Below are 72,089 nucleotides of genomic sequence, written 5' to 3' on the forward strand. Positions count from 1 at the left end.
CGCACGGGCCAACACATTGGTAGTACTAGTGTCTATCTCTATCTCTAGAGCCCTTCCCTCGTTCATCCTTTTCTCTCACAAGATAAACTACTCATACAAATGCATCTTGATGTTCCGTGGAACGCACGAGGATGTTTCCTTGGGGGTCTCTCCAGCGTGGCGTGGCCATAGTTGCAAGTTGACGCCCCTTGAGATGCCGACGTTGAGGGGCACTCGGATTTCCTCCGATGAGCAGGTAAGATGAGTTTGATCACGTAGTAAATGCATTCTAAAGACTACTTCTGTGTCCATTTCCTAATTCTCCCCCTGCCCACTGTTTCACGGGTTAGGCTCGGTGCGAGTGGAGATTGGCTTGCATATGTACGGGCGGGTACCAACATCAATTTGCACAACATTTACAACGGTGACACCGTTCCCGTAGAACCTTTGTCCAACATTGGGATCAGCCATGCAACGGGCCACCGCATGAATTGGTACGATAGAACCATGGTGAGATTGAATAAGATAGCACGAACCTTGCACATGGCGGTCAAAGGTGGACCATGCTGTCTGCGGCTGATTTGTTGCCGTACGAGTACGAAGACGATGTGCTCCTTTCTAACCGCATCTTCACGGTGACAAACCAGGGGACTTGTTTCGTACGGGACACATCCTACGATATACTCCCTCTCTCCCAATTTATTTGTTTTGAATCTTTTCGTTTTATAAGTTTCAAATTCAAATTTAGAGGGGCAGTGGGGCCGAGAGGGGTGAGCCGCAGGTCGGGGGACGTGTGGTGTCATGGGTTCATGCGGCGTCGTGGGAATCGCGTGTGGCTATGGTAGAAACTTGATGCTCGCCGCATTTAAGGTGGCCCACATGTCATGCACACAAAGGCAGAGGGGCGGTGCGGCCGAGAGGAGTGAGGCGCACGTCGGGGGACGTGGTGCCGTGGGTTGGAGCGGCGTCATGGGAATCGTGAGTGGCAGTGGATGAAACGTGATGGTCGCCGTAGTTGAGCTTCCATGGGCAATATTTCAAAAAAAAACTTCCATGGACAAGCTGTCATGTCTACGGACACATGCATTGCATACCGATCACTGGAAGGAGTAGTAGAGCAAGATAGGCGGATAAATAGTTCCTTATAGTCAAGTGGACCCATGCTTCTACTTGTTCCAAAGACATGCACACCATCGAAATAGTCCATCTATATCAATATACATAGAGAGGGAATATTTTTTTACAGGAGAGGAAATAGTTCATCCATCCATAATGCCCTGCTGCTGGTGCAGCATCTTCTTCTTCTTCTTCTTCTTCTTCTTCTTCTTCTTCTTCTTCTTCTTCTTCTTTTTGTTCTCATTTTCTATGGGAGACGGCTTCGCAACACGCTCTCTGGACCTTGCAGCTATCTCGAAACTCACACGGGCATCGAGGGCAGCATATTTTATCCGCTCGTACGTCAAGGGATAATTCTCCCATCCAGATGACCTTAATGCCAGCGTCTTGTCACCCTTCTGAAGATTTGTTCCTAGCACAAAATTTGCTACGTCGAATAGGGATGGTGTCGGTTTATCACAATTTTCTACAAGAATTTTTATTTTGGTTTGTAGGTCAGCGATGCTTTTCAAATCAAGGTTGTACGGCTCCAACTTCTGTTTGTCCCCTGCGATGGCTGCCCCACAGAAGTATATGTCCTCCAGAGACAAGAAATCGTGAAGCCCACCTGGTATGGAGGGCATGTGAAGTTCCCGATGGAGAAGTAAATGGCAGAAGTTATGCGCATGCATGAGGAGAGCTGCGGTGGTTTGACTGCTGCATGCAATGGATTGGACGGGCTCTTTGGTTGCCTTTTCTCTCTCCCACGCGCATAGAATGGCCCACTTGCATGCTGTAGTTGCTCATGCATACGCTAATTAATGATGTGAATGCAGGCATGGAGGGAAATGGGCGCATGCAAAAGGGTATATACGCAGACTAATTAGAGAAATACTGAAAAAAGTTATGCGCAGACAAAAGAGGACCGGAGGGAGTACTACTCATGTTCCTACTACGGTTAAGGAATACGCGGTTATCCTCAAAAAAGAAAAGTCCTTCTTCACGCTTCTGCATGATTTTGGTTCTGCTCGCAATATGGATGGTAGCTGGAGGATGAAGTGAACCCAGAGGCATGCTAGCACGAGATTGTACTCATGTTCCTACTACTCCTACTAGTAGTAGTAGTACAACTGTGGTACCCTTGATGGTCAAAATACTATTATTCATCCGGTCCTCACAGTGAAGTGACAAGACCCTGCGCCCAAGGTGACACCAGTCCAGGCGGCGTGTCCGGGTTACCAAAGTCAGCCTCACCTTGTGCACCGTGCAGTCACTGTCACCGCCGCTGTATAGCATGCCTCGCCTCGTCTCACTCTCCCCTAGCACCACACCATCTCCGTCTCCGTCTCGCCGGAGATCCTGAGGTCACTCTTCATTATCTCACTGTGCCCCCGCATACCCTCGCCTCGCGCGCCTCCCCTAGTACCACTGTTCCCTCGCTAGCCGCTCCAGCACCGACAGCCTTCTCCCCCGTAAATTAAGCCCCCCAAAACCCCACCTTCCAAACTCCACCATGGCCGAACGCGAACCTCGCAGGATCCATATGAGACACGATTGGAGCTATCTCCCCAGTGACGTCCTCGACCTCCGTTGTTCGTGTATGGATATGTTGAGCGCCCTGCGGCTGGCTGCATGCTCGAGGGGCATGCACACGGCCATCGTTGAAGCGAGGCCTAAGCTTTTCAAGACACCCTGCTTGCTGCTATATGGTCTTGCGAGAATGGCTCACCATTATACGGAGGCATACATGATGCCCCTCGACTTCAATCTGATCTCCATTAGCCGAAACTTCTTTGTAGGTATGTAGTGGGTCGCCGTACATCATTTCCCTCGACTTCGATCCGATCACCATCGCCCGAAACTTCTTGGCAGGTGTGTACTGGGTCGGCATGAACTCCCACTGGATGGCTGCCATCAGAGAAGACGGTAAAAAGTTGGTGCTCGTGAACTTCCAGACCTCCCATGACATTATCCTTCCTCCGTTGGATTATATAGAGTATTACCATCGTGGTCCTAGTCATCTAGATTACCGCGTCAGTTGGACGGACCTTGTTTTGCAGAAGATTGTAATCTGCCAAGTGCCCACACGACATACGGATTACCCAGACTTCAAGCTAATTGCCTTGTTCGACAAGGGACTCGCCTATCTTTACGCCGGTGCCTTCTTTTGATGGAGATAACTCACCTCGCAGTGGATCGTTATCGAAGCTGATACACACTTCTGTGATGCTATTGAACACAATGGCATCATCTACGCGATCGACAAAGCAGATGGCACCACGTATTGCTGGGACGGCGCGTGTAAGTTGTTTCTGTCTCATGTTAATGATGACGCCATGACACTGTTTGAACTTTTTGTGATGATTGGCATATCCTTGCTTGAGCAGAATTTGAGTAGAACTATGGCAATTATTAGAGACGCCGTAAATCAGCTATTTGGAATGAGTTAATTCATGCGATTGTGATCATGTCATTACAGCCAATTTGTACCCCTGAATAATCAAACGGTTAGGAATATATGGATATTCTCCTTTTTTACAGTAATCTATATACTACTACTAATTATGAGTGTGTATCAATGGCCATGTTAGTTTCCTCATTTTCATGATGTAGAAACATGCACCACACTGTTGGTTTCATCTAACCATACATTAGGGAAGTAAATGTGCATATGGAGAACTCTATATTTGGAAGTAGTGAAATCCTTTAATGCTTACCATGTGTACATACCTATATTCGCCCTTCAGCAATCAATGGCTAGAATAATATCCTCACAAAAATTTTGCCCACAGAACACGAGTATATAACAATGCATGGTCTATTAGTTACCTTGAAGAATTTGTTTGTATGACATGGTAGTTTCCTGTGAAGAATCCATTGCGAGATAACATGTGTATAACCATGCATGGCAGTTCTATATTTTCGAACCCAGTATACATTTCCCTATATTTTCCTCCCAGTTCCAACAGGGACATATCAATGTTGTTTCTTGCATTATCCTACTCATACTCTGAACAATGCTAATCTTACATTAACAATGCCTGTCCTTTTTGATATGATGCAGTGTCCCTATAGTTACTGCCCTTTGTAATCACACCACCTTTGCCAAGACCAGGGAAGCACAACTGGTTCCTCGCTCGATCATACGACGACAGAAGACTGATGATCATTCGGACACATGAGCCAGAAAAGTTATATTGCAAAAAAACCCACTGTATACAAGCACCGTGAAATACGTGAGTATCCGGATAGTGGCTGTTACGTCTATGAGCAGGATACCAGCTTGTTGGGGCCTTCATGATTTTTTAGTTGGAGGCGGGTAAACAGCCTTAGTTCACATTGTTTGTTTCTCGGACTCAATTATCCGATTAACCAGGAGATCACCATTGGCAAGGACCTTGATGGCAGAGAGGCTCTGTAGCTATGGAAAACTGTGTCTACACGGTGAGCCCTAGGAGTTCGGGAGCAAACTCCCCTGATTGCCAACGATACAACCTGCAGCCAAAAGAAGGTGAGAATGACAAAGGCATCCGGATTAACTTTGATCCTTGGATGTCTCAATTACGACAGGCGGTGATGTGGTTCAAGCCTTCAGGTTGATAGGTAATTGGGCTGTTGCGTCGAAAGGGTCGAGTACTGGTGTCTCCGGATCATTGGTCGCTGAAGCGGGGCTGCAAATTATGATGGTGTTGGATCATCTCTTCGAATTACTTTGTTGTCTTTGCTGCTTGTTCTGGATGGGTAGTTCTTTCTTTTGTTATGCATATTACTTGCCATTTTATCATCCTCGTCTATGTCACTCTTACTATGTAATAGTTGGCTCTGTTTAGAATGTCATTCTCGTCTGGATCACGAGAGTCTGAGCACTGCAGATGGGTGCGTTTTGGTGGTGTAGCAAGACTTCTTATGAACTATCATGTCTTGCTGTTTATGTCAGTAGTAGTCACTAGTCAGTGTTTGAATGTTGTATATATCGTTGTTTCGAACTGTTTATTGTCTCGAACTACTGGTGGGCTAAATGAGGGCATCACCATTATCCAGTGTTCAGAGTGTATCTCCTTTTTTCAAGTTATATAATATGAGCTCAGTGTCTTTTCGATGATGTACACTTGTTTGGGCCAGTGAGGCGTCGTTGAATATGGGCCGAGTAGTAACGCAATGCCAAACAGGTCAATTATAACTCTCGGGCCGGGCTCTCAAAAGATCCTCAAAAAAAAGGTCGGGCTCTCCAAAAAAGAAAGAATAAGGACTCTTAGGCCGACATGAGGGCACCACCGGTGTTTTCGTGTGCTTGCACGCCGAGAGCATATTGGCGCGTGTTCGAAATTCAAGCTACCTTTTCATCCCCAATCTCCCGCCCCTCCCCCAACTCTGGAATCTCGATTCCTACTCTAGTTCCCCCAAATCCCCCTGCTGTACTCCCTGTACTCAAGCTCACTATCATGTCGCCGGTCAACGCGGATCTCCGAGCCTGTGATCCAGAGGTCCGTCCTGCCTTCGGTCGCTGTGTGCTGTCGCTCAACAGTGGCATTGCGGTGCTTGCCGACCAGTTTGCCGGCAAAGTGCTGATGGTAACCATCAACGGCGACCGGCCTCCCGTCTCGCCGGACGACCTTGTCAAAGCTCTTGGCATTGCGCACGGCATCCAAATAAGTGACTTGCTCATCGAAGTCTGTCTGCCACCGGCTGATTTCTTCGTCAGGTTCCGGACAACTTTCGACTCCAGTCATGTGTTCGAATCTTCCCGGCGTTTGTTCTACGATGGCGCGCTGGTGAGCTTTGATCAGTGGCACCCAGGATGGGGCTCGGTGCCCTCTGAGCTTGAGTTTTTAACAAAGCTTACCTTCCACGGCATGCCTCGACGTGCTTGGAACAGCGAGTCCATGAATGAGCTTATCAACGACCGTGGAGGTGAGCTCGTAAGTATGTTTGTTCCTCTAGACAGCTGGGCTCTGACGGTTATGGCATGGATGAAGAAGCCGTCCACCATACCGAAGGTGATTGGTGTTGAGATACCGGTGCAGGAACCGGGGTTGTACTATTCGTCACCACCAAGGCCGCCGCGCACCACGTCAGGGATGTACCTGTATCGAGCGTTCGTGCATGTCGAAGAAGTGGTCAATCCATCAATCGAAGTCCTGCCGCCACCGCTTGTGCCAGGGTCCATCGACGACGTCCATTACAGGAGTCAACATTAGACTTTCCCCGTGTTGCTCGAAACGATGGATGGCACAGGGCCTACTCCATCACGTGGCGGAGGCCACTGCTTCTTTGGGAGAAGAGGCAGGGCTAGCTGCCTGGATGTGCTCTAATTTGAGGTAACAACTGAATCTTGTCAGATACTAGTTAAATCCGAGCTATGGGTGTGAAGCACTGATGTGCCAGTACATTTGATTGTGACCTGTTCTAATTTTGTACCTGAACTTTTTTTAGAAAGGGATGTACGTCAACTTAATGTGCTAGCAGAACTTATTGTGTTGTCTGTCTGTTTTCTTTGCGCATCATTCAAGATATTTCCCTGTCATTGATAAAGAAGGTGAACTGTTATGTACGAGTTCGTTGGTTTCAACATAGCCCTACCCATAGCGATCCACTGCTTCCATCCTGATTGTGCCGCCTGCGTGAAATTTTTGTATGCAAGTTAAGCATGCTATGATGTTCTATATGATTGTGTCAACTATATAAGTTTTTACTGAGCATCAGCAATGCATATGGCTGAAAGATGTATTTATGAGGATCGACCGATGGGTCTCTCTCTCTCTCACACACACGCACACACGCACACACACACAAGTGGGAACCGTCGAATTATTTCTTTGCTCGTGACAACTTTTAATTAGGTTCCACTGTAATCTAACTTTTTTCTTAAGTTATTAATTGAGCTCAGTGACTTCAAAAAGTTGTACAGAAGCCTTGTATGGGCCTTTCCGGCGTCGCTGAACGTGGGCTGAGTAGCCATGTTAGGTTGTACTCTACTACACATGCCTTTTTTTTCAACATCAGCAATGCAACTGGGCCGACAGTTGTACACAATATCCGGGTCAACTTGTTATTCTCCGCCCCACTGGGCTGCAAACTTTCCTAGGAGGTATGCATTAGGCTTAACAAGAAAATGGACTTTAAGAAATAATAAATGGGATGTAATTATAATAACTGGGCAGTAACTATAAAAAAATGCACCAAACGCGTAATTAGTTAAAAATATATATTATTTTCAGAATTTGAAAATTTTAATTTCATTACTTGTGGTGCGCACAATATTTCGTTGGATTTTAACGTAATACAACTTTATTTTAAAATTATATTTAATCTGACTAGAAATTTCAAATAAAAATATTTCGGATCCCATAAAAATGTGGGAATTTTTTTGAATTCTGTTTTGAGCGGTTGGTTGAAATTATTAATCGTTGTCCTAGCTAGAAAATGGGCTGTACTTTTAACAAACTGTAAATGGGCTGTAGTAAATTCCATTAGAATTGAAAAATGGGTTGTACATTCTTACAAATCGCAAATGTGCTATATGTTCTCTGCCACACACTTGTGGGCCTTCTAAGTTGACGCGTCCCCTAAAAAAACTAAGTTGACGCATATGCAAGGCTTTGTCAACAACTCACGGTTGTGGCAGCTGTGGCCATTGGATGTCCATCCAACGAATGTCGTGCTTCTTCTTCAATCTCGGATCTTCTTGCTTCAGCCGCCCAAAAAATGATTCCTCCCCCTGACATCTGGGGTGCACTATTTCGGAGGCTGACCTATGGGCCTACTAAGTTGACGCGTACCAAGGGCTTTGTCAACTTAGTCAATATAAACGATTCTAGCTGCAGTGACCGTACGATGTCCATCCAACGGCCGTAGGATTCTTCAACCTATGGTCTTCTTGCTCCAGCCACCCAAAGCAGCGCCGGTCGTGCCGCATGCTCCTGCCTCCCATGGCCGGTTGTGATGCCGCGGAGGGCCCACAGCCCCCTACTACTCCCACTGGCGGCAGGCCATCCCTCTACTCACCCACACCCCCTGTTATTCCGCGGCGACAGCAGCCTCACCCCGCAGCCGAACGAGTGAACCCTCGTACTCCTCTCCGCGCGGGCTTCCACTTCCGCGTCTTCCTCGGCTCCGCGTCGTCCCCTTCCTAGGCCCCGCCGTCGTCCACCGCCCTGGTGCTCTCGGCGCGGCGTGGTCAACGTGGTCAAGGAACGGCTTCGATCGGACGTGGACAGTACGTGGAGAGGCTGACAGCTGGGTCCATGACTGCAGCAAGGAAGTGCCTCCTTATTACGCGGAAAATAAGGATTCCTCCACCTGACAGTAGGGACCCACCGGACGAGCCACCGTATTTCGTGAAAAAAACGTTTCCCCCCTAACTGGTGGGACCCACTGGACGGGCCACCGTATTGCGCGAAAAAACGTTCCCCCCGCTGTCAGCTCGGACCCACCGGAAGTGCCTCCTTATTACGCACAAAAAATGAATACTCTCCCTGCTGGTTGGGACCCACCTTGGTGGGAGGCTGACTTGTGGGCCTACTAAGTTGACGGGGACGGAGTGCTTGGTCTACTTAGTCAATATGAACGATTCTAGCTCCAGTGACCGTACGATGTCCATCTAACTGTCGTAGTGCTTCTTCAACCTCTGGTCTTGTTGCTCCAGCCGCCCAAAGCACCGCCGGTCATGTCGCATGCTCCTGCCTCCCGTGGTCGGCTGTGCTGCTACGAAGGCCTCACCGCCCCTACTATTCCCACCGCTGGCCAGGCCCTGCGGCGACGGCAGCCTCACACCGCAACTGAACCAGTGAACCCTCGTACTCCTCTCCGCGCGGCCTTCCACTGCCGCGTCTTCCCCGGCTCCGCATCGTCCCCTTCCTAGGCCTTGCCGTCATCCACCGCCCTGGTGCTCTTGGCGCGGCATGGTCAACGTGGTCAAGGAATGACTTCCATCGGAAGAGTACTGTACGTGGAGAGGCTGACAGCTGGGTCCATGGCCGCAGCAAGGAAGTGCCTCCTTATTACGCGCAAAATAATTATTCCTCCACCTGACAGCGGGGACCCACCGGACAGGCCACCGTATTTTGTGAAAAAAAACGTTTCCCCCTGACTGCTGGAACCCACCAGCTACATCTTCGCACGCAAGGAAGTGCGTCCGGGCAAAAAAAATGATTCTCCCCTGACTTCTTTGACCCACCAGCTACATCTTCGCACGCAATGAAGTGCCTGACAGTCGGGACCCACCTAGTCAAACCGTACTTAGCGTTGTCATTCTGGTCGCGAACGTGTACGTACATACTGGTCGATGTAGAAGCGCACACGTGTCGTAGTAGAGGCGCGCACGTAGCATTTACATGTACGTCCATCGGCCAGGGTGCAAGAAAGTAAATACGGCCACGTACGTACATACGGGCGGGGTCTCGAACGCCTACCCGCGCGTACGTACTGCCAGGGCTCGTGTACATGGCTGGGTCGGATCGGAGAAACAGCGTCGTCATCGTGTTCATGGGGAGCCAACCGGCTGTGTCGAAACGGAATGCGTCGTCGTGTTCATCGGGAGAGCTTGGATGGAACAGCCGATGGAAACGAGGCATGGCGTACCGCAGAACGGAGGAAACGGCCTTGTGTTCGACCGGCCACGTTCGAAACGGGATCCTGTTCATCGGGAGGGGTCTGGCGTACCGCAAAACGGAGGAAACGGACGTCCTACGGTCGAAACATGGGTCCTGTTGATCGGGAGGGGTGTGGCGTACCGCAAAACGGAGGAAATGGACTTGTGTTGGACCGCTACGGTCGAAACGGGGGTCCTGTTCATCGAGAGGGGTGCGGCGTACCGCAAAACGGGACTCCACGGGATACTGTTCATCTCCACCGTCGACCCCCTCCAGCCTCCACGGGCTACTGTTCATCCACCGTCGACCTCCTCCAGCCTCCACCTGCGACTGTTCATCCATGGGCAACTATTCATCCATCCTCCACCGCGCGCCACTCCACTGGCTCATGTTCAACCAGCCCTCTCCACAGGCTACTGTTCAACCACCCCTCCACGGGCTACTGTTCATCCAGCCCTCCACCATCAGTTGTTTATCCTGCCCTCCACGGGTTGGTCCTGTTCATCCTGCCCTCCACGGGGTCCTGTTCATCCAGCCCCAACCGGCTCGAACGATCGGGGTCCTATTCATCCAGAGGCAACGCCACGTGGTCCTGTTCATCCACCCCAACAGGGAACTGTTCATCCAAAAACCCCCAGCAATGCTCACCGTTCATCCAGAGGCAGCATCGATCGGCTTCAGTTAGCAGCTGTAGTGAAGGAACCGCTTGATCGGGTTCAGTTAACAGGCATCGATCGATCGCTCGGGTTCAGTAACGCGTAGCCTACAGTGCAATCGCTCGGGTTCAGTTAGAGCCCAACGCCTCGCTCGGGTTCAGCTAGAGCCCAACACCTCGCACCCACGCGCGTGCGTGTACAAGAAAAACACGCATCGCTCGGCCCCGACCACCCACCGTAACCGGGAACACCCCGATATTTTCCTCGCCCTCGCTTCTACCACGGTTTTTCCGTCATGGACGGCCCAAAGAATGTCATGCAGCTGTGTCTCCGGCCCGCCCAGGACAAAAAGCCCATTTCTGTCATGATTTTTTGTCATAGAAGTAGGACCCCACCACATCTATGATGATACCGTGTTTTGTCATAATTATTGTCGTAGAAGTGTCATAAGTATGACACAAAAAAATTTTGTTCGGCCCAAAATGTCACAAATGTGTCTTTTTTTGTAGTGCAAGAAATGGGAATGAATTTCAAACGCCAGGGCACCGTTGATTGCCGGGAAAACATTGAGATGCCTGGTTTTTAAATTCTAGTAAATCCAAAACTTGTCTGAAATTCATGAAACATGGCATGCTATCATGGAGCGGCATCAACATGTCGTGGTAATTTTTTGTCCCATTTGGGGCAGGTTTGGGTATATGCTTCTCACAAACCGGAGCTTCTCACAACAAGCATGATGGTTTTCGGTAGGGAACGTCCCACCTTTGGGGACGAAACGATATCCATTGCCTCTTATTGCTTTCAAAATTTTTCTCGTGTCAACATAGAACAACAGGAGTGTTGTGCGAATTTTTGTCATTTTTCGGGGTTCGCTTGGACATTTTGATGCATTAACACAGTTTTCAATCCATTTATGTGCATAATTCAAATTTGAACTACATGCAAATGCTCCGGTGCATACAAATTCGTTGAAAAATCAAATCTGTGTCCTTGGGTGCATGCTTAGCTCCCATGCAAGAAATGGGAATGAATTTCAAACAACAGGGCACCGTTGATTGCCGGGAAAACATTGAGATGTCTGGTTTTTAAATTCTAATAAATCCAAAACTCGTCTGAAATTCATGAAACTTGGCATGCTATCATGGAGTGGCATCAACATGCGGTGGTAAAAATTTTGTCCCGTTTGGGGCAGGTTTGGGTATATGCTTCTTACAAACCGGAGCTTCTCACAACAAGCATGATGGTTTTCGGTTGGGAACGTGCCACCTTTGGTGACGAAACGATATCCATTGCTTCTTATTGCTTTCAAAAAATTTCTCGTGTCAACATAGAACAACGGGAGTGTTGTGTGATTTTTTGTGATTTTTCGGGGTACGTTTGGACATTTTTATGCATTAACTCAGTTTTCAATGCATTTATATGCATTATTCAAATTTGAACTACATGCACATGCTCTGGTGCATGTATATTGATTGAAAAAGCAAATCTGTGTCCTTGGGTGCATGCTTAGGTCCCATGCAAGAAATGGGAATGAATTTCAAACACTAGGGCACCATTGATTGCCGGGAAAACATTGAGATGCCTGGTTTTTAAATTCTACTAAATCCAAAACTCGTCTAAAATTCGTGAAACATGGCATGCTATCATGGAGCGGCATCAACAGGTCGTGGTAATATTTTTGTCCCATTTGGGTCAGGTTTGGGTATATGCTTCTCACAAACCGGAGCTTCTCATAACAAGCATGGTGTTTTTCGGTAGGGAACGTCCCACCTTTGGGGACGAAACGATATCCATTGCCTCTTATTGCTTTCAAATTTTTTCTCGTTTCAAATAGAACAATAGAAGTGTTGTGTGAATTTTTTGTGATTTTTGGGGTTCGTTTGGACATTTTTATGCATTAGCTCAGTTTTCAATCCATTTATGTGCATAATTCAAATTTAAACTACATGCACATGCTTCGGTAAATATAAATTGGTTGAAAAATCAAATCTGTGTCCTTGGGTGCATGCTTAGGTCCCATGCAAGAAATGGGAATGAATTTCAAATAACAGGGCACCGTTGATTGCCAGGAAAACATTGAGATGCCTAGTTTTTAAATTCTAGTAAATCCAAAATTCGTCTGAAATTCATGAAACTTGGCATGCTATCATGGAGCGGCATCAACATGCTGTGGTAAATTTTTTATCCCATTTGGGGCAGGTTTGGGTATATCCTTCTCACAAACCGGAGCTTCTCACAACAAGCATGATGGTTTTCGGTAGGGAACGTCCCACCTTTGGGGATGAAACTATATCCATTGCCTCTTATTGCTTTCAAATTTTTTCTTTGTCAACATAAAACAATGGGAGTGTTGTGTGAATTTTTGTGATTTTTCGGGGTTCGTTTGGGCATTTTTATGCATTAACTAAGTTTTCAATGCATTTATGTGCATAATTCAAATTTGAACTACATGCACATGCTCCGGTGCATATAAATTCATTCAAAAGTCAAATCTGTGTCCTTGGGTGCATGCTTAGGTCCCATGCAAGAAATGGGAATGAATTTCAAACACCAGGGCACCGTTGATTGCCGGGAAAACATTGAGATGCCTGGTGTTTAAATTCTAGTAAATCCAAAACTCGTCTGAAATTCATGAAACTTGGCAAGCAATCATGGAGCGACATCAACATGCTGTGGTAAATTTTTTGTCCCATTTGTTCGTAGGTTTGGGTATATGCTTCTCACAAACTGGAGTTTCTCACAACAAGCATGATGGTTTTCGGTAGGGAACGTCCCTCCTTTGGGGACGAAACGATATCCATTGCCTCTTATTGCTTTCAAATTTTTTCTCGTGTCAACGTAGAACAACAGGAGTGTTGTGTGAATTTTTGAGATTTTTTGGGGTTCGCATGGACATTTTTATGCATTAACTCAGTTTTCAATGCATTTATGTGCATAATTCAAATTTGAACTATAAGCAAATGCTCCGATGCATATATATTGGTTGAAAAATCAAATATGTGTCCTTGGGTGCACGCTTAGGTCCGATGCAAGAAGTGGGAATGAATTTCAAACAACAGGGCACCGTTGATTGCCGGGAAAACATGGAGATGCCTGTTTTTTAAATCTTAGTAAATCCAAAACTCGTCCGAAATTCATGAAACTTGGCATGCCATCATGGAACGACATCAACATGCCGTGGTAAAATTGTTGTCCCATTTGGGGCAGGTTTGGGTATATGCTTCTCACAAGCCGGAGCTTCTCACAACAAGCATGATCGTTTTCGGTAGGGAACGTGCCACCTTTGGGGACGAAACGATATCCATTGCCTCTTATTGCTTTCAAATTTTTCTCGTGTCAACATAGAACAACGGGTGTGTTGTGTTAATTTTTGTTATTTTTCGGGGTTCGTTTAGACATTTTTATACATTAACTCAGTTTTCAATGCATTTATATGCATAATTCAAATTTGAACTACATGCACATTCTCCGGTGCATATAAATTGGTCGAAAAATCAAATCTGTGTCCTTGGGTGCATGCTTAGGTCCCATGCAAGAAATGGGAATGAATTTCAAACACCAGGGCACAGTTGATTGTCGGGAAAACATTGAGATGTCTGGTTTTTAAATTCTACTAAATCCAAAACTATTCTAAAATTCATGAAACTTGGCATGCTATCATGGAGCGGCATCAACATGCCGTGGTAATATTTTTGTCCCATTTGGGTCAGGTTTGGCTATATGCTTCTCACAAACCGGAGCTTCTCATAGCAAGCATGATGGTTTTCGGTAGATAACGTCCCACCTATGGGGACACAATGATATCCATTGCCTCTTATTGCTTTCAAATTTTTTCTTGTGTCAAAATAGAACAACAGAGTGTTGTGTGAATTTTTGTGAATTTTTGGGGTTCGTTTGGAAATTTTTATGCATTAGCTGAGTTTTCAATGCATTTATGTGCATAATTCAAATTTAAACTACATGCACATGCTCCGGTGCATATCAAATGGTTGGAAAATTAAATATGTGTCCTTGGGTGCATGCTTAGGTCCCATGCAAGAAATGGGAATGAATTTCAAACACCAGGGCACTGTTGATTGCCAGGAAAACATTGAGATGCCTGGTTTTTAAATTCTGTAAATCCAAAACTCGTCTGAAATTCATGAAGCTTGGCATGCTATTATGGTGTGGAATCAACATGCCGTGGTAAATTTGTTGTCCCATTTGGGGCAGGTTTGGGTATATGCTTCTCACAAACCGGAGCTTCTGACAACAAGCATGATGGTTTTCGGTAGGGAACGTCCCACCTTTGGGGACGAAATGATATCCATTGCCTTTTATTGCTTTCAAATTTTTTCTCGTGTCAACATAGAACAACAGTAGTGTTGTGTGATTTTTTGTGATTTTTTGGGGTTCGTTTGGACATTTGTATGCATTAACAGAGTTTTCAATGCATTTATGTGCATAATTATAATTTGAACGGCATGCACAAGCTCCGGTGCATATAAATTGGCTGAAAAATCAAATCTGTGTCCTTGGGTGCATGCTTAGGTCCCATGCAAGAAATGGGAATGAATTTCACACACCAGGGAACCGTTGATTGCCGGGAAAACATTGAGATGCCTGGTTTTAAAATTCTAGTAAATCCAAAACTCGTCTGAAATTCATGAAACTTGGCATGCTATCACGGAGCGGCATCAACATGTCGTGGTTAAATTTTTGTCCCATTTGGGGCAGGTTTGGGTATATGCTTCTCACAAACCGAAGCTTCTCAGAACAAGCATGATTGTTTTCGGTAGGGAACGTCCCACCTTTGGGGACAATACAATAACCATTGCCTCTTATTGCTTTCTAATTTTTTCTCGTGTCAACATAAAACAATGGGAGTGTTGTGTGAATTTTTGTGATTTTTCGGGGTTCGTTTCGCCATTTTTATGCGTTAACTCAGTTTTCAATGCATTTATGTGCATAATTCAAATTTGAACTACATGCACATGCTCCGGTGCATATAAATTGGTTGAAAAATCAAATCTGTGTCCTTGGGTGCATGCTTAGGTCCCATGCAAGAAATGGGAATGAATTTCAAACACCAGGGCACCGTTGATTGCCGGGAAAACTTAGAGGTGCCTGGTTTTTAAATTCTAGTAAATCCAAACTCGTCTGAAATTCATGAAACTTGGCATGCTATCATGGAGCGACATCAACATGCCGTGGTAATTTTTTTGTCCCATTTGGGGCAGGTTTGGGTATATGCTTCTCACAAACCGGAGCTTCTCACAACATGCATGATGGTTTTCGGTAGGGAACGTCGCACCTTTGGGGACGAAACGATATCCATTGCCACTTATTGCTTTCAAATTTTTTCTCGTGTCAACATAGAACAACAGGAGTGTTGTGTGAATTTTTGTGATTTTTCGGGGTTCGCTTGGACATTGTTATGCATTAACTCAGTTTTCAATGCATTTATGTGCATAATTCAAATTTGAACTACATGCAAATGCTCCGGTGTATATAAATTGGTTGAAAAATCAAATCTGTGTCCTTGGGTGCATGCTTAGGTCCCATGCAAGAAACAGGAATGAATTTCAAACACCAGGGCACCGTTGATTGCCGGGAAAACATTGAGATGCCTGGTATTTAAATTCTACTAAATCCAAAACTCGTCTAAAATTCATGAAACTTGGCATGCTATCATGGAGCGGCATCAACATGCCGTGGTAATATTTTTCTCCCATTTGGGTCAGGTTTGGGTATATGCTTCTCACAAACCGGGGCTTCTCATAACAAGCATGATGGTTTTCGGTAGGGAACGTCCCACCTTTGGGGACGAAACGATATCCATTGCCTCTTATTGCTTTCAAATTTTTTCTCATGGTAACATAGAACAACGGGAGTGTTGTGTGAATTTTTGTGATTTTTCGGGGTTCATTTGGACATTTTTATGCATTAACTCAGTTTTCTATGCATTTATGTGCATAATTCAAATTTGAACTACATGCACATGCTCCGGTGCATATAAATTGGTTGAAAAATCAAATCTGTGTCCTTGGGTGCATGCTTAGGTCCCATGCAAGAAATGGGAATGAATTTCAAACACTAGGGCACCGTTGATTGCCGGGAAAACATTGAGATGCCTGGTTTTTAAATTCTAGTAAATCCAAAACTCGTCTGAAATTCATGAAACTTGGCATGCTATCATGGAGCGGCATCAACATGACGTGGTAATATTTTTGTCCCATTTGGGGCAGGTTTGGGTATATGCTTCTCACAAACCAGAGCTTCTCACAACAAGCATGATGGTTTTTGGTAGGGAACGTCCCACCTTTGGGGACGAAACGATATCCATTGCCTCTTATTGATTTCAAATTTTTACTCGTGTCAACGTAGAACAGCAGGAGTGTTGTGTGAATTTTTGTTATTTTTCGGGGTTCGCTTGGACATTTTTATGCATTAACTCAGTTTTCAATGCATTTATGTGCATGATTCAAATTTGAACTAAATGTAAATGCTCCGATACATATATATTGGTTGAAAAATCAAATCTGTGTCCTTGGGTGCATTCTTAGGTCCCATGCAAGAAATGGGAATGAATTTCAAACAATAGGGCACCGTTGATTCCCGGGAAAACATTGAGATGCCTGGTTTTTGAATTCTAGTAAATCCAAAACTCGTCTGAAATTCATGAAACTTGGCATGCTATCATGGAGCGGCATCAACATGACGTGGTAATATTTTTGTCCCATTTGGGGCAGGTTTGGGTATATGCTTCTCACAAACCAGAGCTTCTCACAACAAGCATGATGGTTTTTGGTAGGGAACGTCCCACCTTTGGGGACGAAACGATATCCATTGCCTCTTATTGATTTCAAATTTTTTTCTCGTGTCAACGTAGAACAGCAGGAGTGTTGTGTGAATTTTTGTGATTTTTCGGGGTTCGCTTGGACATTTTTATGCATTAACTCAGTTTTCAATGCATTTATGTGCATAATTCAAATTTGAACTACATGCAAATGCTCCGATGCATATAAATTGCTTGAAAAATCAAATCTGTGTCCTTGGGTGCATTCTTAGGTCCCATGCAAGAAATGGGAATGAATTTCAAACAACAGGGCACCGTTGATTCCCGGGAAAACATTGAGATGCCTGGTTTTTAAATTCTAGTAAATCCAAAATCGTCTGAAATTCATGAAACTTGACATGCTATCATGGAGCGGCATCAACATGCCGTGGTAAAATAATTTGTCCCATTTGGGGCAGGTTTGGGTATATGCTTCTCACAAACCGGAGCTTGTCACAACAAGCATGATGGTTTTCGGTAGGGAACGTCCCATATTTAGGGACGAAACGATATCCATTGCCTCTTATTGCTTTCAATTTTTTCTCGTGTCAACATAGAACAACAGGAGTTTTGTGTGAATATTTGTGATTTTTCGGGGTTCGTTTGGACATTTTTATGCATTAACTGTGTTTTCAATGCATTTATGTGCATAATTCAAATTTGAATTACATGCACATGCTCCAGTGCATATAAATTGGTTGAAAAATCAAATATGTGTCTTTGGGTGCATGTTTAGGTCCCTTGCAAGAAATGGGAATGAATTTCAAACAACAGGGCACTGTTGATTGCCAGGAAAACGTTGACATGCCTGGTTTTTAAATTCTAGTAAATCCAAAACTCGTCTGAAATTCATGAAACTTGGCATGCTATCATGGAGCGGCATCAACATGCCGTGGTAAAATTTTTGTCTCATTTGGGGCAGGTTTGGGTATATGCTTCTCACAAACCGGAGCTTCTCACAACAAGCATGATGGTTTTCGGTTGGGAAGTTCCCACCTTTGGGGACGAAACGGTATCCATTGCCTCTTATTGCTTTCAAATTTTTTCTCGTGTCAATATAGAACAACAGGAGTGTTGTGTGAATTTTTGTGATTTTTCGGGGTTCGTTTGCACATTTTTATGCATTAGCTGAGTTTTCAATGCATTTATGTGCATAATTCAAATTTAGAGTACATGTACATGCTCCGGTGCATATAAATTGGTTGAAAAATCAAATCTGTGTCCTTGGGTGCATGCTTAGGTCCCATGCAAGAAACAGGAATGAATCTCAAAAACCAGGACACCGTTGATTCCAGGAAAACATTGAGATGCCTGGTTTTTAAATTCTAGTAAATCCAAAACTCGTCTGAAATTCATGAAGCTTGGCATGCTATTATGGTGTGGAATCAACATGCCGTGGTAAATTTGTTGTCCCATTTGGGGCAGGTTTGGGTATATGCTTCTCACAAACCGGAGCTTCTGACAACAAGCATGATGGTTTTCGGTAGGGAACGTCCCACCTTTGGGGACGAAATGATATCCATTGCCTCTTATTGATTTTAAATTTTTTCTCGTGTCAACATAGAACAACAGGAGTGTTGTGTGAATTTTTGTGATTTTTCGGGGTTCGCTTGGACATTGTTATGCATTAACTCAGTTTTCAATGCATTTATGTGCATAATTCAAATTTGAACTACATGCAAATGCTCCGGTGTATATAAATTGGTTGAAAAATCAAATCTGTGTCCTTGGGTGCATGCTTAGGTCCCATGCAAGAAACAGGAATGAATTTCAAACACCAGGGCACCGTTGATTGCCGGGAAAACATTGAGATGCCTGGTATTTAAATTCTACTAAATCCAAAACTCGTCTAAAATTCATGAAACTTGGCATGCTATCATGGAGCGGCATCAACATGCCGTGGTAATATTTTTCTCCCATTTGGGTCAGGTTTGGGTATATGCTTCTCACAAACCGGGGCTTCTCATAACAAGCATGATGGTTTTCGGTAGGGAACGTCCCACCTTTGGGGACGAAACGATATCCATTGCCTCTTATTGCTTTCAAATTTTTTCTCATGGTAACATAGAACAACGGGAGTGTTGTGTGAATTTTTGTGATTTTTCGGGGTTCATTTGGACATTTTTATGCATTAACTCAGTTTTCTATGCATTTATGTGCATAATTCAAATTTGAACTACATGCACATGCTCCGGTGCATATAAATTGGTTGAAAAATCAAATCTGTGTCCTTGGGTGCATGCTTAGGTCCCATGCAAGAAATGGGAATGAATTTCAAACACTAGGGCACCGTTGATTGCCGGGAAAACATTGAGATGCCTGGTTTTTAAATTCTAGTAAATCCAAAACTCGTCTGAAATTCATGAAACTTGGCATGCTATCATGGAGCGGCATCAACATGACGTGGTAATATTTTTGTCCCATTTGGGGCAGGTTTGGGTATATGCTTCTCACAAACCAGAGCTTCTCACAACAAGCATGATGGTTTTTGGTAGGGAACGTCCCACCTTTGGGGACGAAACGATATCCATTGCCTCTTATTGATTTCAAATTTTTACTCGTGTCAACGTAGAACAGCAGGAGTGTTGTGTGAATTTTTGTGATTTTTCGGGGTTCGCTTGGACATTTTTATGCATTAACTCAGTTTTCAATGCATTTATGTGCATGATTCAAATTTGAACTAAATGCAAATGCTCCGATACATATATATTGGTTGAAAAATCAAATCTGTGTCCTTGGGTGCATTCTTAGGTCCCATGCAAGAAATGGGAATGAATTTCAAACAATAGGGCACCGTTGATTCCCGGGAAAACATTGAGATGCCTGGTTTTTGAATTCTAGTAAATCCAAAACTCGTCTGAAATTCATGAAACTTGGCATGCTATCATGGAGCGGCATCAACATGACGTGGTAATATTTTTGTCCCATTTGGGGCAGGTTTGGGTATATGCTTCTCACAAACCAGAGCTTCTCACAACAAGCATGATGGTTTTTGGTAGGGAACGTCCCACCTTTGGGGACGAAACGATATCCATTGCCTCTTATTGATTTCAAATTTTTTTCTCGTGTCAACGTAGAACAGCAGGAGTGTTGTGTGAATTTTTGTGATTTTTCGGGGTTCGCTTGGACATTTTTATGCATTAACTCAGTTTTCAATGCATTTATGTGCATAATTCAAATTTGAACTACATGCAAATGCTCCGATGCATATAAATTGCTTGAAAAATCAAATCTGTGTCCTTGGGTGCATTCTTAGGTCCCATGCAAGAAATGGGAATGAATTTCAAACAACAGGGCACCGTTGATTCCCGGGAAAACATTGAGATGCCTGGTTTTTAAATTCTAGTAAATCCAAAATCGTCTGAAATTCATGAAACTTGACATGCTATCATGGAGCGGCATCAACATGCCGTGGTAAAATAATTTGTCCCATTTGGGGCAGGTTTGGGTATATGCTTCTCACAAACCGGAGCTTGTCACAACAAGCATGATGGTTTTCGGTAGGGAACGTCCCATCTTTAGGGACGAAACGATATCCATTGCCTCTTATTGCTTTCAATTTTTTCTCGTGTCAACATAGAACAACAGGAGTTTTGTGTGAATATTTGTGATTTTTCGGGGTTCGTTTGGACATTTTTATGCATTAACTGTGTTTTCAATGCATTTATGTGCATAATTCAAATTTGAACTACATGCACATGCTCCAGTGCATATAAATTGGTTGAAAAATCAAATATGTGTCTTTGGGTGCATGTTTAGGTCCCTTGCAAGAAATGGGAATGAATTTCAAACAACAGGGCACTGTTGATTGCCAGGAAAACATTGACATGCCTGGTTTTTAAATTCTAGTAAATCCAAAACTCGTCTGAAATTCATGAAACTTGGCATGCTATCATGGAGCGGCATCAACATGCCGTGGTAAAATTTTTGTCTCATTTGGGGCAGGTTTGGGTATATGCTTCTCACAAACCGGAGCTTCTCACAACAAGCATGATGGTTTTCGGTTGGGAAGTTCCCACCTTTGGGGACGAAACGGTATCCATTGCCTCTTATTGCTTTCAAATTTTTTCTCGTGTCAATATAGAACAACAGGAGTGTTGTGTGAATTTTTGTGATTTTTCGGGGTTCGTTTGCACATTTTTATGCATTAGCTGAGTTTTCAATGCATTTATGTGCATAATTCAAATTTAGAGTACATGTACATGCTCCGGTGCATATAAATTGGTTGAAAAATCAAATTTGTGTCCTTGGGTGCATGCTTAGGTCCCATGCAAGAAACAGGAATGAATCTCAAAAACCAGGACACCGTTGATTCCAGGAAAACATTGAGATGCCTGGTTTTTAAATTCTAGTAAATCCAAAACTCGTCTGAAATTCATGAAGCTTGGCATGCTATTATGGTGTGGAATCAACATGCCGTGGTAAATTTGTTGTCCCATTTGGGGCAGGTTTGGGTATATGCTTCTCACAAACCGGAGCTTCTGACAACAAGCATGATGGTTTTCGGTAGGGAACGTCCCACCTTTGGGGACGAAATGATATCCATTGCCTCTTATTGATTTTAAATTTTTTCTCGTGTCAACGTAGAACAACAGGAGTGTTGTGTGAATTTTTGTGATTTTTCGGGGTTCGCTTGGACATTTTTATGCATTAACTCAGTTTTCAATGCATTTATGTGCATAATTCAAATTTGAACTACATGCAAATGCTCCGATGCATATAAATTGGTTGAAAAATCAAATCTGTGTCCTTGGGTGCATTCTTAGGTCCCATGCAATAAATGGGAATGAATTTCAAACAACAGGGCACCGTTGATTCCCGGGAAAACATTGAGATGCCTGGTTTTTAAATTCTAGTAAATCCAAAACTCGTCTGAAATTAATGAAACTTGGCATGCTATCATGGAGTGGGATCAACATGCCGTGGTAAAAGTTTTGTCCCATTTGGGGTAGGTTTGGGTATATGCTTCTCACAAACTGCAGCTTCTGACAACAAGCATGATGGTTTTCGGTAGGGAACGTCCCACCTTTGGGTACGAAACGATATCGATTGCCTCTTATTGCTTTCAAATTTTTTCTCATGTCAACATAGAACAACGGGAGTGTTGTGTGAATTTCTGTGATTTTTCGGGGTTCGTTTGGACATTTTTATGCATTAACTCAGTTTTCAATGCATTTATATGCATCATTCAAATTTGAACTACATGCACATGCTCCGGTGCATATAAATTGGTTGAAAAATCAAATCTGTGTCCTTGGGTGCATGCTTAGATCCCATGCAAGAAACGGAAATGAATTTCAAACACCAGGGCACCATTGATAGCCGGGAAAACATTGAGATGCCTGGTATTTAAATTCTACTAAATTGAAAACTCGTCTAAAATTCATGAAACTTGGCATGCTATCATGGAGCGGCATCAACATGCCGTGGTAATATTTTTCTCCCATTTGGGTCAGGTTTGGGTATATGCTTCTCACAAACCGGGGCTTCTCGTAACAAGCATGATGGTTTTCGGTAGGGAACGTCCCACCTTTGGGGACGAAACGATATCCATTGCCTCTTATTGCTTTCAAATATTTCTCATGTCAACATAGAACAACAGTAGTGTTGTGTGATCTTTTGTGATTTTTCATGGTTCGTTTGGACATTTTTATGCATTAACAGAGTTTTCAATGCATTTATGTGCATAATTCAAATTTGAAATACATGCACATGCTCCGGTGCATATAAATTGGCTGAAAAATTAAATCTGTGTCCTTGGGTGCATGCTTAGGTCCCATGCAAGAAATGGGAATGAATTTCAAACACCATGGCAACGTTGATTGCCGGGAAAACATTGAGATGCCTGGTTTTTAAATTCTAGTAAATCCAAAATCGTCTGAAATTCGTGAAACTTGACATGCTATCATGGAGCGGCATCAATATGCCGTGGTAAAAAAATTTGTCCCATTTGGGGCAGGTTTGGGTATATGCTTCTCACAAACCGGAGCTTGTCACAACAAGCATGATGGTTTTCGGTAGGGAACGTCCCATCTTTGGGGACGAAACGATATCCATTGCCTCTTATTGCTTTCAATTTTTTCTCGTGTCAACAAAGAACAACAGTAGTTTTGTGTGAATTTTTGTGATTTTTCGGAGTTCGTTTGGACATTTTTATGCATTAACTGAGTTTTCAATGCATTTATGTGCATAATTCAAATTTGAACTACATGCACACGCTCCGGTGCATATAAATCGGTTGAAAAATCAAATATGTGTCCTTGGGTGCATGCTTAGGTCCCATGCATGAAATGGGAATGAATTTCAAACACCAGGGCACCGTTGATTGCCAGGAAAACATTGAGATGCCTGGTTTTTAAATTGTAGTAAATCCAAACCTCGTCTGAAATTCATGAAACTTGGCATGCTATCATGGAGCGGCATCAACATGTTGTGGTAAATTTTTTGTCCCATTTGTGGGTAGGTTTGGGTATATGCTTCTCACAAACTGGAGCTTCTCACAACAAGCATGATGGTTTTCGGTAGGGAACGTCCCACCTTTGGGAAGAAACGATATCCATCGTCTCTTATTGCTTTCAAAATTTTCTCGTGTCAACAGAGAACAACAGTAGTGTTGTGTGATTTTTCGTGATTTTTTGGGGTTCGGTTGGACATTTTTATGCATTAACAGAGTTTTCAATGCATTTATGTGCATAATTCAAATTTGAACTACATGCACATGCTCCGGTGCGTATAAATTGGCTGAAAAATCAAATCTGTGTCCTTGGGTGCATGCTTAGGTCCAATGCAAGAAATGGGAATGAATTTCAAACACAAGGGTACCGTTGATTGCTGGGAAAACATGGAGATGCCTGGTTTTTAAATTCTAGTAAATCCAAAACTCGTCTGAAATTCATGAAACTTCGCATGCTATCATGGAGCGGCATCAACATGCCGTGGTAATTTTTTTGTCCCATGTGGGCCAGGTTTGGGTATATGCTTGTCACAAACCGGAGCTTCTCACAACAAGCATGATGGTTTTCGGTAGGGAACGACCCACCTATGGGGACGCAATGATATCCATTGCCTCTTATTGCTTTCAAATTTTTTCTTGTGTCAAAATAGAACAACAGAGTGTTGTGTGAATTTTTGTGATTTTTCGGGGTTCATTTGGAATTTTTTATGCATTAGCTGAGTTTTCAATGCATTTATGTGCATATTTCAAATTTAAACTACATGCACATGCTCCGGTGCATATAAAATGGTTGGAAAATTAAATATGTTTCCTTGGGTGCATGCTTAGGTCCCATGCAAGAAATCGGAATGAATTTCAAACACCAGGGCACCGTTGATTGCCAGGAAAACATTGAGATGCCTGGTTTTTAAATTCTAGTAAATCCAAAACTCATGTGAAATTCATGAAACTTGGCATGCTATCATGGAGCGGCATCAACATGTTGTGGTAAAAAATTTGTTGCATTTGGGGAAGGTTTGGGTATATGCTTCTACAAACCAGAGCTTCTCACAACAAGCATGATGGTTTTTGGTAGGGAACGTCCCACCTTTGGGGACGAAACGATATCCATTGCTCTTATTGCTTTCAAATTTGTTCTCGTGTAAACATAGAACACCGGGAATTTTGTGTGAATTTTTGTGATTTTTCGGGTTTCGTTTGGACATTTTTATGCATTAACTGAGTTTTCAATGCATTTATGTGCATAATTCAAATTTCAACTACATGCACATGCTCCGGTGCATATACATTGGTTGAAAAATCAAATATGTGTCCTTGGGTGCATACTTAGGTCCCATGCAAGAAATGGGAATGAATTTCAAACAACAGGGCACCGTTGATTGCCAGGAAAACATTGAGATGCCTGGTTATTAAATTCTAGTAAATCCAAAACTCGTCTGAAATTCATGAAACTTGGCATGCTATCATGGAGCGGAATCAACATGCCGTGGTAAAAATGTTGTCCCATTTGTGGCAGGTTTGGGTATATGCTTCACACAAACTAGAGCTTCTCACAACAAGCATGATGGTTTTCGGTAGGGAACGTCCCACCTTTGGGGACGAAATGATATCTATTGCCTGTTATTGCTTTCAATTTTTTTCTCGTGGTAACATAGAACAACGGGAGTGTTGTGTGAATTTTTGTGAATTTTTGGGGTTCATTTCGACATTTTTATGCATTAACTCAGTTTTCAATGCATTTATGTGCATTCTTCAAATTTGAACTACATGCACATGCTCCAGTGCATATAAATTGGTTGAAAAATCAAATTTGTGTCCTTGGGTGCATGCTTAGGTCCCATGCAAGAAATGGGAATGAATTTCAAACACCAGGGCACCGTTGATTGCCGGGAAAACATTGAGATGTCTGGTTTTTAAATTCTAGTAAATCCAAAACTCGTCTGAAATTAATGAAACTTGGCATGCTATCATGGAGCGGAATCAACATACCGTGGTAAATTTTTTGTCCCATTTGTGGCAGGTTTGGGTATATGCTTCTAACAAACCGGAGCTACTCACAACAAGCATGATGGTTTTCGGTAGGGAACGTCCCACCTTTTGGACGAAACGATATCCATTGTCTCTTATTGCTTTCAAAAATTTTCTCGTGTAAACATAGAACAACAGTGATTTTTTGTGATTTTTCGGGGTTCGTTTGGACATTGCATTAACAGAGTTTTCAATGCATTTATGTGCATAATTCAAATTTAAACAACATGCACATGCTCCGGTGCGTATAAATTGGCTGAAAAATCAAATATGTGTCCTTGGGTGCACGCTTAGGCCCCATGCAAGAAATGGGAATGAATTTCAAACACCAGGGCCCCGTTGATTGCCGGGAAAACATTGAGATGCCTAGTTTTTAAATTCTAGTAAATCCAAAACTTGTCTGAAATTCATGAAACTTGGCATGCTATCATGGAGCGGCATCAACATGCCGTGGTAAATTTTTTGTCCCATGTGGGGCTGGTTTGGGTATATGCTTCTCACAAACCGGAGCTTCTCACAACAAGCATGATGGTTTTCGGTAGGGAACGTCCCACCTATGGGGACGCAACGATATCCATTGGCTCTTATTGCTTTCAAATTTGTTCTCGTGTAAACATAGAACACCGGGAATTTTGTGTGAATTTTTGTGATTTTTCGGGTTTCGTTTGGACATTTTTATGCATTAACTGAGTTTTCAATGCATTTATGTGCATAATTCAAATTTCAACTACATGCACATGCTCCGGTGCATATACATTGGTTGAAAAATCAAATATGTGTCCTTGGGTGCATACTTAGGTCCCATGCAAGAAATGGGAATGAATTTCAAACAACAGGGCACCGTTGATTGCCAGGAAAACATTGAGATGCCTGGTTATTAAATTCTAGTAAATCCAAAACTCGTCTGAAATTCATGAAACTTGGCATGCTATCATGGAGCGGAATCAACATGCCGTGGTAAAAATGTTGTCCCATTTGTGGCAGGTTTGGGTATATGCTTCACACAAACTAGAGCTTCTCACAACAAGCATGATGGTTTTCGGTAGGGAACGTCCCACCTTTGGGGACGAAATGATATCTATTGCCTGTTATTGCTTTCAATTTTTTTCTCGTGGTAACATAGAACAACGGGAGTGTTGTGTGAATTTTTGTTAATTTTTGGGGTTCATTTCGACATTTTTATGCATTAACTCAGTTTTCAATGCATTTATGTGCATTCTTCAAATTTGAACTACATGCACATGCTCCAGTGCATATAAATTGGTTGAAAAATCAAATTTGTGTCCTTGGGTGCATGCTTAGGTCCCATGCAAGAAATGGGAATGAATTTCAAACACCAGGGCACCGTTGATTGCCGGGAAAACATTGAGATGTCTGGTTTTTAAATTCTAGTAAATCCAAAACTCGTCTGAAATTAATGAAACTTGGCATGCTATCATGGAGCGGAATCAACATACCGTGGTAAATTTTTTGTCCCATTTGTGGCAGGTTTGGGTATATGCTTCTAACAAACCGGAGCTACTCACAACAAGCATGATGGTTTTCGGTAGGGAACGTCCCACCTTTTGGACGAAACGATATCCATTGTCTCTTATTGCTTTCAAAAATTTTCTCGTGTAAACATAGAACAACAGTGATTTTTTGTGATTTTTCGGGGTTCGTTTGGACATTGCATTAACAGAGTTTTCAATGCATTTATGTGCATAATTCAAATTTAAACAACATGCACATGCTCCGGTGCGTATAAATTGGCTGAAAAATCAAATATGTGTCCTTGGGTGCACGCTTAGGTCCCATGCAAGAAATGGGAATGAATTTCAAACACCAGGGCCCCGTTGATTGCCGGGAAAACATTGAGATGCCTAGTTTTTAAATTCTAGTAAATCCAAAACTTGTCTGAAATTCATGAAACTTGGCATGCTATCATGGAGCGGCATCAACATGCCGTGGTAAATTTTTTGTCCCATGTGGGGCTGGTTTGGGTATATGCTTCTCACAAACCGGAGCTTCTCACAACAAGCATGATGGTTTTCGGTAGGGAACGTCCCACCTATGGGGACGCAACGATATCCATTGCCTCTTATTGCTTTCAAATTTTTTCTTGTGTCAAAGTAGAACAACAGGAGTGTTGTGCGAATTTTTGTGAATTTTCGGGGTTCGTTTGGAAATTTTTATCCATTAGCTGAGTTTTCAATGTATTTATGTGCATAATTCAAATTTAAACTACATGCACATGCTCCGGTGCATATAAAATGGTTGGAAAATCAAATCTGTGTCCTTGGGTGCATGCTTAGGTCGCATGCAAGAAATGGGAATGAATTTCAAACACCAGGGCACCGTTGATTGTCGGGAAAACATTGAGATGCCTGATTTTTAAATTCTAGTAAATCCAAAACTCTTCTGAAAGTCATGAAACTTGGCATGCTATCATGGAGCGGCATCGACATGCTGTGGTAAATATTTGTCGCATTTGGGGCAGGTTTGGGTATATGCTTCTACAAACCAGAGCTTCTCACAACAAGCATGATGGTTTTCGGTAGGGAACGTCCTACCTTTGGGGACGAAACGATATACATTGCCTCTTATTGCATTCAAATTTTTTCTCGTGTCAACATAGAACAACAGGAGTGTTGTGTGAATTTTTGTGATTTTCGGATTTCGTTTGGACATTTTTATGCATTAACTGAGTTTTCAATGCATTTATGTGCATAATTCAAATTTGAACTACATGCACATGCTCCGGTGCATATAAATTGGTTGAAAAATAAAATATGTGTCCTTGGGTGCGTGGTTAGGTCCCATGCAAGAAATGGGAATGAATTTCAAACACCAGGGAACCGTTGATTGCCGGGAAAACATTGAGATGCCTGGTTTTTAAATTCTAGTAAATCCAAAACTCGTCTGAATATCATGAAACTTGGCATGCTATCATGGAGCGACATCAACATGATGTTGTAAAATTTTTGTCCCATTTGGGGCAGGTTTGGGTATATGCTTCTCACAAACCGGAGCTTCTCAAAACAAGCATCATGGTTTTCGGTAGGGAACGTCCCACCTTTGGGGACGAAATGATATCCATTGCCTCTTATTGCTTTCAAATTTTTTATCGTGTCAACGTAGAACAATAGGAGTGTTGTGTGAATTTTTGTGAATTTTTGGGGTTCGTTTGGACAATTTTTATGCATTAACTGAGTTTTCAAATCATTTATGTGCATAATTCAAATTTGAACTACATGCACATGCTCCGGTGCATATAGATTGGTTGAAAAATCAAATCTGTGTCCTTGGGTGCATGCTTAGGTCCCATGCAAGAAATGGGAATGAATTTAAAACACTAGGGCACTGTTGATTGCCAGCAAAACATTGAGATGCCTGGTTTTTAAATTCTAGTAAATCCAAAACTCGTCTGAAATTCATGAAACTTGGCATGCTATCATGGAATGGCACCCAACATGTTGTGGTATTTTTCGTGTCCATTTTGAGAGCAGGCGCACACGAATAATGACAGCCAACAAAGGCATTTTGAAAAAATAGCTACCACTTTAATATCTCAAACGTTTGTATAAAACAAACCGTGTGTGTTCTGTTAACCATTCACGTGAAGCCACGTGTCTTGGTTTAATGGATGTATGAGGTGCCGTGCGGACAGCTCCTTGACCTTGACTAAACGAGAGGCGTGTGAGCGCCGTCTGGTGCGCAGGCTGACCGAGAGGCGTGCAAGCTGTCCTCGAATGCGCAGGCTCACCGGGAAGCATGTGAGCTGTACGCTACGTAGGCTCACTGGGAAGCGAGCCCTTTGACTTCCATGGCCGCCCGCCTTGCTCGGATCCTCTCCATTAATGGTGCCCAAGCCGCAGTTTAATTCTCTTTGTAAATATAAAACACTCATCGCAAACGTTTTAGTTAGAACACCCGTATGCAAATCGACAGCTTCCCCAGGAAGCCAAGAGAAAATGTGCCGAGCAGGATTTCTGCAGCTCCTGATTGCAAATGTTTTAGATAGAACACCCGTATGCAAAGTGAGAGCAGCGTAGGATTTGTGCATCCCTTCAACGCAAACGGTTGTTTTGGATGACTCGTGTGCAACCACGTACAAACAATTTGGTAAGATTTGTCAATCCTTGTAACACTCCGATTTGTCAAAATATGAAGCTAAAAATCACTAGCAGTATCTAATTTTTGCAACTAAAATTCAGTAATTAAGCATAGATTTCATTCATAGATTAAGCAGTCAATCTTAATTTATACAAACAATTCAACTCGACAGCTTCACTGACCAAACTTTTCCCCAATTGTTGCCAACCACGTACTGAAATAGCTAGTTCAACTATATATACTAGCTAATTTTAAGTACGTTGTACAGTTCCACCACATCTATAGTCAGATGAACTGAACAAAATAGCCCCTAAATAGTACTGCTACTGCGGAGGGGCTTTGTACTACTTCTGGCTGCGTCTCCTCTGCCGAGCGCGCTCAGTAAGAGGCGGAGGAGGAGGAGCCTACCGACGAGCTGGGCAACCGCAATGCGGTGCCTGCCGCTGTTGCAGCTTCAGTGGCGCTCACCTCGAACGCCCCTCTGCCGATCCACATGACCCCTATCGAAGCGGTAGTTCTCCTCATTGATCTCCTGATTCCTCGCCTTTGAGGCGGTGTGTGACGTGCCCATGACAGCGGTAAGGCTCTTTGCATGCTCGACGAGGCGCTCCTCCTCCTCCCGCAGGAAGTCGGTGTGGCGCGCAAGGTCGCTGATGCACGTGCGGGCATCCACCTCCCCCTCCCGCCTTCGGGCGGAAGTGGCGGCCATGGCGATCGATGGTGGGCTGGCGGCCACAGAGGCCGATGATGGGGTGGCGGCCACAACCACCACCTCCCGCCTTCGGGCTGCGATGGCGCAGCGGGTGATGCTCACAGTGGCCGGCAGTGGGGTGGCGGCCATGATGGCCACCTCCCGTCTTTGGGCCGCGGTGGCGGAGCGGGCGATGGCCCTGGCTTTCGACGGTGGTGTGGCGGCAACGGCGGCCAGCAATAGCTGCCGACGGGCAACGGCGGCCAGCAACAGCAGCCAACGGGCACCGGCGGCGGAGCGTGTGGTGGGTGTTCCGCGCACACCCAACAGGGACGCCACGCACACTACACTACGCCGGGGACTGCGCCGCCGCCGCGGTGTAGCCTCCCAGCTGGAGCTGTCCTCTGATGATGGCAGAGTGGCTGAGCGACGACGACGGACTGGTGCCATTGGCGATTGTGGGAGAAGCAGACGAGATAAGCTACATGAGGGAGGGTAAAATGCGATGCAGGACTCGCCGGCCGTGAGGGTTTTTATAGTAGGCCAGTAAGCATTGGGATTTTGGGGGATTTCAACAAGTCGGGCAGGAAGCTTGCGCGGGAACCTACGAGGTTGCGCGGGAAAGGGCTCACCGACGATTCATTGGCGCCACCGTTTGGACAAAAGAACGCCCCCGCGCGCTACGCAAGCTTGCGCTATAAGCCGTCTGCGGCAGCGGGGTGACAAGACGTGCGTGAGGAGGACGAAAGGCCACGTACACATATGGTTAATAAAAAATGTTTGCGATTTAATTACCTACTATACCACCGTCCTGGTTTATAAGTATGATTTAACTAATAAAATATGAATGCATGTCGCCAAAGATTATATAGTTGGATTTGTATTTGAACATGGTTTCCAATTATATAATTTCTTAAACATGCATTAACATTTTGTTGGTTAAATTTGAGGGCAAAGTATGGCATAGAATATAAAGGAGACCATAGACTAGACGGAGGTGGTAGCACACGGCCGCTCTCTACGCAGCGACGCAACTGTCGGCCGGCTTGTAGGCGACCATTTCCTGCGTGTTTGATGTCTACTACACAACCTTCTTCTTGTAGACGTTGTTGGGCCTCCAAGTGCAGAGGTTTGTAGGACAGTAGCAAATTTCCCTCAAGTGGATGACCTAAGGCGTAGGATGAAGATGGTCTCTCTCAAGCAACCCTGCAACCAAATAACAAAGAGTCTCTTGTGTCCCCAACACACCCAATACAATGGTAAATTGTATAGGTGCACTAGTTTGGCGAAGAGATGGTGATACAAGTGCAATATGGATGATAGATATAGGTTTTTGTAATCTGAAAATATAAAAACAGCAAGGTAACTAATGATAAAAGTGAGCACAAACGATATTGCAATGCGTTGAAACAAGGCCGAGGGTTCATACTTTCACTAGTGCAAGTTCTCTCAACAATAATAACATAATTGGATCATATAACTATCCCTCAACATGCAACAAAGAGTCACTCCAAAGTTACTAATAGCGGAGAGCAAACGAAGAGATTATGGTAGGGTACGAAACCACCTCAAAGTTATTATTTCGGATCGATCTAGTCAAGAGTTCGTACTAGAATAACACCTTAAGACACAAATCAACCAAAACCCTAATGTCACCTAGATACTCCAATGTCACCTCAAGTATCCGTGGGTATGATTATACGATATGCATCACACAATCTCAGATTCATCTATTCAACCAACACAAAGAACTTCAAAGAGTGCCCCAAAGTTTCCACCGGAGAGTCAAGACGAAAACGTGCGCCAACCCCTATGCGTAAGTTCACGAGGTCACGGAACCCGCAAGTTGATCACCAAAACATACATCAGGTAGATCACGTGATATCCCATTGTCACCACAGATAAGCACATGCAAGACATACATCAAGTGTTCTCAAATCCTTAAAGACTCAATCCGATAAGATAACTTCAAAGGGAAAACTCAATCCATTACAAGAGAGTAGAGGGGGAGAAACATCATAAGATCCAACTATAATAGCAAAGCTCGCGATACATGAAGATCATGCAAAATCAAGAACACGAGAGAGAGAGAGATCAAACACATAGCTACTGGTACATACCCTCAGCCCCGAGGGTGAACTACTCCCTCCTCGTCATGGAGAGCGCCGGGATGATGAAGATGGCAACCGATGAGGGATTTCCCCTCTGGCAGGGTGCCGGAATAGGGCCCCGATTGGTTTTTGGTGGCTACAGAGGCTTGCGGCGGCGTAACTCCCGATCTATTGTGCTCCCTGATGTTTTTAGGGTATATGGATATATATAGGCGAAAGAAGTCGGTCAGGGGAGCCACGAGGGGCTCACGAGGGTGGGGGCACGCTCAGGGGGCAGGCGCGCCTCCCTGCCTTGTGGCCACCTCGAAGCTTCCTTGACTTCAACTCCAAGTCTCCTGGATCACGTTCGTTCCAAAAATCACGCTCCCGAAGGTTTCATTCCGTTTGGACTCTGTTTGATATTCCTTTTCTGTGAAACACTGAAACAAGGGAAAAACAGAAACTGGCACTGGACTCTGGGTTAATAGGTTAGTCCCAAAAATAATATAAAAGTGTTTAATAAAGCCCATAAACATCCAAAACAGATAATATAATATCATGAATACTTCATAAATTATAGATACGTTGGAGACGTATCAGCATCCCCAAGCTTAATTCCCGCTCGTCCTCGAGTAGGTAAATGATAAAAGAAATAATTTATGAAGTGTGAATGCTAGCAGGTGCACAACTTTGATCAATGATAATTTCAGTCACCTTTTCTAGCATCATTATATATCATAACAGTAGCTCATATCATAAAGCTTCTCATGATCAAGTAACAAGCTATTCACATGTTAAAGTATAGATCATAAACTTTCTTAAAAACTAACAAACCGTGTTAGTCATCAAACAATTACAATTCATCTTATTTTCAGGAAGAGTCTATGTAAGAGCTTTGATTCAGCAAACTTCACATACTCAACTATCATTTAGTCTTCCATGATTGCTACCACTCAAAGCATATTTTTAAAACAAATAGTATTCATCGAACACAGAGAAAGATAGGGGCTTAATGTTTCGCCTCCCAACCTTTTACCTCAAGGGTAATGTCAACAATAATAATTCATGCTCAAATATATTTGAATGGCCATATATGCTTATATCTTTCCATCACATGATGCTTGCCAACTAAAGAGTAGGTTGGAATGAGAAGGATACTACTGACTCTTGCATAAAAGTAAAAGATAGGCCCTTCGGAGAGGGAAGCAGGGATTTGCAGAGGTGCCAGAGCTCGAAGCAAAAACAGAGATGAAAATAATTTTGAGAGGTATGCTTTCATTGTCAACATAACAACCAAGAGTTCCCAATATCTTCCATACTAGAAAGGTAAAGTTTTTACTCCCCCCACCAACATTCACACTCCACGGCTTGTCCGAAACAACGGGTGCCGTCCAACTATCAACATTCCTGGGGGAGTTTTGTTTAAATTATTTGCGATTTTGTTTTTGATCTTTTGATCATAGGACTGGGCATCCTAGTTACCAGCCATTTTATCGTGAATGATGAGTGGAGTCCACTCATCATGAGAATAACCCACCTAGTATGGAAGATACTGACAGCCCCTAGTTGCTACATGAGCGATTCGGGCATACAAAACAGATTATTATTTGAAGGTTTAGAGTTTGGCACATGCAAATTTACTTGGAACGGCAGGTAAATACCGCATATAGGTAGATATGGTGGACACTCATGGAAGAAACTTCGTTCAAGGAATTTGGATGCACAAGCAGTATTCTCGCTTAGTACAGATATTTTGGCTAGCAAAGGATTCCAAATAGCAAGCACCACATGTTAGAGGATCCATAACAATATAACTTATACAAATATACCCAAGCATAACTCATTATGTTGTCTTCCTTGTCCAACTTCAACTAATTTGCTCAGGTTTGAAAATAATTAATGGGGATCACAATCATAGAAGATGTCCAACAGATAGTATATTTATATGTGAAAATCTCTCTTCCTTCAATGTTCTTTCATGAATTGTTCAACTGACCAATATAATGTTCGCTAACCTTTAATAAATTTACCACCTCTACTTCTTATATGTGAAGTCATTACTCCCCATGGGATAAGCATATGAAACATATATAATTTCAGATTTATGACATTCAAATCATTCAACCATTTACTCATAGGATATAAGTGAAGCACACGAGTAAATGACAAACTACTCCAAAAAGATATAAGTGAAGATCAATGAGTAGTTAAATAATTATGTAGCTATGTGAGGACTCTATCTCATTTAAGAATTTCAGATCTTGGGATATTATTCAAATGGCAAGCAAAACAAAATAAAACGACATTTCAAGGATAGCACTCATCATGTGAAGAAGCAAGAACTTAGGCTCAACCGATACTAACCGATAATTGTTGAAGAAGAAAGGTGGGATGCCTACCGGGGCATCCCCAAGCTTAGATGCTTGAGACTTCTTGAATTATTATCTTGGGGTGCCTTGGGCATCCCCAAGCTGGAGATTTTGTGTCTCCTTAATTCCTCTCATATCACGGTTTCCTAAATCTCGAAAGCTTCATCCACACCAAACTCAACGAGAACTCGTGAGATAAGTTAGTATAAACCAATGCAAAAACCTTATCATTTTCTACTGTAACAAATCACTAAAATTATTATTCATCATTGCATACTAAATGTCTCTACATATTTAATACTCCTATCCTCACATAGAATCATTAAACAAGCAAACATATGCAAACAATGCAAACATAAGAGCAATCTGCCAAAACAGTACAGTCTGTAAAGAATGCAAGAGTGTCAATACTTCCCTAACTCCAAATATTATGAAATTCTACCATACTGTAGAAAATTTATCAGAGCTAATTATGCAAAAAGTTTAACATTTTATCATATTCTGGCTTTTCTAGGGAATTTTTGCAACAGCGATAAACTTTCTGTTTTGAAACAGCAACATGTATACTTGCAAAATAAGCATGGTAAAGGCTATCCTTGAAATTTTTATTGATAATAAAGATGCAAAACATTATTCTAAATAACATCAAGCAAATACTAGCAAAATAAAATGACGCTCCAAGCAAAACACATATCATGTGGTGAATAAAAATATAGCTCCAAGTAAAGTTACCGATGAACGAAGACGAAAGAGGGGATGCCATCCGGGGCATCCCCAAGCTTAGGCTCTTGGTTGTCCTTGAATATTACCTTGGGGTGCCTTGGGCATCCCCAAGATTAGGCTCTTGCCAGTCTTTATTCCATAGTCCATCGAATCTTTACCCAAAACTTGAAAACTTCACAACACAAAACTTAACAGAAAATCTCGTGAGCTCCGTTAGCGAAAGAAAACAAAACACCACTTCAAGGTACTGTTCTGAAATCATTCTAAATTCATATTGGTGTAATATATACTGTATTACAACTTCTCAATGGTTCATACCCTCCGATACTACTCATAGATTCATGAAAATAAGGAAACAACACATAGAAAACAGAATCTATCAAAAACAGAACAGTCTGTAATAATCTATATCATTCGAATTATTCTGTAAGTCAGAACAATATACCAAAATTGGAAGTCCTAGATAATTTGATTATTGATCTACTGCAATTGGAATCAGTATTTTATCACTTTCTGGTGATTTTTAACAATTGTTATCGTGAGCTGAAAGTTTCTGTCTTCTTCAGCAAGATCAAATAATTATCGCCCAAGAAGATCCTATAGGTTTTACTTGGCACAAACACTAATTAAAACATAAAATAAGATCTAAACAGAGGCTAGATGATTTATTTATTACTAAACAAGAGCAAAAAGTAAAGAACAAAGATAAAATTGGGTTGCCTCCCAACAAGCGCTAACGTTTAACGCCCCTAGCTAGGCATGATGATTTCAATGATGCTCACATAAAAGATAAGAAGTGAAACATAACGGGAGCATCATGAAGAGTATGACTAGAATAGTTAAGTCTAACCCACTTCCTATGCATAGGGATTTTGTGAGCAAACAACTTATGGGAACAATAATCAACTAGCATAGGAAGGCAAAACAAGCATACCTTCAAGATTTTCAACACAAAGAAAGGAAACTTGATATTATTGCAATATGTAGAAGCATATGATCCTCTCTCATAATAATTTTCAGTAGCATCATGAATAAATTCAACCATATAACCAGCACATAAAGCACTCTTTTCATGATCTACTTGCATAGAAATTTTATTACTCTCCACATAAGCAAATTCATTATCATCAATAGTAGTGGCAGCGAACTCAACAAAATAACTATCATGTGAAGCATAATCCAATTGAAAATTAAAATCATGATGACAAGCTTCATGGTTATCTTTATTCTTTAGAGCATACATGTCATCACAATAAGCATCATAAATAGGAGGCATGCTTTCATGATAATAAATTTGCTCATCAAAACTTGGGGGACTAAACATATCATCTTCATCAAACATAGCATCCCCAAGCTTGTGGCTTTGCATATCATTAGCATCATGGGTGTTCAAAGAATTCATACTAACAACATTGCAATCATGCTCATCATTCACATATTTTATGCCAAGCATTCTATGTAATTCTTCTTCAAGTATTTGAGCACAATTTCCCTTCCCATCATTTTCACGAAAGATATTAAAAAGATGAAGCATATCAGGCAACCTTAATTCCATTTTTTTGTAGTTTTCTTTTATAGACTAAACTAGTGATAAAACAAGAAAATAAAAGATTCGATTGCAAGATCTAAAGATATACCTTCAAGCACTCACTTCCCTGGCAACGGCACCAGAAAAGAGCTTGATGTCTACTACACAACCTTCTTCTTGTACACGTTGTTGGGCCTCCAAGTGCAGAGGTTTGTAGGACAGTAACAAATTTCCCTCAAGTGGATGACCTAAGGTTTATCAATCCATGGGAGGCGTAGGATGAAGATGGTCTCTCTCAAGCAACCCTGCAACCAAATAACAAAGAGTCTATTGTGTCCCCAACACACCCAATACAATGGTAAATTGTATAGGTGCACTAGTTCGGCGAAGAGATGGTGATACAAGTGCAATATGGAGGATAGATATAGGGTATTGTAATCTGAAAATATTAAAACAGCAAGGTAACTAATGATAAAAAGTGAGCACAAATGATATTGCAATGCGTTGAAACAAGGCCTAGGGTTCATACTTTCACTAGTGCAAGTTCTCTCAACAATAATAACATAATTGGATCATATAACTATCCCTCAACATACATCAAAGAGTCACTCCAAAGTTACTAATAGCGGAGAGCAAACGAAGAGATTATGGTAGGGTACGAAACCACCTCAAAGTTATTCTTTCGGATCGATCTATTCAAGAGTTCGTACTAGAATAACACCTTAAGACACAAATCAACCAAAACCCGAATATCACCTAGATACTCCAATGTCACCTCAAGTATCCGTGGGAATGATTATACGATATGCATCACACAATCTCAGATTCATCTATTCAACCAACACAAAGAACTTCAAAGAGTGCCCCAAAGTTTCTACCGGAGAGTCAAGATGAAAACGTGTGCCAACCCCTATGCATAAGTTCACGAGGTCACGAAACACGAAAATTGATCACCAAAACATACATCAAGTAGATCACGTGATATCCCATTGTCACCACAGATAAGCACATGCTAGATATACATCAAGTGTTCTCAAATCCTTAAAGACTCAATCCGATAAGATAACTTCAAAGGGAAAACTCAATCCATTACAAGAGAGTAGAGGGGGAGAAACATCATAAGATCCAACTATAATAGCAAAGCTCGCGATACATCAAGATCATGCCAAATCAAGAACACAAGAGAGAGAGATCAAACACATAGCTACTGGTACATACTCTCAGCCCCGAGGGTGAACTACTCACTTCTCATCATGGAGAGCGCCGGGATGCTGAAGATAGCCACCGGTGAGGGATTCCCCCTCCACCAGGGTGCCGGAACAGGGTACCGATTGGTTTTTCGTGGCTACAGAGGCTTGCGGCGGCGGAACTCCCGATCTATTGTGCTCCCCGATGTTTTTAGGGTATATGGATATATATAGGCGAAAGAAGTCGTTCAGGGGAGCCACGAGGGGCCCACGAGGGTGGGGGCGCGCCCAGGGGGCAGGCGCGCCTCCCTGCCTTGTGGCCACCTCGAAGCTTCATTGACTTCAACTCCAAGTCTCCTGGATCACGTTCGTTCCAAAAATCATGCTCCCGAAGGTTTCATTCCGGTTGGACTCCGTTTGATATTCCTTTTCTTTGAAACACTAAAACAAGGGAAAAACAGAAACTGGCACTGGGCTCTGGGTTAATAGGTTAGTCCCAAAAATAATATAAAAGTGTTTAATAAAGCCCATAAACATCCAAAACAGATAATATAATAGCATGAATACTTCATAAATTATAGATACGTTGGAGACATATCAGTGTTCAACTGCTCTATGCGTGTAGTTGCTTGCGGTTCAGGCGGCCGCGGCGCGCTCTGCTCGCGTCCCGCCGCGCGTGCTCTGCTCTCGCGTCCCTCAGGGTGCTCTGCCCTCGTCCCTCCACGTGCGCTGCCAGTGTTTGGGGCCGGCGCACGATCACGCACGTTCGCGTGCAAGTGGTTGCGCCGGGCGCGGCGCGATGATGTAGTTACCCGCTGCAAAAACTGCCATGCGGACGCGCCGGAATCCATGCCGCCCGGCCCCCTTTTATTCCTGCAGCCATTTACCTTCATCTCTCGTCTCACACGACACAATAAGCACACCCATGAGGACACATACAGGGAGGACATCCAGCGGTTCCAATGGCGCTCCCCGTGGCTCCAATGGCGCTCCCAGCGGCCGACGACGACAATGGCGGGCAGTTCACCACGCATCACGTAGTGGACACCCACGTGAGGGGGGAGGCCCTCTCGGTGGTGTACACGAATGATCTGGTCTCGGTGGAGAGCTCCATCCAAACTATGGAGCAGTTCCTTGCCGAGGACAAGTACCGAGTGGTCTGCTTCGACCTCGAGTACACCCTCGGTCGTGCCGGGCAAGATCAGAAGATTGCCGTCGCCCAGTTGTGCGTGCGACATGACATCCTCGTCTACCACTACCACCTTGCCACAAGGCCTTGCAAGCGTTTCTCCAGGTTTATCAACAGCTCCGACTAGAGTTTCGCTACGGTGGACACCACCAACGGTCTAAAAGCGCTCAAGGTTTCGAACTTGAAATGCCCGAATCTTGTCAACATCCAGCACCACTACAAGGTCTGGGGTAGCGACAAACACAAACTGAACTCCCTGGTTGACCTCGCCTCGGCCATCAACGACCCCTACTACGCGAAGATGGAGGAAGAGAGCAATAAGGACAAGAACGCCTGGCACAGTGTGTGGCATGAGAGACTGGATGAACAATATGTCAAGTACGCGGCCATGGACGCGTACACAAGCTACGAGATGTACAGGCGGATCGTTGACATGAGGAACTATCTTCTTCCTAACCCAGACGAGGGATCGAGCCACATAGCGGTGGTGGGAGCGTCACAAGAAGTAGATGACTAGACGATCGTTTCTCCTACTTTAGAATGCATGCAATTGTTTATTGAGGTGTGTGCGAATGATCTGTATAGTCACTTATGTAATTGGATGTTTATTTCAGTTATATATATACATGTTATTCTACTGTAGACAGAGCAATTCACACGGCTTATTAGCAGCAATCGTCTGTGTTATTATTGGTCTTCGCACACATTTCTGATTACGAACCTATTTGCCGCGTATCACACACACCTTGATCTGGTTGACCATTTCTTTTGTGTTGCCTAATCACAAACAGTTCATCCGAGTGAACCGTATGCTCTATATCACAAACGCCTTCATCAGGCTGCCCGTTTCTTTTGTTCTGCCTCATCGCAAACAGTTCATTGAGCAGAACCGTATGCCCTGCATCGCACACGCAACTAAAATCTGAACCGTGTTTGATAGCTACGCCATCACAAACATTTTTGCACCTTTTTTGACGGTTCTTTTACAGCACCGTTTGCGATTATGGCATCGCACACAGTTTCGTCGAAGGGTCTCTGATCGTAGTGTCGCGTTTGGCCCATCCTGCAGTAGTGAATTTTCTTTTATAGACTAAACTAGTGATAAAACAAGAAACTAAAAGATTCAGTTGGAAGATCTAAAGATATACCTTCAAGCACTAACCTCACCGGCAACGGCGCCAGAAAAGAGCTTGATGTCTACTACGCAACCTTCTTCTTGTAGACTCGTGTTGGGCCTCCAAGCACAGAGTTTAGTAGGACAGTAGCAATTTTCCCTCAAGTGGATGACCTAAGGTTTATCAATCCATGGGAGGTGTAAGATGAAGATGGTCTTCTCAAACAACCCTGCAACCAAATAACAAAGAGTCTCTTGTGTCCCCAACACACCCAATTCAATGTTAAATTGTATAGGTGCACTAGTTCGGCGAAGAGATGGTGATACAAGTCTAATATGGATGGTAGATATAGGTTTTTGTAACCTGAAATATAAAAACAGCAAGGTAACTAGTAACAAATGTGAGAGAAAACGGTATTGCAATGCTTGAAAATAAGGCCTAGGGTTCATACTTTCACTAGTGCAAGTTCTCTCAACAATGATAACATAATTAAATCACATGGCAATGCTTCAACGTGCGACAAAAGTCACTCCAAAGTTCCTATCACGGAGAACATAAGATAAAATTGCTTGTAGGGTACGAAACCACCTCAAAGTTATTCCTTCCGATCAATCAATTGGGCTATTCCTATAAGTGTCACAAACAGCCCTAGAGTTCATAGTAAAACAACACCATATGACACACATCAATCAACCCTAATGTCACCTAGATACTCCTATGTCACCACAAGTATCCATGGGCCAATTATACGATATGCATCAAACAACTCAGATTCATAATATTCAATCCAACATAAAGAACCTCAAGGAGTGCACCAAGATTGCTACGGAAGAAACAAGGACGAAAACGTGCATCAACCCCTATGCATAGATTACCCCAATGTCACCTCGAGAATCAGCGAGTTGAGTGCCAAAACATATGTCAAGTGAATCAATAGAACACCCCATTGTCACCATGGGTATCCCACGCAAGACATGCCTCGAGTGTTCTCAAATCCATAATAGTATTCTATCTGATAATAGTGGAACCTCGAAGGTAAAACACAATTCATCACAAGAAGATAGAGGGGCAGAAACACCATATGATTGAACCATAGTAACAAAGCAAACGGTACATCAAGATTTTGCCATATCAAGAACACGAGAGAGAGAGAGAGAGATCAAACACATAGCTACTTGTACATACCCTCAGCCCCGAGGGTGAACTACTCCCTCCTCATCATGGAGACCGCCGGGATGATGAAGATGGCCACCGGTGATGGTTTCCCCCTCCGGCAGGGTGCCGGAACGGGCTCCCGATTGATTTTTCATGGCTACAGAGGCTTGCGGCGGAGGAACTTCCGATCTAGGTTTATTTCTGGGGGTTTCTATATTTATTGGAATTTTTGGCGTCGGGAACAAGTCAGGAGGGTCCACGAGGTGACGACAAGGCAGAGGGTGCGCCCTGGGGGGCGCCCTCCACCCTTGTGGATGCCTCGTGGCTCCTTTGGTCCATCTCCGATACTCCGTGGGCTTCTTTTGGTCCATAAAAAATCGTTGTAAAGTTTCAGCTCGTTTGGACTCCGTTTGGTATTCCTTTTCTGTAAAACTCAAAAACAAGGAAAAAATAGAAGCCGACACTGGGGTCTAGGTTAATAGGTTAATCCCGAAAATCATATAAAATAGCATATAAATGCATATAAAACATCCAAGATAGATAATATAATAGCATGGAACAATATAAAATTATAGATACGTTGGAGACGTATCAGGGGGTCGCCGGAGCTGAGCAGGGGGTCGACGGCAGCGGCGGCCGGATCAGGACCCCGATGGATTAGACGCCACAGGGCATGACATGCAGTGTTGGCGGGCTTGTTGGCCTCCTTGGGAGCCCAGGAGTTCAACGCGTAGCTTGGACGTGCGGTGGCCGAGGCGGCAAGGCGAGCGGCAGCATCCAGCTACGGCAATGGCGGGGAGTAGCTAGGAGAACGGAGCGACCATGGGGAGAGAGGGGGAAAGCTCGGGAGTGCTCACCGGGCCCTGTAGGTGTGCTTACGCGGGCTCAGGGAGGGTTCGCCATGGCCAGAGTCGACGGAGAGGTGGGGGCGACCAAGGAAGAAGCCAAGTCGGGGTGGCGTCGTAGGTTTCCTTCTCCCGAGCGGTGGCTAGCACTGGAACACCAGTTACATACCCGCGACCTTTAGTCCTGGCTCCAGGCACGTACCGGAACTAAAGGTCCTTTAGTCCCGACTTCAGCCACAAACCGGGACTAAAGGCCATCCTTTTCGCCGACCAAAATTCCGCACGGGAGCTGAAACCTTTAGTCCCGGCTGGTGGTTGCAACCTTGACTAAAGGTGCCTTTTAATTAATCTTCATTGAGGAGAAATTATTTGACAGATTCAATTTTACAGATTGAAATTATAAAATGCATAACAATTTGAAAACTAAACCAAATAAGTTGATTCAATTTTCTGTGGATTCATCTTGAAGATTTCTATAAACTAGTATCATGTTGGCAGGAAGTTGCATAATAAATTTTGCACTTATTAATTAAATGCAATAATTGAAGACATTGTTTTAAACTTTAAAAATCCATATCTTCAGTTTTGTTAAACCAAATGGAGCAAATAAGATGTCAAATTGTTTGTCTTATCATAACCTACGCATTCATATTTTGTTTGGACATAACTGCATTGATTAACTCTTCTATATAATTAAAATATTAAAAGGAGAGGAATAAGTGAAAATTCATAACTTAATAAATAGTTATTCAAAAATGATGTTTCAAATGCCAAAATTCCCTAGCTTTTTGGTTGGATTCCGACGCTCCAGAGTCCAGCTAGGAGCACCTAAAACACATATATACCCTGACTCTTAGAAAGATTCCCTCCGGTTTGTCTGAAGTGGGACTTTCCAGCTATAAGTTCGGAAACTCACTAGAGATAAAGTGATGACGGTCGAGCCGGTCACATCCTAGAGTGGTATCTTGGGGTGTAAAACTTTTTTCTTCGCGTATGTCCCTTGCTTATGATTGCGCCATAACCATGGAGAATCTTCATCATTTAACAGGATGCTTGGGTCAGTCTTCACTGTGAAGGGAGGAATTCCATCAAACTTATGATCATCTTCTGACATGTCTGTCTTGTCCTTCACTCCCATGATGTTTCGTTTCCCTGAAAGAACTATGTGGCGCATTGTCTCATTATATGATGTATTTTCTTCCTTATCTTATCTTTTTCTCGGTTTGGTAGACATGTCCTTCACATAGAAAACTAGAGCCACATCATTGGCTAGGACGAATGGTTCATCTATGTACCCAAGATTGTTGAGATGCACTGTTGTCATTCCGTACTGAGGGTCTACCTTTACCCGGCCTCTTGTCAGATTGACCCATTTGCACCGAAATAAAGGGACCTTAAAATAAGGTCCGTAGTCAAGTTCCCATATCTCCTCGATGTAACCATAATATGTGTCCTTTTTCCTATTGTTGTTTGTTGCATCAAAGCGGACACCACTATTTTGGTTGGTGCTCTTTTTATCTTGGGCGATCGTGTAAAATGTATTCCCTTTTATCTCGTACCCTTAGAAGGTCAATATAGTCGAAGATGGTGACTTGGCCAACAAGTACATCTCATCTCCAACAGTGGTGTTATTCATGAGATGTGTTTGCAACCAACCGGTGAAAGTCGCCATGTTTGTACGTTTAATACAAGAGTTAGACTGCTCCGGGTTCTTGGAGCGTACAATATCCATGTGTTCCTTAATAACGGAGCTACCAAGGTGGAATTTTGTAGAACTATGTAGTGTGCTTGAGTGAAAGAATGCATGTCCATACATATTACTGCTTTCTTTCCTAGCGTGCATTTTCCACTCAGTCTCCCCTCATGCCGCGATTGAGGAACACCAATCGGCTTAAGGTCAGGAATAAAGTCAACACAAAACTCAATAACCTCCTCTGTTCCATACCCCTTGGAGATGCTTCCTTCTGGCCTAGCACGGTTATGAACATCTTTATTTAAGACTCCCATGGACCTCTCAAAGGGGAACATATTGTGTAGAGATACAGGACCCGGAACGGTAATCTCTTCGAATAGGTGAACTAGGACGTGTGTCATAATATTGAAGAAGGATGGTGGGAACACCAACTCAAAACTGACAAGACATTGGACCAAATCATTTTGTAACCTTGGTAGGATTTCTGGATCAATTACCTTCTGAGAAATTGCATTGAGGAATGCACATAGCTTCACAATGGCTAATCGAACATTTTCTGGTAGAAGCCCCCTCAATGCAACCGGAAGTAATTGTGTCATAATCACGTGGCAGTCATGAGACTTTAGGTTTTGGAATTTTTTCTCTGCCATATGTATTATTCCCTTTATATTCGACGAGAAACCAGATGGGACCTTCATACTGCTCATGCATTCAAAAAAGATTTCCTTCTCCTCTTTGGTAAGAGCAAAGCTGGCAGGACCTTGATACTGCTTTGGATGCATGCCGTCTTCTTCGTTCATATGTTGCCGGTCCTCCCATGCCTCCGGTGTATCTGTTGTCTCCCCATACACGCCCAAGAAGCCTAGCAGGTTCACTCAAAGATTCTTCGTCACGTGCATCACATCGATCGCAGAGCGGACCTCTAGGACTTTCCAATAGGGTAGCTCCCAAAATATAGATTTCTTCTTCCACATGGGCGCGTGTCCGTTAGCATCATTCGGAATAGATTGTGCAACAGGACCCTTTCCAAAGATTACTTTTAAATCCTTGACCATTTCAAATATATCATCACTATTACAGTGACCGGGCTTCATTTCGTGATCTGCCTCACCTTTGAAATGCTTGCATTTCTTTCTTAAGAGATTCCTGATCGAAAGAAATCGACGATGTCCCGGGTACACCTTCTTCTTACATTTATCCAAATATATACTTTCACTCTCATCTAAACAGTGTGTGCATGCATTGTATCCCTTGTTTTTTTCCTGAAAGGTTACTAAGAGCAGGCCAATCATTGATGGTTACAAACATCAAAGCTCATAGGTCAAGATCCTGCTATTTGTGCTCATCCCACACACGTACACCTTTTTTATCCCACAACTGTCAAATTTCTTAAACTAATGGCCTTAGGTAGACATCTAAGTCGTTGCCCAGTTTCTTAGGGCCTTGGATGAGCACTGGCATCATAATGAACATTCTGCTTCATGCACAACCAAGGAGGAAGGTTATAGATACATAGATTCATAGGCTAGGTGCTATGACTGTAGCTCTGCTCCCCAAAGGGATTCATGCCATCTATACTTATACCAAACCATAAATTCCTTGTGTCATCTGCAAAGTCCGTGAACTTTCTCTCAATTTTTCTCCACTTCAACCCATCAACGGGTACTCTCAGCATTGCGTCTTTCTTACGGTCTTCTTTGTGCCATCGCAACAACTTGGCATGCTCTTCGTTTTGGAACAAACGTTTCAACTGTGGTATTATAGGAGCATACCACATCACCTTGGCAGGAACCCTCTTCCTGGTGCGCTCGCCCTCAACATCACCAAGGTCATCGCGGCTGAACTGATAGCACAATGCACCGCATACCGGGCATGCATTCAAATTCTCGTACTCCTCATCTTCTGCACCTCTAATCCTAGAGGGCAGGCAACCTTCTTTGCTTCGTACATAATGTCGGGCAATTCGTTATCCTTTGGTAGCATCTTCTTTATCTTTTCAGCAACTTTTCAAATCCCTTGTCAGATACACCATTCTATACCTTCCATTACAGCAACTCCAGTGTGGTACCCAGCTTTTTCTTGTCATCTTCGCAATTTGGTTACAACAATTTTGTGTGATCCTCTAACATGCGCTCCAATTTCAACCTCTCCTTTTCACATTCACAGTTTCTCTTTGCATCAGCAATGGCCCGACCAAGATCATCAGCGGGCTCATCTGATGCCTCTTCTTCAGCTCCCCCATTGTAGTACCATTGTATTCAGGTAACCTAGGATAGTTGTCATCATCCTCTTCTTCTTCATTGTCTTCCATTATAACCCTCTTTCTCTGTGCTTGGTCCAGCAGTTATAGTTGCACATGAAACAGGACTGAAGCAGGTGGTTGTGAAGGATTTTTAAGGTAGAGTAATCCTTAGTATTCTTACAGACACCACCTAGAGAACACATAAAACCATTCCGCTTGTATGCCTCAGCCACACGCATAAAATTATGCAAGCCATTAATGAACTCGGGAGAGCGTCAGTCATCGTACATCCATTGCCGGCTCATCTTCATTACACAACATCGAAGTAACCAAATTAATACAAGTTCATCACATTAAAACACATTAAAACCAAAGTAGAGTAGTGACCAAATGTTATTAGTGCAGCAATATATACATAAAGTTCATACATACTTCTCATAAAACAACATACAACTATCTCACTAGTAGAAAAAGGGCCATTTGTCCCGGTTCATAAGGCCCATTTGTCCCAGTTCAGGAACCGGGACTAAAGGGTTGGTACTAAAGCCCTACACCTTTAGTCCCGGTTCTTATACCAACCGGGACAGATGGGTTCCACGTGGCCACTGTGTTTTGCCCTGGCAGGGGGGCCTTTTGTCCCGGTTGGTAGCACCAACCGGGACCAATAAGCTACCACGCGTCAGCATTTCACGGGCTTGGGTTTTTATTCTTTTTTCTGAAAGGGGGGGGGGTTGGGGGTTTTGGGGGGTTTTGTAGGGTTAATTTAGGTGTTTCATATATTGTGTTAGCTAGCTAATTAATAGAGAGAAGTGTCCTCTCTTATCTTCGTGCTTGGTCGATGCTACGTACTATACGTATAGAGAGGACTCGACACGCTAGCTAGTAAGCAAATGAAGCAAACCATTAAGTACAGAAGATCGTCATGAACATATGCATATAGAGAGAAGTGATATCGACCTCTCCTTCTCCTAGAGATTGGTCGCACAACAAGTTTTCGTATATCTATCCGATGCTACTGGCTACATATATACAATATAAGATCTCTTACAATATAATCCCCTACTTGTATATGAACTCATGTTCCACATGGTATTCTCTGTCTTTATTGATCACGTGGTCAAGAAAGAATCCCGCCAATTCCTCTTGAATTGCTCGCGTGCGATCTTGTGCTAGGAGTTCATCCCGCATCTGAAACATCTAATTTGAAGAAGGGGGTCAATACATATATATGAATGAATGAAACTCAACACAAATGATGGTAATAAAATAAAATTCTAAATATTATTTCTTATGCACTTCATATTGTTTTTTAGAGTAGCCACGCTCACAGGTCGTGTGGCGGATGGACTCGCAAACGTAGTATCCACAGTAATTATTCTCGGGTTCCTGCTACAACCACTTTACAGGAAATAGAGGTCAATCAAACTGATAAGCAAGCATGCTAAAAGGTATTGATGAAACTAGCACTTGAATTACTAGGAGATGCGTAGAACTAGCTAGTAGTACTTACTTTCGGGTGTATAAATTGCAGCTTCCCGGTAGTCTCGGAGCTTGTGCGGTGAAGTTTTTCCAAACCCTGGCAGACAAAGAAAACAATTACTTGATATCAGGAAATCAACAAAGTTGCCAATATGGTGCGATAATGATCGATCTAACTTACTTCTCGAGCATTTCAGTCATGTCCTCATACTCCTGGGGATCTTTTCGTCTCGAGTCTAAGACGGTTACTAGTCCCTGCTGAAGCTTAATCTCTAGGAGAATATAGTGGAACCTGCGCACGCATGCATACCTCATCAATTACATTACTATAACCTCGACTAATAAGGGAAACCGAATATGAACAAGACAGTAACACTCACTTGAAGTTGTAAGGAAAGAGTATTATATCTTTGTTTTTATTTATTACCAACGATCGTAGCAAGTTGGCCTCGATTTCTTTGGCATGAAATTTAACAGTAAATTCATCTATGAGATTTGTGTTAATGAACCCAATATCACCGATTTGTCTTTTCTTGCATTCGGCAATCTTCAATCTGCATAATATAGTGAGGATAATTATATATACATCAATGAAAGAGTTGAGCTATATATAGAGACTTAATGACAGAAGTAGTACTTACAGACAGTAGCAAGTGACCGTTAATTTATCGCGGGCCTTTTGATTGAGAAACTGGAAGACCTCCTCAAATGGAACAGACAACAGATCAATTCCAATGAGGTCACGCTCCTCTTTAACTCCCAGCGTCAAAGTATCCTTCCCCCCAGACTCTCTACAGGTTTTCATGTACCAATCATGGAATCTTCGCATCATCGTTGTTAGAGGAGGATGACCAGGTTTGACGAGAGGCTTCTCGTACTGGTATATGAATTCGTCCACCTCCATTATATCATAATGTGCATCGTCGTCGTGCATGTAATCTGCAGGATTGGTACCGGGCAAGATCCCCGGATGATTAGCGATGATATCGCTAGACACCTTGAGTGGGGGGCACGATTGGTTCGCTTGCTCGCCGAGCTAGGGAATTTTTTTCCCACTTATTTATTCTGCTAACCTTCGATCAGTACATGTACTTCCCGACCGGGATGCCTCCATATATGTCCTTTAAATAATGCGGTCATAGTTTGTTTGCGGCGGAGATGGTGGTGGTCGCTTCAGGGCATCCAAACTACGCTTCGCTTTCACCGGATCTATCTTCTCCTCCGGAGGTGGAGGTTTCTTTGCAAAAAAGTCCTTCTCTTCGGCTTTAGAGATCTTCGCGTTTTCCTCGTCGGTCCTCTCGTATGGTAACTTCTCTAAAGGCTTGAGAGATGGACCGAATCTGTATTGCCTCCTGCCTCTGGCTGTATTGCTAGACGCCGGAGCAGCCGGAGTGGTTGTGGCTTTCTTCTTTTGTTGCTTACGAGGGAGAAGGAGGCGGAGTGCTACGATGCACCGGAGCAGCCGGAGCGGCGGCGGCTCTCTTCCCGCCTTGCTCACGAGGGGGAGGAGGAGGCGGGCTGCTCGGACGCGCCGGCCCAGGCGGAGAAGGAGGTGGAGTGCCGCCACGCACCGAAGCAGCTGGAGAAGGAGGCGGAGTGCCCTGATCACTCGCCAGAGGAGGAGGCGGAGTGCCCTGACTCGCCGGAGGAGGAGGAGGAGTCGGAGGCGTCCAGTTATGAAGGTTGATTAACTCCTTCCGCCATAGGCATGGAGTCTTCAGAGTAGAACCCAGGCGAGTCTCCCCTTCACCGGTAGGGTCGTCAAGCTCGAGGTCCTCAAATCCCTCTGTTATTTCGTCCACCGTCACCCTAGCATATCCTTCTGGAATTGGACGACAGTGAAAAGTTGCGCCGGGTTTAGGAGGTCGAACAGAGCCGACAGCCGCCTTGACTTTGAAGTTCTGCCATTGCGTCATAAGGTGGCAATGTTGAGACTCCGTGATAGCATCCGCGGGGTAGCTAGCAGGAGCCGTGAAGACAGGCTCCAGCTGAAGCAGCTCGGTGGAAGCCACGTTGCTTCTCCGCTGAGATGGCGAGGTAGCTTCAGGGGTAGCTTCGGCAGGTCACTTGCTATGAACTGCTTCTCGTTCCTCTAGCGCTTGTACCCTTGCGTGCAGCTTCTACAGTTGGGTATGCTCCATTTTTCTCCTTCTCTCCTTGCATTTGTAACCGCCTGCGTCCGGAAACCCATCCTTTCACGGAACGGAGCCTGGCGTGCCTAGTGTCCGTCCAGGGTGCTCAAGATTCCCGAGGGCCATTGTCAGCTCGTCGTTCTCTCTATCTAGAACGAACGTCCCTTCTTGCGCAGCAGCGATATAGTCCTGAAGGTTCGTGACGGGTATTCGCAGTTGCTCGTTCGTCCAAACACACTTCCCTGATTCCGGGTCCAAGGTTCCCCCAACCCCGAAGAACCATGTCCTTGAACAGTCTGGCCAGTTCAATGTCTCTGGTTCGACCCCTTTGTCAAGCAGGTCATTCTCAGCCTTGTCCCACAACCGCCGGGCTTTGAGGTAGCCACCTGACCCCGTGCTATGGTGAAGCTCCTTCTTTGCAGAATTTATCTTGTTTTTCACTGACATCTTCTTACTCTTGTCCGATGCCTTGTGGGCTACAAATGCGTCCCAGTGATCTCTGATCTTCTCAAACTGGCTGGTGAATTCTTGAGTCTTTTCTTTGTCGACAAACGATGTTTTCAGCTCATTCTTCCACCTCCTGAATAGATCTGCCATCTTCTTAAGAACATGAGACTTGACCAATGGCTCTATAATAGCTAGCTTCTCTGGATCCTCCTCTCGCGGTAGGGTGAAATTTGCCTTCAGCACGGCCCAAAGATCATCTTTCTGCCTATCGTTGACATAAGACACCGCAGGGTCTTCGTTCCTAGGCTTATACCATTGGTGGATGCTCATCGGGATCATGTCCCTAACAAGAACCCCGCATTGAGCAGAGAATGCTTCCTTCGTCCGGATGGGTTCAATTGGTTGGCCATCGTGCGTGATTGCAGTGATCGTGAACCTTTCATCCGAGCGCAACTTTTTCTTTGGGCCTTGTCTCTTTACCGAAGTTGTGCTCGATCCGGGGGGCTAGAAAAAAGAAGAAAGACGAGAGTTAATATGTGTACATACCAAAACAATGAATGCATCAATTAGCTAGTCAGCACAGGCTTAATTAATATATATGCCTGGCCGGACTCTGTTCGGTCACCGGAGCCGTCATCACGGTCTCCTTCTTGCACCGGCATTCGGTCACCGGAGCTATCATAATCATGTCCTTCCTCCTCCATTGTTCGATAACCGTAGCCTGCTTCACCCTCTCCTTCCAGACCATCGGTTTCGTTGAGATACAACATGACATCACCTCCGGCTGCGATTATGTCCCCCAACACCTGTTCTGCTTCCTCGTCTCGGCCGTGCTCCATAGTTTCTACAAATATTACAACATGACAATTATTATACAAACATGACAGATGGATATATTAGTGGCAAATGTAGACCTAGCTAGCTAATCACAACAAGGAATGCATATTAGTGGCCTCGACGCGTCTCTAGGGTTTGGGGTGGCCTCAGCAACGCTTCAAGGGTTCGGGGTGGCCTCGACGACAACGCTCTTTTAGCTTGGTAAATTTGGGTGGCCTCGGCAGCGCTTCTAGTGTTTGGGTCAACTTGTGCACATTGCCAGACCCTCGATCGCTCAGCGATCCACGACCCTCTACGTACCCTATTTCCCAACCCTCGACCCCCTCATGTCACGTTTGTCTAGTGTCAAAGGATTCAACAAAACCATGTCTTCATCATTAGGCGAAAGTAACAAGAGCATGAGGGTACGAAGTTCTGCAAAGTTCTTCTGGAATGGAGTCCCAGATAGGATAATTCACTTTTTCGTACAAAGTTCAGCAAGAGCCTTCTGAATATCGCTATTTGGAACGCCTTTGCATAACTTCGTACAAAAAGGCGAATTATCCTATCCGGGACTCCGTTCCAGAATGACTTTGCACAACTTCATACCATCATGCCCCGGTTACTTCCGGCTAATGATGATGCCATGGATTTCTTCAATACTTTGACACTAGCTAGGCAACCTCTCGACCCCTCGGTGATCCTCGACCCTTGACCGGTCGGACGATCCACGACCCTCTACCCTATTTCCCAACCCTCGACCCCCTCATGTCACGTTTGTCTAGTGTCAAAGGATTCAGCAAAACCATGTCTTCATCATTAGGCGAAAGTAACAGGGGCATGATGGGACGAAGGTCTGCAAAGTTGTTCTGGAACGGAGTACCAGATAGGAACATTCGCTTTTTCGTACAAAGTTTAGCAAGAGCCTTCCGAACATCGCTATTTGGAAGGCCTTTGCTAAAATTCATACAAAAAGGCGAACTATCCTATCCGGGACTTCGTTCCAGAACAACTTTGCACAACTTTGTAGTATCATGCCCCGGTTACTTCCGGCTAATGATGAAGCCATGGATTTCTTCAATACTTTGACACTAGGCAACCTCTCGACCCCTCGGCGATCCTCGACCCTCGACCCTCGAACCCTCGGCGACCCTCGATCCCTCGACCTTCCGTGACCCTCGAACCCTCGGTGACCCTCGAACCTCTACCCTAGTTCCCGACCCTCGCCCCTCGAACCCTCGGCGACCCCCCCTCATGTCGAAGTTATCGGGGAGGGGGTATATCGACCCCCCCTCATGTAAGAAGAGGAAAAAGATCGAAGAAGAAAAAAGAGGAGAAGAAGAAAGGAATAGAGGAGAAGGTCGAAGAAAAAAAAGAAGAAAAAAAAGAGGAGAAGAAGAAAGGAATAGAGGAGAAGAAGAAAAAAATAGAAATTATTCTATTTTTCTTCTTCTTCTCCTCTATTCCTTTCTTCTTCTCCTCTTTTTTTTCTTATTTTTTTCTCTTCTTATTTATTTCTCCTCTTCTTCCTCTCCTCTTCTTCTCCTTTCTTCTTGTCCTTCTTCCTCTTCTTATTTTCCTTTTTCCACTCCTTCTTTTTCTTCTTCTTCTTCTTCCTTCTTCCTGCTTCCTCTTCCTTATTTTACTTTTTCATCTACACTAACCTAAAATCGATGTCTACTAATTAACAACCTACATAAAAAAATTAATACATATATAAAAAAACATCATATGAAAAAAACATCATATGCACAAAAAAACATCATATGAAAAAAATCATACCAACATCATCACATATATGAAAAAAAACATCAGAAGGCCGCCGGACCGTGGGGCGGCGGCGACGGCGTCGGGGCAGCGGTGGCGCGGGGCGGTGATGGCGTCAGGGCGACGCGGGGCGGCGACGGCATCGGGGCGGCGCGGGGAGGTGACGGTGACGGCGTCGGGATGGTGACGGCACAGGGTGGCGCGCGTCGACGGCGTTGGGGCGGCGTCGGGTGGTGACGGCGCGGGGTGCGGGCGGTGACGGGACAAGGCGCGGCGACAGGGGCGGCGATGGCATCGACGGGGCGAGCTCGGGCAGCCTGGCGGCGTCGTCGAGGCGGGGCAACTGCAGAGATGAAAATGAAAAATGCTAAGTGTTTGCTTATATAGTAAAGCCATTGGTCCCGGTTCGTGGCACCAACCGGGACCAATGCCACCCTTTCGTCCCGGTTGGTGCCACCAACCGGGACCAAATGTCTCTTTTCAGCAGCCGAAAGGGCGGGAAGCAGAGGCCTTTGGTCCCGGTTGGTGGCACCAACCGGGACTAAAGGGGGGCATTGGTCCCGGTTGGTGCCACGAACCAGGACCAATGCACCCCTTTAGTCCCGGTTGGTGCCACCAACCGGGACCAAAGGTGTTGTGCTACCCGCCCGCGTCAAAAGTCGAGTCCCACCTCGCTAGCTGAGAGATCTCGAGAGTGGTTTATAAGTGCTGCTGCGCCCACCCTCTCGAGCTCCTCTCAATTGTAGGCTGTCGGGCCTAACCTGTCACTCTATGCCTGTGGGCCTACTGGGCCTCTTGCGGGCCTGAATCCTGGCCCATGATCGGGTTTCTAGTCGTATTCAGGCCGTGGTGGCCGAGTAGGTGGCACATTTTTTGTTTTCTTTGTTACTTTTTTTATTTTATTTTTGTTTCTACTTACAGTAAAATACTTATTGTTGCTATTTTATTTTGTTTCTGCTTATTTATTAAAGTTCATTTTGTTTCTACTTATTTATTTTATTTTGTTTGTACTTATTTATTTTATATTGTCTACTATATTTATTTCATTTTGATTCTACTTATTTATTTTATTTTGTTTCTACTTATTTATTTTATTTTCTTTTTGCTTATAATGTTTTGAACAGAAAACACTTTGATAATTTTAGTTGCATAAATTTTATATAATTTTAGTTTGAATAATACTAGAGGTTTATAAAACTTTTTAGTTGATTCCTTTTGCTATTAGAGTTTCATTAAATTTTTCTAGTTCATTTAGTATCGGTTCTAAGGCTCCCCACGAGCACCTTTAGTACCGGTTCGTGGCATGAACCGGTAATAGAGTTTTTTAATTGATTCTTTCTGCGGCTGTTTTTTAGTCCCACCTCGCCAAGCATTTCAAATGAACTCTGGAAAGGTTGAAAGTTGGCATGGTATCATCATTTCACCCACATCGCATGTGCAAAAAAGTTGAGAGGGTTACGGAAAAAACTAGATGCACTTCGTGTACAAAACGGATAATCTCTTTTGAAGTATCAGGGTTTTATATGGAAACTCATCTGTTACAAAAGGCATTTTATTTCTTCAGATGTAACTGCAGTTATATTCTAGATCAAAGGCATCATCATAATTGTTGTGGAGAGAAAGTCTTCACTTTTTCTTCGCTTGTGTCCTTTGCTTATTACGCCGTAACCATGGATAATCTTTATCGTTTAACAGGGTGCTTGGGTCAGCCTTGACTTTGAAGGGAGGAGTTTCATGAAACTTTTTATAATCTTCACACATGTTTGTCTTTCCCTCCACTCCCACGATGTCTGTTTTTCCTGAAATAACTATGTGGCGCTTTGGCTCATCTTATGATGTATTCGCTTCCTTATCTTTTCTTTTTCTCGGTTTAGTAGACATGTCCTTCACATAGAAAACCTGCGCCACATCATTGGCTAGGACGAACGGTTCGTCAGTGTACCCAAGATTGTTCAGATCCACGGTTGTCATTCTGTATTGTGGGTCTACCTGTACCCCGCCTCCTGACAGCTTGACCCATTTGCACTTAAACAAAGTGACCTTAAAATCATGTCCGTAGTCAAGTTCCCATATGTCCACTATGTAACCATAATATGTGTCCTTTCCCCTCTTGGTTGCTGCATCAAAGCGGACACCGCTGTTTTGGTTGCTGCTCTTTTCATCTTGGGCGATCGTGTAAAATGTATTCCCATTTATCTCATATACTTTGTAAGTCAATACAGTCGAATATGGTCCCCTGGATAACGAGTACATCTCATCACAAACAGTGTTGTCACCTTTGAGACGTGTTTCCAACCAACTGCTGAAAGTCCTGATGTGTTCACATGTAATCCATTTGTCACACTACTCTGGGTGTCTGGAGCACAGATTGTTCTTGTGTTCATGGACATACGGGGTCACCAAGGTAGAGTTCTGTAGAACTGTGTAGTGTGCTTGAGACCAAGAATGCCCGTCCCTGCATATTATTGAGTCCCCTCCAAGCGTGCCTTTTCCAGTCAGTCTCCCCTCATACCGTGATTTAGGGAGACCTATCTTCTTAAGGCCAGGAATGAAGTCAACACAAAACCCAATGACATCCTCTGTTTGATGGCCCATGGAGATGTTTCCTTCTGTCCTAGCGCGGTTACGGACATATTTCTTTAGGACTGCCATGAACCTCTCAAAGGGGAACATATTGTGTAGAAATACGGGGCCCAAAATAACAATCTCGTCGACTAGATGAACTAGGACGTGCATCATGATATTGAAGAAGGATGGTGGGAACACCAGCTCGAAAATGACAAGACATTGCGCCACATCACTCCTTAGCCTTGGTATGATTTCTGGATCAATCACCTTCCGAGAGATTGCATTGAGTAATGCACATAGCTTCACAATTGCTAATAGGACGTTTTCCGGTAGAAGCCCCCTCAATGCAACCGGAAGTAGTTGCATCATAATCACGTGGAAGTCATCAGACTTTAGGTTTTGGAACTTTTTCTCTGGCATATTTATTATTCCCTTTATATTCGACGAGAAGCCAGACGGGGCCTTCATACTGAGCAGGTATTCAAAGAAGATTTCCTTCTCTCCTTTGGTAAGAGCGTAGCTGGCAGGACCTTCATACTGCTTTGGAGGCATGCCGTCTTTTTCGTGCAAACGTTGCAGGTCCTCCCATGCCTCTGGTGTATCTTTTGTCTTCCCATACATGCCCAAGAATCCTAGCAGGTTCATGCAAAGGTTCTTCATCACGTGCATCACGTCGATTGAAGAGCGGACCTCTAGGTCTTTCCAGTAGGGTAGGTCCCAAAATATAGATTTCTTCTTCCACATGGGTGCGCGTCCCTCGGCGTCATTCGGAATAGATAGTCCGCCAGGATCCTTTCCAAAGATTATGTGTAAATCATTGACCATAGGAAGTACGTGATCACCGGTACGCATGGCAGGCTTCTTCCGGTGATCTGCCTCGCCTTTGAAATGCTTGCCTTTCTTTCGATATTGATGGTTGGTCGGAAGAAATCGACGATGGCCCAGGTACACATTCTTCCTACATTTGTCCAGGTATGTACTTTTGGTGTCAGCTAAACAGTGCGTGCATGCGTGGTATCCCTTGTTTGTCTGTCCTAAAAGGTTACTGAGAGCGGGCCAATCGTTGATGGTTACAAACAGCAACGCGTGCAGGTTAAATTCCTCCTATTTGTGCTCATCCCACACGCGTACACAGTTTCCATTCCATAGCTGTAAAAGTTCTTCAACTAATAACCGTAGGTACACATCAATGTCATTGCCGGGTTGCTTAGGGCCTTGGGTGAGAACTGGCATCATAATGAACTTCTGCTTCATGCACATCCAAGGAGGAAGGTTATACATACATAGAGTCACGGGCCAGGTGCTGTGATTGCTGCTCTGCTCCCCGAAAGGATTAATGCAATCCGCGCTTCAACCAAACCATACGTTCCTTGGGTCACCTGCAAACTCAGCCCAGTACTTTCTCTTGATTTTTCTCCACTGCGACCCGTCAGCGGGTGCTCTCAACTTCCCGTCTTTCTTACGGTCCTCTCTGTGCCATCGCATCAACTTGGCATGCTCTTTGTTTCTGAACAAACGTTTCAACCATGGTATTATAGGAGCATACTACATCACCTTCGCAGGAACCCTCTTCCTGGGGGGCTCGCCGTCAACATCACCACGGTCATCTCGTCTGATCTTATACTGCAATGCACCGCTTACCGGGCATGCGTTCAAATCCTCGTACGTATCGCGGTAGAGGATGCAGTCATTAGGGCATGCATGTATCTTCTGCAGCTCCAATCCTAGAGGGCATACGACCTTCTTTGCTGCATACATACTGTCGGGCAATTCGTTATCCTTTGGAAGCTTCTTCTTCAATATTTTCAGTAGCTTCTCAAATCCTTTGTCAGGCACAACATTCTCTGATTTCCACTGCAGCAATTCCAGTATGGTCCCGAGCTTTGTGTTGCCATCTTCGCAATTGGGGTACAACCCTTTTTTGTGATCCTCTAACATGTGATCGACCTTCAGCTTCTCCTTTTGACTTTCTCACTGTGTCCTTGCATCAACAATGACCCGGCGGAGATCATCATCATCGGGCACATCGTCTGGTTCCTCTTGATCTTCAGCAGCTTCCCCCGTTGCACCATCACCGTATTCAGGGGGCACATAGTTTTCATCGTCCTCTTCTTCTTCGCTGTCTTCCATCATAACCCCTATTTCTCCGTGCTTCGTCCAAACATTATAGTGTGGCATGAAACCCTTATAAAGCAGGTGGGTGTGAAGGGTTTTCCAGTCAGAGTAAGACTTCGTATTCCCACATATAGGGCATGGACAGCACATAAAACCATTCTGCTTGTTTGCCTCAGCCACTTCGAGAAAATTATGCACGCCCTTAACGTACTCGGAGGTGTGTCTGTCACCGTACATCCATTGTTGGTTCATCTGCATGCATTATATATAATTAAGTGTGTCAAAAACCATTACCGAACATCATGGATAGATAAGTGACCAAATTAATAGAAGTTCATCATCACAATTAAACTAAAGTACATACATAGTTCTCATTGAACAACATATAGCTCTCCAGAGCATCTTATTAAACCATACATTGAAACTATGTAAAACATTTCAATGCAACAACAAATGCAATCATAATCGCAACCAAGGTAACAATTGATCCAACGGCATAATGATACCAAGCCTCGGTATCAATGGAATATTTTCTAATCTTTCTAATCTTCAAACGCATTGCGTCCATCTTGATCTTGTGATCATCGATGACATCCGCAACATGCAAGTCCAATATCATCTTCTCCTCCTCAATTGTTTTTATTTTTTCCTTCAAGTAATGGTTTTCTTCGTCAACTAAATTTAACCTCCCGACAATAGGGTCGGTTGGAATTTCCGGTTCACATACCTCCTAGATAAATAAAATCTATGTCACGTTGGTCGGCATAATTGTCATAAACAATAAATGAACCAAATAGTTATAAAAAGATAATATATACCACATCTGAATCATAGACAGAACGAGGGCCGGCGGGGGCGGATACCAAAACCATCGCACTATATAATTACAAGCAATAATAAAAGTAAGAAAAATAGTCAAGTATCTATCTAAAGTAAGTATTTTTTCAGAAAGAAGATAAGAACAAGAGGCTCACCACGGTGGTGCCGGCGACGAGATCGGCGTGGGCGATCAACGGCGGTGAAGACGGGGATGGGACATGACGGACCGCTAAACCTAGACAAATCTCGGGGAAAATGGAGCTTGGAGGTCGAGATTCGAAAGGAGAAAGCTTAACTAGTGTGGCTCGGGCATTTCATCGAACACCTCATGTGCATAGGAGGTGAGCTAGAGCACCACAAAGCACTCCCCTCGCCGGCCAGAAAAAGCAGAGCAGTGTGGAGTGCTCTGCTGCGGCAATGGGGTATATATAGGCAACTCATTGGTCCCGGTTCGTGGCTGGAACCGGAAACTAATGCCCCCTTCTGTCCTGGTTCCAGCCACGAACCGAGACCAATGGTTGTGGGCCAGGAGCGAGGGCCATTGGTCCCGGTTCGTGCCTGGAACCAGGACAAATGGGTCCAGACGAACCGGGACCAATGCCCCATGAGGCCTGGCCGGCCCCCTGGGCGGACGAACCAGGATGTATTCCCCCATGGGTCCCGGTTCCTGACTGAACCGGGACTAATGGGCTGGCCAGGCCCTAACCAAAGCCCTGCTTTCTACTTATTGTCTAAAGAATGCAACAACAGATGCGATCAAAATCGCAACTAAGGTAATAATTGGTTCAACAGCATAATGATACCAAGCCTCTTTAAAAATGGCATATTTTCTAATCGTTCTAATATTCAAGCGCATTGCATCCATCTTGATCTTGTGATCATCGACGACATCGGCAACATACAATTCCAATTTCATCTTCTGTTCTTCAATTATTTTCAATTTTCTTTCAAATCATCATTTTCTTTTTCAACTAAATTTAAATTCTCGACAAGAGGGTCAGTTGCAATTTATAGTTCATATACCTCCTAGTTAAAAATATCTATGTCAACTTGATGGGCATAATTGTCATAAACACGAGATGAAACAAATAGTTATAAAAGATAATGTACCACTTCCGAATCATAAACCAAACGAGGGCTGGCGGGGATGGATATCAAAGCCATGTCACTATATATAACTATCTAAATCATACAAATAAGATTTTTTTTACAAAAGGATAAGAACAAGAGGCTTGATGTCTACTACGCAACTTTATTCTACACCCTCCAAGCGCGAGTTTTGTAGGACAGTAGCAATTTTCCCTCAGGTGGATGACCTAAGGTTTATCAATCCGTGGGAGGTGTAGGATGAAGATAGTCTCTCTCAAACGATGCTGCAACCAAATACAAGTAATCTCTTGTGTCCCCAACACACACAATACAATGGCAAATTGTATAGGTGCACTAGTTCCACGAAGAGATGGTGATAAAAGTGTAATATGGATTGTAGAAATATATTTTTATAATCTGAATAAATAAAAACAGCAAGGTCGCAAATAGTAAACGGGCATAAAAACGGTATTTCAATGCTTGAAAATGAGGCCTAGGGTCCGTACTTCCGCTAGTGCAATCTCTCAATAGTGCTAATATAATTGGATCATATAACCATCCCTCAAAGTGCGATGAAGAATCACTCCAAAGTTCCTATCTAGCGGAGAACATAAGAATAAATTGTTTGTAGGGTACGAAACCACCTCAAAGCTATTCTTTTCATTCGATCTATTCAAGAGCTCGTACTAAAATAACACAAAGCTATTCTTTTCGTTCGATCTATCCTAGAGTTCGTACTAAAATAACACCAAAGAAAATTCATATTCATAATACTCAATCCAACACAAAGAACTTTAAAGAGTTCCCCAAGATTTCTACCGGAGAAACAAAGACAAGAACATGCATCAAGCCCTATGCATAGATTACCCCAATGTCACCTCGGGAATCCGCGAGTTGAGTGCCAAAACATATATCAAGTGAATCAATACGATACCCCATTGTCACCACGAGTATTCAATTGCAAGACATATATCAAGTGTTCCCAAATCCATAAAAGTATTCAATCCAATAACAACGAAATCTCAAAGGGAAAAACTCAATTCATCACAACAAGATAGAGAGGGGAAAACACCATATGATACGACTATATTAACAAAGCCCGTGATACATCAAGATCATGACATCTCAAGAACACGAGAGAGAGAGAGATTAAACACATAGCTACTGGTGCAAACTCTCAGCCCCGAGGGTGGACTACTCCCTCCTCATCATGGTGGCTGCTGGGATGATGAAGATGGCCACCAGAGATGATGCCCCCCCTCCAGCAGGGTGCCGGAAGGGGTCTAGATTGGTTTTCAGTGGCTACAGAGCCTTGCGGCGGTGGAACTTCTGATCTAGGGTTATTTCAGATGGTTTCTCTATTTATAGGATTTTTTGGCGTCGGTTTCACGTGAAGATGAGCCTCGAGGTGAGCACAACCCACCGGGGCAAGCTAGGCCCACTAGGCGCGCCCTGGTGGGTTGTGTCCTCCTCGTGGCTCTTCTGGCCCTCCCACGAAGCTTCGGGGGTCTCTTTTGTTCCAAAAAAATATTCAAAAAGTTTCAGCTCATTTGGGGAACTTTCATTTCTGCGCAAAAAGCAACACCACGGTAGTTCTGCTAAAAACAGTGTCAGTTCGGGTTAGTTCCATGCAAATCATACCAAAATCGTATAATATTGTTGTAAACATGGCATGAATACTTCATAAATTATAGATACGTTGGAGACGTATCAGCATCCCAAGCTTAATTCCTACTCGTCCTCGAGTAGGTAAATGATAAAAGAAATAATTTATGAAGTGTGAATTCTAGCAAAGTGCATAAGGTTGATCAACGATAATTTGAATCACTTTTCCTAGCATCATAACAGCAACTCTTTCTCATAAAACTTATCATGATAAAGTAGCAATTTAAAACGGAATTTTTATTGTGGAAAGCTACCTGTCATATTCATCATATACTCTTTCTTTTGTAGCATGCACATTTGCACTTATATGGTTCAATGCAATAGTCTAGTTTTGACATGAGGACTTTAATACTCAGGCATATCCACAAGAAACCATGTCTTTCAAAATATCAACGCTAAAATAAGTTATCCCTAGCCCATCATGCTCAATCATTGATCTATTCATGAAACACACTCGCATATTAGCTACACGCAATGCTCAAGTACGATCATAGTGCCCCTAGTTGGTGCTTTATAAGAGAAGACGGAGACTCAAATTAAAAATGAAAATTGCATTAATTAAAAGAAAGGCCCTTCACGGAGGGAAGTAGGGATTTGTAGAGGCGCCAGAGCTCAAAGAGAAAATTGAGAGATAAAAAGATTTTTAGAGGCATACTTTTCCCACCAACGAAAACGACTTAGGGCTCCCAACACTTTCCATGCTAGATATATCATAGGCAGTTCCCAAACAGAAAATAAAGTGTATTCCTTTTTCCACCATACTTTCACTTTCCATGGCTAACCATATCCACGGGTGCCCTCCATACCAACACTTTCCAAGGAATTTATTATTTGACAACATAAAGTGAATTCATTTTTCATTTCAGGACTGGGCATCCCTAATACCTTTGCCTTACTCTCATGCAATGACAAGTGAATAAACACTCATCGTGAGAATAACACATCTGGCATGGAAAATACTGGCCACCCCTCACCGCCTCGTGAGCTGTACGAGCACACAAAAGAGAAATTTATTTTGAAAATTAGAGATGGCACATACAAATTTGCTTAGAACGGCAAAAGAATACCACATATAGGTAGGTATGGTGGACTCGTGTGGCAAAACTAGTTTAAAGGATTTTGGATGCACAAGTAGTGACCATACTTATTGCAAAATGAAGGCTAGCAAAAGATTGAGAAGCGACCAACCAAGAAGCGAATAATCTCATAAGCGAGCATTGAGTATAATTAACACCAAATAATGCACCACAGTTAGGATGTAATTTCATTGCACAGCTATTGATTTTCGTGCTTGCATAGGGAATCACAAACCTTAACACTAATATTCTTACTAAGGCATAATTACTCATCAACATGACTCACATATCACATCATCATACCTCAAAACTATTACGTGGAATCAAGTTTATTTTGTCCAATGATCTTCATGAGAGTTTTTATTATATCCTTCTTGGATATCTATCCCTTTCGGACTAATTTTCATGTGTTGCTTTTGATAAGCTCAAACAAATATAAGTGAAGATCATGAGCATAATATTTCTTTCTCTCAAATTAATTTAAGTGAAGCAAGAGAGGATTTTTTTAAAAAATACTAAAGCACACCATGCTCAAAAAGATGTAAGTGAAGCACTAGAGCAATTCCATAGAAAAGAGCTTCGTTGATGGGATGTGCGTGCCGCTTACCTAGCCTCCCTGGAAACTATTTGATGACTCTATGTTATTTAAAAACTTTCAGATCTAAGTACTTTATTAAAACAGCAAGAAAAACAAAATAAAATGACATTCCAAGGATAGCACACATCATGTGAAGAAGTAAAAACTTAGGCTCAACCGATACTAACCGATAATTGTTGAAGAATAAAGGTGGGATGCCTCCCGGGGCATCCCCAAGCTGAGATGCTTGAGACTTCTTGAAATATTATTTTTGGGTGCCTCGGGCATCCCCAAGCTTGAGCTTTTGTGTCTCCTAATTCCTCTCATATCACGGTTTTCCTAAATCTCAAAAGCTTCATCCACACAAAACTCAACAAGAACTCGTGAGATAAGTTAGTATAAACCAATGCAAAAACCTTATCATTCTCTACTGTAGAAAATCACTAGAAAAATTATTCAACATTGCATACTAAATGCCCCTGCATATTTAATACTCCTATCCGCAAATAGAATCATTAAACAAGCAAACATATGCAAACAATGCAACCATAACAGCAATCTGCCAAACCAGTATAGTCTGTAAACAATGCAATATTCATCATACTTCCCTAACTTGGAAAATTCTGAAAAATTACCAGACTTTATAAAATGTATCAGAGCTTATTTTGGAAAAAGTTTCAACATTTTATCACATTCTGAATTTTCTAGGGATTTTTTGCAATAGCGGTAAACTTTCTGTTTTGAAACAACAACATGTAGACTTGCAAAATAAGCATAGTAAAGGCCATCAATGCCACTTTTATTGAAATAAAAGATGCAAAAAATTATTCCAAATAACAGAAAGAAAATCCCAACAAAATAAAATGATGCTCCAAGTAAAACTCACATCATGTGACGAATAAAAATATAGCTCCAAGTAAGGTTACCAATAATGGTGGAGACGAAAGAGGGGATGCCTTCCGGGGCATCCCCAAGCTTAGTTGCTTGGATCTTCCTTGTATATTAACTTGGGGTGCCTTGGGCATCCCCAAGATTAGGGTCTTGTCACTCCTTATTCTCCTCATATCGATATCTCACCCAAAACTTGAAAACTTTAATCACACAAAACTTAACGGAACTTCGTGAGATAGGTTAGTATGATAAAGAGCAAACCATTCCACTTTGGTATTGCCAAAGACAAGATTTATAATTGTTCTCACATAATCCTACTCTATCATATCATTTCCACAATTTATATTGAGGAATATAAGCCATAGTAACTAGAAAGCAAGCAAACTATGCATTGAAAACAGAATCTGTCAAAAACAGAACAGTCTGTAGTGATCTGGATACTACCATACTTCTGCTACTCAAACAATTATGAAACAATTAGTACCACGTGAGAAATTTGTATATTAAACTTCTGCAAAAAGAATCAACTCAAAAGCACTCTTCTGTTAAAAATTAGACTTATTTTCGTGAGTGCAAAAGTTTCTGCATTTCAGCAGGTTCAAATCAACTATCACCCAACATGATCCCAAAGGCTTTACTTGGCACTTTATTGAAACAAAAGAAATAAAACATGATTAATACAGTAGCTTAATCATGTTAACACATAAAAATAGTAGGTATAAGTGTTGGGTTGTCTCCCAACAAGCGCTTTTCTTTAATTCCTTTTGAGCTAGGCATGATGATTTCAATGATGCTCGCATAAAAATATAAGAATTGAAACACAAAGAGAGCATCATGAAGCACATGGGAAGCACATTTAAGTCTAACCCACTTCCTATGCATAGGGATTTTTTGATCAAACAATTTATGGGAAAAAGAATCAACTACAATAGGAAGGCAAAACAAGCACAACCTCAAGATTTTCAACACATAGAGAGGAAACTTGATATTATTGCAATATGTAGAAGCATATGTTCCTCTCTCATAATAATTTTTAGTAGCATCATGAATGAATTCGACAATACAACCATCACATGAAGCATTATTTTCATGATCCACAAGCATAGAATTTTTATTACTCTCCACATAAGCAAATTTATTCTCATGAATAGTAGTGAGAGCAAACTCAACAAAATAACTATCATGTGGTTGAAAATTAAAATCATGATGACAAGTTTCATGGTTATAATTATTCTTTATAGCATACATGTCATCACCACGATCATCATAGATAGCAACTTTGTTCTCATAATAATCAATTGAAAGCTCTTCCGAAATAGTGGATTCATCACTAAATAAAGTCATGACCTCTCCAAATCCACTTTCATAATTATTACAGTAAGATTCAACACCCTCCAAAATAGTGGGATCATTAGTACCTAGAGTTGACACTCTTCCAAACCCACTTTCATCATAATAAATTTTCTCATCAAAACTTGGGGGAGTAAAAATATCATCTTCATAAAATATAGCATCCCCAAGCTTATGGCTTTGCATCTCATTAGCATCATGGATATTCAAAGAATTCATACTAACAACATTGTAATCATGCTCATCATTTAAATATTGTGTGCCAAACATTTTATTGACTTCTTCTAACAATTGAGCACAATTTTTTGATCCATCATTTTCAAGAAAGATATTATAAAGATGATCAATAATATGATGCAAAATTTTCTTTTACGAACCAAACTAGTGATAAACAAGAAACTAAAAGATTCAATTGCAAGATCTAAAGATATACCTTCAAGCCCTCATCTCCCCGGCAACAGCGCCAGAAAAGAGCTTGATGTCTACTACGCAACTTTATTCTTGTAGACACGTGTAGGGCCTCCAAGTGCAGAGTTTTGTAGGACAATAGCAATTTTCCCTCCAGTGGATGACCTAACCTTTATCAATCCGTGGGAGGCGTAGGATGAAGATAGTCTCTCTCAAACGACCCTGGAACCAAATACAAGAAGTCTCTTGTGTCCCCAACACACCCAATACAATGGCAAATTGTATAGGTGCACTAGTTCGGCGAAGAGATGGTGATAAAAGTGTAATATGGATGGTAGAAATATATTTTTATAATCTGAATAAATAAAAACATCAAGGTAGCAAATAGTAAACGGGCACAAAAACGGTATTGAAATGCTTGAAAATGAGGCCTAGGGTCCGTACTTTCGCTAGTGCAATCTCTCAACAGTGCTAATATAATTGGATCATATAACCATCCCTCAAAGTGCGATGAACAATCACTCGAAAGTTCCTATCTAGCGGAGAACATAAGAATAAATTGTTTGTAGGGTACGAAACCACCTCAAATCTATTCTTTTCGTTCATTCTATTCACCATGAGTATTAAATTGCAAGACATATACCAACTTTTCTCAAATCCATAAAAGTATTCAATCTGATAACAACGAAATCTCAAAGGGAAAAACCCAATTCATCACAACAAGATAGAGAGGGGAAAACACCATATGATCCGACTATATTAACAAAGTCTGCGATACATCAAGGTCATGACATCTCAAGAACACGAGAGAGAGAGAGACAGAGAGAGATATAACACATAGTTACTGGTACAAACCCTCAGCCCCGAGGGTGGACTACTCCCTCCTCATCGTGGTGGCCGCCGGGATGACGAAGATGGCCACCGGAGATGATTCCCCCCTATGGCAGGGTGCCGGAATGGGTCTAGATTGGTTTTCGGTGGCTACAGAGCCTTGCAGCGGCGGAACTTCTGATCTAGTGTTATTTCTAATGGTTTCTCTATTTATAGGATTTTTTGGCGTTGGTTTCACGCGAAGATGGGCCTCGAGGTGAGCACAACCCACCAGGGTAAGCCAGGCCCACCAGGAGCGCCCTAGTGGGTTGTGCCCTCCTCGTGGCTCTTCTGGACCTCCCACGAAGCTTCGGGGGTCTCTTTTGTTCCAAAAAAAATCATCAAAAACTTTCAGCTCATTTGGAGAACTTTCATTTCTGCACAAAAAACAACACCACGGTAGTTCTGCTAAAAACAGGGTCACTCCGGGTTAGTTCCATGCAAATCATATCAAAGCCATATAAAATTGTTGTAAACATGGCATGAATACTTCATAAATTATAGATACGTTTGAGATGTATCAAGGCTCACCAAGGTGGTGTCGGCGACAGGACGACGCGGGTGATCGACTGCAGTGAGTACGGGGATGGGAAGGCAGTAAGTAAACCACATCTACACATAATCAAACTAAGAAGTTAATTTGAGCTCAAATTGCATATGAATCAAATAAACTCCCACATAATTGCTCCCAAACTAAAACCCATAAATCACCATACTTGTAGAGCATGAAACGAGCTAAACTATCAATGAGAGATGAAGGATGAAGTTGCCAATCTTTTAGAATGCTTGGATAAATGGGGTGCCTCCAATCTTGAAAATCTTGGCAAAAATGGAGGATGAACTCCAGCTTGGGGAAGAAAACAGAGAGGAGAGAAAGCTTGGACTCGGGCTAGACAAAGCAGCTTTATATAGGGAAGACTTAGTCCCGGTTGGTGATACCAACCGGGACTAAAGGGGCTCGCAGGGGCCCAAGCCTGCCGCAACCCCTTTAGTCATAGTTGGTATCACCAACCGGGACTAGAGGTCCCATTTAAACCGGTACTAATCCGGGCCGTGCCCCCGTCCGCTCCTAGCCGTTGGAACCGGGACTAATGCTCACATTAGTCCCGGGCCCAAACCCGGCCGGGACTAGTGCTTCGGATGAAAGGTCAGTTTTCTACTAGTAGACACCTGAGTTCTCTGGAGACCATGAGTGCCCCTGGTGTGGGGGTTGCTGCTAGAAACTCTTCTAGTGAACTCATCATCTCTTCCACATGATTTTATTGTCCAGTTTACAAGTCTTAATGAAGCTAATCTTCGGGTTTTCTTGCCGGGCATTATATTGGTATCACTCTTCACAAGTATATTATTATGGGGACTGATTGTGCTTTTGTAGTTTCTTTTCTTATAAATGGAAACCTTGACAGGTCTCCTCTCGTTGAACTGAATAAGAAGGCATTGAGATTCGGCTTCTCCAGAACTATAAAATTTCAAAAAATTAAATGGTTTACTGATGGAATGACACACAAGATAACGAAGTATTGTTTCGATAGTAGGTCTGACGGTGTTCTTAATAGTTTGCCGCCCTGTGTGGCGTATGCTTTAATAAATTATTTATAATAATTTTTTATTAATTAATATATAGAATGTTTTAAAAAACACTGAAAGTTATAATAGAAATCATTTGGTTGCACCACATGAAAAGATAGAAACTTAGTATCATGATGCAATACATGACATGGTTGGCGCACACACAAATGAAAAATCCCCAAAGATCTCACAATTTGCTGGAAATCCTATGGCATCCTACTGTAGAAAAAAATCGTAGGATTTTCGAAAGGTTCAATCTTTGACATTTTGTAATCTCCGCGGGATTTCCTAGAAAAATTTACGGTCCTCAAAACTTAATGTGTAGAGGTGATATTAGCATAAATATCTGAGAGTCGAGGAAACTTATGGAATTTTTCTCAGCTAATATACAATTTTTATTCCGGACCGAATATGTTGTTTCATGTCGGTGTCCCACCAAATGGGTGCATAGTTATCCGTCCTCCCGCCTCCTCCCCGATGTCAGCTCCTTCATCATCCTAATTGTTAGCTAGCCCCCTCATGACGTGGCATTCATTTTGCAATGCACACATGAAGGCTTAATTAATACTGCTCACTACATTAATTCATGGACTAGTTAAATCGAGGAAAACTTGTCCTTGGACATGGACAACCATATTCATGTGATCTGAGTATTTGTATTGAATTATCTTATTCTTGGTAGTTAACCCATCATGGTGCATTGTTGTACAAAGATGTTAATACGTCCAAAAGCTATCACGTTTACTTCTTGATTTATGATGTCTTTTTGTGTCATGTACTTATTGTATACTTATATTTTCATCTATTACATTACTTAATTTCAAGTATAACTAGTAGACATGACAATTTATATGATCTCCCTAACAATGCCAATAAATAGAAAAGGCCCAAATATCAAAGAATATGATGACAAACAAAGTCATACACAAAGTACACTTATGGGGTGCAACAAGACGACACCACATGGTTTGTAGGGCCCACCAGTTGCTCCACCACCCTCATCCAACCGTCATCGCTACAATTCTAGATTGAATACATCATAAGACTTCATTTATGGTTGTATTTATAGAGGAATGGGGGGAAGACGACCCACCAACATAGAAATGTTCTTCGGGGACAAAATATTTTCCAACTCTCTTCTCCACTGGAATCCATGATAGATTGCAAAGGATTGGTTTGTACCCATGGTAATGATAATCCACATAAACTCCACGATGATCCCATAATGTGTGAGTAGTCCATCAAGACTATGGGGTTTAATTATGTAGTAGTAGACATGTCGATTTCTCCCACATTTGCTTGGATCTAGGATTATATGTGATTCTGCTAAAGTGATACTATTATGGTTGTGCCATAGATACATTTTTATTTAACAAGGATGTGTAATGATTGATAGTTACTTATTGGTCCTATCATTGAGTCCATCATGCTATTATGGGCTAACGATTGATAGTGTCCATCAATTGACTCCATCATGCTATTATCGGATGATATATTATGTGCATGTATTAATGTATTTGGCATGGGTTTGCATGGACATCTTGGCCCCTCATATCGTGTAATTTGTGAAAACCAAGAGAAGGAAATAGTAGTGTGACAATAGCTATGTCAAGTTTTCATTTGCGCCTATCGTTAGTAGTACATGGCAGCATCCTTTTTGGTTAACCAACAACATAAATATCTGAAGAGAGAGAGAGAGTGAGAGTGAGATTGTGAAACTGTTGAACTCCTTGCTGCTTATCTCTTAAAATTGTTTTTATTTTACATGACAACCATTATTTAATAAGTCAGTTAATTGGGAAATGGATACCTGAAGCTTCTGCTTGCACACCCACTTATTAGTTTGTCATGTTTTAGGTTAAATGAGAAAAGTCAACCTACACTTCCATGTATTTGGTACTCATTGCGGTGTTATTTTCCAGACAGTAATCATATGGTGCAGCGTATGTATCGGTGATCCCGATAGTGCACCTAAGGAGAGATTTACTTTGAATCTCAGATCGAGGTAATACCCTACTTACTGCTTGTCCGGATTGATTTCTCTAGACTCATATGAGAACTTTGGTTTATGTGTACAAGGGGGTTCGATCGCTAGATCATATTTGGTGTATGAAGCTGAGATGATTCTGTACGAATTAGGGGGAGGGGCGGGGTGGGGGTTATGTGCCACACCTTGTGTACCTGGCTATTGTTGAATGAGTTCCGAGTCGATTGATACATGCATAATACAGTAGACCTACTGTAGATGGAAAGTAGAGTCATTGTATCGTATGTCAAGGTGGCGATGCGCCCTCTAACATCTGAGGACTTCGAGGAGCAGGCCTAGGCCACCCTGTGGTTGTTGGGCTTCCTCCATCCTCCATGACTATAGTCAGTGGAGCCGGTGGGCATGGCATCGTGACTCATCTATCTATTATATATAAAATGTACTTAACAGGCTAACCAAAATAAAGAGAATTATGATAGAAATTTTCATAAAAATTAGAAATATCTAACCCTTAGTTGAGTTTATCATAAAACTACAACCGTTTGATTATAATGTAATTATAGAAAATTACCCACCAATACCATCATCAATGAGGCACCTCCTATACGCGAAACTTATTTGCCCGTTCGTTCAATCTCACAAAAAAATCACCGATATGTTCTCTGTCCTGCACGTCTAGCAATGCTCATAAGCCAATACCCAAAGCAAAGCCAATCAGTCGTGGCTGTGCGATGTCTAATTTTCCCAATAGGCATCCATCCCAATCACAGTCAATATATCTCAATCACCGCATTTACCACTCATATTAAAGCAGATCACGGCCCGACAATACAAAGCTATTGAAAATCCACAATTTTCTAACCCTAATTTATTTTCTGATGTTGCTCTCTCATATTTGTCTAACAAGCTTACTTTAACCCTAATATATTTTTCAGTAGTTATGGTCTCACGTTTGGCAAGTAAAGCTGGAGCAAGGCAAGCTGCCACCGTCGCCTCCCCGACATCTTCTCTGAAACCTCAAGATGAATGTCCTCTGTGTCTCGCGATCTCCTCATATTAGGCGCTTCAAAGGGGTATCCAACATCTAGCCGTGCATGTACCATGACATAAAATTCTTCTGATTGGTGGCCGACCAATCGATTAAGCCACCATGCACTCTCATGAAGGCAGCTAGCACAATTAGATGCTTATCTGGCTGCTAAAATTATGAATAAACGTGAGTACATATGCACTCATTGTTTCTTAATGTGTGGCATGCAGTAGTGCACAACTATATAATTTGATGGCAAGCAATATTTCCACAAAGGCTCTTCTCATAGGTACGTATGTACACACATAACTATAGTAGTACACCACACACATCCATTGATCATTGCATGAAGCATTACTTAATACCGTAATTTTGTCTTCTGTCTTTTCATACAGACCTAAATTTTGTTTTGCACATTCAAAGGTGCAGACCTAAGATGTCATGTTAGCTCTGCAAGTAACAATACTGGATCGAGGTATCTTTCTACAATACACTATGTAGTGACATGCTGAAATACTGCTTGTAAGGTTCAGTTAAGACAAGAGCTCTATTTCCTCTGTGGTGTATTCTATTCAGGATGCCATGCTTCAAAGATTCCATCAATTTTGATGATTTGTATTTATGTCGGAATCTGAATAACAAATAGTTGATAAAGAAATATTTATGTGTTACTCAGACCAGCTGCGAAATAAGTACCAGCGACCACACTTTAATCAAGGAAATATGCACATGCTGGTTTGTTTCATTTTATATATTACATCGATAATATCTTATTCACTATATATGTGATTAGATAACTTTACACAGATACTGTTGGACATCACCCTACACTTTACATTTACACAGATATTAACTTTATAAGCTACACAATTTGATGCTTGACATAAACATG

This window comes from Aegilops tauschii, chromosome 3, assembly GCF_002575655.3.
Source record: "Aegilops tauschii subsp. strangulata cultivar AL8/78 chromosome 3, Aet v6.0, whole genome shotgun sequence".
Classification (NCBI taxonomy): domain Eukaryota; kingdom Viridiplantae; phylum Streptophyta; class Magnoliopsida; order Poales; family Poaceae; genus Aegilops; species Aegilops tauschii.